This window comes from Mauremys reevesii, linkage group 12 (genome assembly GCF_016161935.1).
Source record: "Mauremys reevesii isolate NIE-2019 linkage group 12, ASM1616193v1, whole genome shotgun sequence".
NCBI classification, from domain to species: domain Eukaryota; kingdom Metazoa; phylum Chordata; order Testudines; family Geoemydidae; genus Mauremys; species Mauremys reevesii.
In genome coordinates, this window is record NC_052634.1 from 31,140,351 (window position 1) to 31,210,875 (window position 70,525).

Here is a 70,525-nt window from a genome sequence, read left to right on the forward strand (position 1 = left end):
TGCGCTTCCAGGCGGGGTCCTGGGGAAGCCACAGGGTCCTGCCCCCCCACTTCGCAGTCAGACGTGACTCTCAGCCAGCCAGTAACACAGAGGTTTATTCGATGACAGGAACACGGGCTAAAACAGAGCTTGTAGGTACAGAGAACCGGACCCCTCAGCCGGGTCCATTCTGGGGCCCAGCAAGGCAGGCCCCCACGTCTGCCCTCACGCCTCATCCCCAGCCAGCTCCCAAACTGAAACCCCCTCCAGCCCCTCCTCCTCTGGGCTTTGTCTCTTTCCCGGGCCAGGAGGTCACCTGATCTCTCGGTTCACCTTTAGCCATCCCCTTGCGGGGGGAAGGGCCCCAGCCATTTGTTGCTAGGATACAAAGTGTCGGCCATTTATGCACATTGGAGACTTAAGAAATGCCTAGGGGAAACCGAGGCAGCCACACAGTATTCAGAGGAAACATTAAGAACAGCCCCACTTCGTCACACTGCTCTTAAAAACTTCCAGGGACAGAGACCCCACAGCCCCCCTTGTAAGACTATTCCCGAGCTGAGCTGCCTTAGCTCTGGGGACCCCCCCACAGATTTGAGTGGTGAGCAGCTCTGGAGAGAGAGGAGACCCCAGTGAGTGGGCAGCTGGGTAAATAGATTAAAGTTGGGAGGAGAAACATTGATGTGTCCAAGGTCACCCAGGCTGCCCTGACAGAGCTAGAAATAGATCCCAGTTCTAGTGCCACCGTACTGGTTTGGGCACTGAAGGGCTCTGCCACACTGGTGGTACAAACTCTTAGTATAGACAGAATTTACACTAGTGCACTCGGATTGGCACTGGTGCACCATGTCCCAGTTTGAAGGTTTGGGATGTGGGGAGACAGTGACCTCTCTGAGGCCTGGGGCTGGCTGAACAGTGCAGCTGGTAAGGGAGGGGCAGCAGAGAGTGCTGGAGGTGTGAGTCAGGAGCACAGCCCCACAGGGCTGGACACTGACTTCTCCTGACCCAGGACACCCCCACCCCCAGCTGTGTGCAGGGACTGCAGCTGAGCTGCCATGGGCAACCCACCTATTCCTGCAGCCTAATGCAATGGGGTCTGGGACCTTTCCAACCTGCAGGTGATGTGGCTCAGGCATTAACGGGGTCCGTTCCTGGCTCTGTCCCTGACCTGCTTGGTGGCCTTGGGTAAGTCACAGCCCCCTCTGTTTTCCTCCTACCCATTGTCTACTTGGACTGTGATCTCTTTGGGGCAGGGACTGTCCCTCTGTCTGCAGTGCCCAGCACAACGCGGGTGCTGATCTCAGTCAGGGTCTCTGCTGTGTGCAGCACGATGGGGCCCTGATCTCCACCAGTGTCTGTGCAACGCAAGGCACAGTTTATAGACTCACAGACTTTAAGGGCAGAAGTACTAACCCTTCCCTGTGTCTACTGGAAATACCTCGCCTGATGCATCCTAGGACTGCATTAGCCTATTTCACGGCCACACCACATTGGCAGCTCATAATTATCCTGTGATCGACCAATGCACTTACGTCTTTCTCCGCCATCACTTCCAACTGATATTTCTGGGGAATGTCTGTAATTTTGCACTAGGGGCCAGGTCCTTGGAGAGACGGAACCTTGATTTCATTTTAACTTCTCCATGCTCAGCAGCTTCTGGAATTTGGTTCAAAGTATTTGCATGTTTCCCTGCCCTGTTCTTAAAAGTGCTGCTATAGAAAGTGGGGAGGGGCAGGAACTCACTGCAGGATCAATAGCTGAGTCCCTTAGATATTTATAGCTCATGGGAAGGAGGACGGGGATTGGTGGGTGTCTTGGGATTTAATGATAAACACACAAATATCATTGTTCTTAGTGAATTTTCATCTTCTAATTCCCATAATCCGCTAATTATCCCTGGCTGCCCCCGGCAGTCTGGGGAGGAAGTACTAGTCAACTCCTGGGGCCAGTGTGGAACCTAAGGCACAAGGATCTTTCCGTGGCCGGCTCAAAGTCACCCAGAGTGAAATTCACTTCCCTGGATAAATCCCTAGTTGCTGGACTCTGCAGAGGGGTGGGGAGGTGAATTCCATCCCCCATTCTTGAGCATGGACCCCCCTCCAATGCCCCCCCCCCATCACAGACAGTGCCCCTGCCTTCCCCTGCAGTGATGGACCCACTTGATGCTGCCAGAGCCATCTGCCATGGGGCCTATGGGGACAGAGGCCCAGCTCCAGAACTGCTACCCCTGCCCACAGCCCCCAAGCTGTGCTGGAGTTGCCCTGACTTTCCAGTCTGCAGATGGGTCTAGCTGTACCCAGCCCGTGCACCCACCACACACAAACTTCCTCACAACACACATCCCAGGCTGGGGAAGGACCATCTGGGGCTGGCTGCAGTCTCCCCCTTGCTGCTGTGAGGGGAATGGGGTCGTCCCTCATATAGGACACAAACATACCTGGAGCAGAAGGGAAATGTAGTTTCTTCCAGGGGCTTGAAATGTTTGATTTAGAGTCCTGAGCTCTGTCTTCCTGTTCGTCTCCTTCTGCCACTTTCAGATCTCTTGGAGAGACAAGGTAGGTGAGGTCTTTTCTTTTAGAACCAATTAAAATATCTCTCTTTGATATCTTGGGACCAACATGGCTACAACGAGTCTTTTCCATTTGTACCCACTTCCCCTCTCATCTCCCCCTGAGCTGAGACTGTCCCATGTGATGGGAGAATAAGGGTTCAGTCCTGTCATTGGATTGGGTCATGCCAGCACTGACGGGAGTGAAAGCCTGTGTGCGTTAATGACAGCAGCAGCTCTGGGACTCGACGCATAGGGAGCAGAGATGGGAATGAGCAGGTTATGTTTGTGCCGGGTGTGAGTTACTCGTGGGAATTCTGGGCCACCGCGTACGCACAGAATTCACGTCCAGTGCAGAATTTCTTTTTTTTTTTTTTTGCATGAAGAAAATAAATTCTGCCTGAGAAGTGCTGCAGTTCTGTCTTTCACCCACCCTGTCGCACCAGAACAGGCAGCAGCCAGCTAGGTTCATCTTGGTGGGAAATTGTTGCCCGGAGCTAGACCCCAAGTGGGAAGAGAGTTAGTGGGTGCAGCTTGGGAGAGTCCTGAGACACGGCTGCCGCTGTGGGTGGGGACAGGGTGGTCATTATCGACTCGCAAGAGGGTGTGGAAAGGGCAGAGGAGGAGCCAGTGTCCCCTGTGGAGACTGCCCAGCCCCAGGTTATCCAGTCCCAGGCGCTTCTTCCCCCACCATACCCCAAACCTCTTCACCCCTCCAACCATCAGTTGCCAGGCTTCCCTCGCTGCTCCCCCTTCCTGACTGGCAGAGACCCTCTGAGCCAGTCGTGTGTCAGGGCTCAACCCTCTGGCTGAGGCCTCAGGGCACTTTCTCCCCCTCTCGGGGCACCATGCCACAGGGGCCCCACAAATCTACATTGCTCAGGCTTTGGCTTCAGCCCTGGGTGGTGGGGCTCAGGGCCCTGGACTTCAGCCCCATGCGCTGGGTCTTCAGCTTTCTGCCCTGGGCCTCAGCGAGTCCAATGCCGGCCTTGCTTGGCAGCCCCCCTGAAACCTGCTAGTGTCCCCCCTAGCGGGCCCAGGACCCCTGGTTGAGAACCACCGCCTTACCCCTGGGCTTACATTGCAGTGTAGACATACCCTGAGAGGGCATCTATACTGTGATAAAATCCCTGTGGCCCGGCTGGCCTGGATGATCTGATTTGGGCTCCTGGGGCTCAGACTGGAGCCCACGCTTCGAGACCCTCACCCCTCGTGGGGTCTCGGAGGCCACACTGTAATTTTATAACCCTGCAGCACAAGCCCCACAAGCCTGAATCAACTGACCCAGGGTTTGAGAATAGTGACTTGGGTGTGTTAATGGCAGTGTAGACATAATGCCAGGCTATGTCCACACTGTGATGAAACACCCACGGCAGCCCCGTACCAGTGCAGGCTCCCAGGCTAGGGCCGTGGGGTGGTAAATTTGCAGTGTAGACATCTCAGCTCAAGCTCAGCCCTCAAGTTTGGGAGGGAGCTTAGCAAGCAAACAAGGTAAAATGGCAATGGAGTATTAGCCTGGACTCAACGGCATTTCTCCATTGGTCTGTCTGCTTTGGGGCAGGGACAATAACACGTCCTGCTGCATTTGTTATTTCAAAGGGCGGTTTAGGATTTTCATTCTCACACACGGTGCACGAAGCAGAACTCAACCCTCGGTGCAAACTAAATGAGCCGCTCACAGATTCTGGCAGCCACAATGAGCCCTTTGGTGTGAGAGCCCAGACCTGCCCCTGTCCCAGAGGGAGGGGGTCATCTGTGATGGGCTGGACCACTGACCTATCAGCTCTTAACTCTCAGACTTTCAGTAATTCTGTTATCAGTATAATTTAAACAGCCATACTGGGCTGGACCAAAAGCCCATTTAGTTCTCTGACAGCAGCCAATACCAGGTGCCCCAAGAGGTACTCAACAAGGCACCACTGGGAGTTGGACCCAGGATCTCCTGTTTACAAGGCAGGTGCTTTAGCCAGCTAAGCCATGGTGCCTGCTTGTGGCTAAAACTCAGTGTCTGGCCACACCTGACTCCCTGCCATCCCCACTGGGGCCTGACAAGCTTTGCTTGTGTTTGGATTCTGCAAAGCAGAGGAGCAGGTGAGGGGGTGTGTGTGTGTGTGTGTCTGTGTCTGTGTCTGTGTCTGTGTCTGTGTCTGTGTCTGTGTGAATCTTTGGCCAGGTCTGCACTACAAAGTTATTTCAGCATCATTATATTGCTCAGGTATGTGAAAAACACACACAATTCCCTCAGTCAGCAGCTTTTGGGTGGTGCACACACTGCAATGCCACGTCTGGTGACAAAACTGCCCTGTTTTGGTGACAAAATAAAACCACCTCAATGGGAGGCCTAGAGCTTTTTGCAGACAACTTAAAGTGACAAATTGTCAGTGTAAATGCTGCTGGTCATTATATCACCATAACTGGCCTCCACCAGTATCCCACAATGCCTGCTGTGAACTCGCCTGCCCTGCATTTCTGCTACAGAGGCTGGGCCCCTCCCCTTTCATAGCTCCAGAAAGTTCTCACAGCTGAGCTGCTATCTACACCGGGATTAGGTTGATAGAACTGCATTGCCAGCCTAAGGATTGTAATTACACCAACCTAATTTCATAGTGTAGACCTGTCCAAAGAATCGCACACACACCTTGGGAGCAAAACTTCACCTGCTCCTCTGCTTTACAGAAGCCAAACACGAGCAACACTTGTCAGGGCCCAGTGGGGATTAGCAGAGAGTCAGGTGTGGGCAAACACGCTGCTTTAAGTAACAGCAGGTTCCATGGCTTGGCTGGTTACATCACCTGCTTTGTAAATGAGATCCTGGGTTCAACTCCCAGTGGTACCTTGGGGAGTGGCTTTTGGGGCACCTGGTATTGGCTACTGTCAGAAGACAAGATTCAGAGCTAGATGGACCTATGGTTTAAATTACACTCGCAGGCACTGATAAAGGGTTACTGAAAGTTTGGGTGATAGGTCAGTGGTCCAGTACCCTCAAGGTGGTTTTAGCTGGAAACACACTGGGAGGACAAAGACTGAACTGAACTGATTCAGAAATCAGAAGAGAATAATAACAATAATACTTTCAAACCAAAATCCCCAAACAGATTAGTACTGGTTTTTCAGTTTGGGAAATTTTGTTTTCTCAGTCAGACCTTGCCAAGGGAAGCAGGGAGAAAATGTTGGAGTTGCCTCCTTCAGAACAGCTTGGCCTAGACACTAGCTCTGGTTCACTGCTCTGGCCTTGCTCAGGTTGAGGGTATTTTAATAATTTGGGCAGGTCCCAGGGTGTTTGGAGGAGATGATGAGGATGTTCCCTTTTGAGATAAAAATTAAGAAATACAGGGCTAGAGAATTTTTCTTTTTGTAAGAAATCTGGGATTTAGACATTTTATTTAAAGCAAGAGAGTTCTGAGTTTCTGAGAAGGTTTTTGTTTGCAAGAAGCAACATTGTACTAAAGGGGAACATGGTTGTCTACAAAGGAGGAGTAATGACTAAACACATCCAATGAGGATGGGATTTGAACCCATGTGTGCAGAGCACAATGGAGTAGCAGTCTATCGCCTTAATCACTCAGCCACCTCATCTGACTTGTTAAGAAAAAGACAGGAGGAAAAATCTAAGTCCAGCAGAGCTAGGGACACTAAGGAGTTTTTAAATACTAAGCAGAAGCAGGGGCTGAATGAGCTCCCCCCTCACATCTAGTGAGTAGCTGGGGGAAAGACTTCAGGAACAGACCGTGTTTGCGTAGACACACCTACTCTGCCTAGCTATGCAGCATGATGGGGCCGCTTTCCCAAAATGACCAGTTTTGGCTGGTGGTGGGTTACAAATCACTTTAGGATTGAGTGGAATGAAATGTTATTATCCTTCCTGCATGAGTGAAGGGCAGCAGAACATACCTAGTCCGTCCTGATGGAGGGGTGGGTGGGTGGGTGAGGAATTGCTTTTATTGGACTTCATAGAAGTGATTGAGAACATCACCCTAAACCAGGGGTCCCCAAACATTTTACTCTGTGCCCTCTTAGCCATGGCTGTGGCCCCTCGGAAGCCGCAGTCAAGAACCGGGGCTGGGAGTGGGGCCATTGCTTGCTGGGAAGAGGGATGCAGACAGGGGTAAGGGGGTCGAGGCCGAGCTGGGAGCCAGAGGCCCAGGCTGAGGGTAGGGTGGGGTTGGGGAAGAGCTGGGGCAGAGTGGGGCTGAGTGCTGCTCCCTCCATGGGGGCTGGCTCAGGCCCTGAGGTGCCCCCATGAATGTTCCTCTGTGTCCCCCTAGGAGTCATGCCCCACATTTTGGGAACTACTGAACCCTACTCGCTAAGCAGGGGCTAGTGATGCCAAAGCCCAGGGAAAGGGAGAACAAGTGCGGGCCCCCAGCACTGGAGCCATGTGAAGGGGCTGCAGGAGAGGGGCAATGGCTGGTGGCCCAGGGAGTTAAGGGCAAAGGGGGCACAGGAGGGGCAGGAGTTAGGGGTGAAGGAGGTGCAAGGGTTGGGAGTGCAGGAGCTAGCGGTAAAGGGGGAGTGGGGATCGTCCAGGGGCAATGGGGAAGTGCCAAAGTACAAGCTTTGCCCAGGGCACCATTTTCCCTAATGCTGGTCTGAGCAAACAACTGGAAATGACCCTTCAGTGAGACCAAAACCATAGTGTAGAAAAGCCCCTTTGTTAAGTGGTGGTGGCTGAGTGCTTAGGGTGATGGGTTAAAAAGCAATAAGTGCCTTTTTGTGGAGGTTTGAGTCTTGCTTGCTAGGCAAGGTTGGTGCGTGGTGTCTCCATGGCTGTACTTTCAGTGTCTGATCACCCACGGTGCCACATGGAGCCAAGTCTAGACATATTCAGAGGCTCTATGCCAGGGTTTCTCAAACTTCCTTTCACTGCAACCCCCTTCTGCCAAAAAGAACTTACTACATGGCCCTGGAAAGAGGGACCAAGCTCCTCCCCACTGCGCAGAGGCAGGGGAGACAAAGCCTGAGCCCTGCCCCAGTTAGGGGAGGGCAAAACCAGAGCTTGAGGGATTCAGCCCTGGGTGGTGGGGCTCAGACTTTTGGCTTCAGCCCCAGGCCCAAACAAGTCTAATGCCAGCCCTGGTGACCCCATTAAAACAGGGTTATGACCCACTTTGGGGTCCTGACCCACAGCTTGAGAACCACTGCTCTAGGCTGATGGGAGAGAGTTTTCCTGGGGGTGTAGTTAATTCACTTCCCAAGAGGTGGCAGCTATGTCAGTGGGAGAAGCTATATCGGTGGGTGTGCAAGCTGTGGTGGTTGCCACATTTAAGAAGTTTAATCAAACCCCATTTTTAAAACCACCTGTGGTCTGGGAATGGCAACGGAGCTCAATGAAGCAGGGTCTGTCCTTCAAAGTCCTGGAGATCACAATTCTATGCTCCTGTTGTCATGGGGGTATAGCTTAGTGGTAGAGTGCTTAACTGCAGCTCAAGTGGTCCTTCGTTCAAACTCCTGTGTTCTCTTATAACCTTCTTTCTTTTTTTTAAAAAAAGGAAAACATTTATTTTTCCATTCTCCATTCTGTTCAGGAGCTCCACTATACGGGGGTGCTTGATATGAATGTAAACACTCAACATTTCGCTGTCCAAATGCATAAAAACCTAGCGAAGCTGTCCATCAGCTGAAATCCGTTCCAATCCTCTAAGTGTCTAGTTTATGTTTTCATCAATTAAACAAAGGTATCATACGAATGTACATTTGCAGATCCCTCTTCTCCATGAGCTGTGTTGTGCAGAAGAACAAGAGCCACATCCAGCTGCAGTTCAGGAATCTGATGACCAAAGAGCCAATAAATGTTCTGAGGGCTGGAGAAAATTGCCTTCTAGTGAGCTATTGAACGAGCTCAACCTGTTTAGCTTATCAAAAGAAGATTGAAAGGTGACTTCATTGAAGTGTTGAAGTGCCTTAATGGACAGAAGAGATTGGGTATGAAAGGGCTCTTTAATCGAGCAGAGAAAGGCATAACAAGACCCAATCGCTGGAAGGTGAAAAGAGACAAATTCATATTACAAATAAGACACAAATATTCAACAGCGAGGATGATTCACCACAGGAACAAGCTACCAAGGAAAGTGATGGATTTGCCATCTCCTGATGTCATTTAATGAAGACTAGATGCCTTTCTGGAATGTGTTTGCCCCAAAAGTAGCTCTTGTGTCATTCAGGAGGCCTGTGATATGCAGGGGGTCAGATTAGATGCTCTAATGGTCTCTTCTGGCCATAAAGTCGACCAATTTCTGAAAAACTGAGTGTAGCATCGGGAGCAGCATCTGATGTTTCCCTGTCTAGCCGGCTTGCTGCCTAGAACGAACGCTCCTTGAGTGGGGTGATCCACAGGGAGTAGCTCAAACCTCCAAAGTGCCTGGCCAGGGGCAGGACATTAGCCCAGCAAGGGAGGGGTGTGGCAGTGACATCACAAAGGCCTTTTGCAGGACCTCAGACTATTGGTCAAAGGTGGTGGGGAGGTGGTGACCTCACAGAGAGATGCTGACATCAGCCAGGCAGGACAGGGGCGAGGGGCCAGGGAAACCTCAGAGACCCCTGTGGCTTTGCTTCAGCAAGTCTCCTTCTCCAGGTCTCTCTTTGAGGACTGAGAGAGTATTCGGGTTCAGGTACGTGAGCGCCAGGGGGAACCTCTTTCGAGTTTTCTCCTTCCCTTTTAGTGATTTTACTAGAAAACAGCCGTCCCTGTTTAGAAGGTAAGAGCCTCTTCGAGGTTTGAAACCTGTTCAGTCTGATCCATCTGGTGACAGTTGAATTCTAGGCATGGAAAACACGAGCTTAAGGAGGCAGAATTTTATTCCGTACCTGGGATTTTGTCCCTTAAAATCACTGGGGACATTAGGGTTTGTCCTTTTGGTTTCACCTTTTCCTCCATCCATCCCTCCCTCCTTTCTCTTCGTCTCTTGCTTCTTTTGTCCTTTCTCCTGTTCCCCTCCCAACACCAGGAGCAGTGTCGGGGTGTGTTTGAGGCGGGGACAGAAGAGGGGGATGGGCGGCACTGGGGGAGGGGGAGCTCGGGGGGTGTTGGAGCAGGGGCAGACGAGGGGGATGGGCAGCATTGGGGAGCTCGGGGTGTTTGGGGCGGGGGCAGAGGGGATGGGCGGCACTGGGGAGGGGGCCTCGGGGGTGTTTGGGCTGGGGCAGAAGAGGGGATGGGCGGCACTGGGGAGGGGAGCTCGGGTGGGGTGTTTGGGGACGGGGAGAGAGGGGAAAGGGAGGTCAGGGGATGTTGGGGCGGGGGCAGAAGAGGGGATGGGAGGCACTTGGGGAAAGGGAGCTCGGGAGGTGTTGGGGGTGGGGGCAGAGAGAGGGATGGGCGGCACTGGGGAGGGGAGCTCGGGTGGGTGTTTGGGGGAAGAAGACGGGGATGGGTGGCACTGGGGAGGGGAGCTCGGGGTGTTAGGGGACGGGGCAGAGACGGGATGGGTGGCACTGGGGAGGGGAGCTCGGGGTGTTTGGGGTGGGGCAGAGACGGGGATGGGTGGCACTGGGGAGGGGAGCTCGAGGGGTGTTTGGGAGTGGGGGCAGAAGAGGGGATGGGCGGCACTGGGGAGGGGAGCTCAGGGGGTGTTTGGGGGTGGGGGCAGAGAGGGGATGGGCGGCACTGGGGAGGGGAGCTCGGGGCGGGTTGGGGCGGGGCAGAGAGGGGATGGGCGGCACTGGGGAGGGGAGCTCGGGGATGATGGGGCGGGGGCAGAAGAGGGGATGGGCGGCACTGGGGAGGAGCTCGGGGTTGGGGCGGAAGCAGGGAGGGGAGGCGGCACTGGGAGGGAGCTCGGGGTGGTTGGGGCGGGGCAGAGAGGGGAGGCGGCAGCGTGGGAGGGGATCTCGGGGTGCTGGGGCGGGGCAGAGAGGGGATGGGCGGCAGTGGGGAGGAGCTCGGGGTTGGGGCGGAAGCAGGGAGGGGAGGGCGGCACTGGGGAGGAGCTCGGGGTGGGGCGGGGAGGAGGAGGGAAGGCGGCACTGGGGAGGGGAGCTCGGGAGTTGGGGCGGGGGCAGAGAGGGGATGGGCGGCACTGGGGAGGGGAGCTCGGGGCGGGGCAGAGAGGGGATGGGCGGCACTGGGGAGGGGAGCTCGGGGTGTTGGGGCGGGGCAGAGAGGGGATGGGCGGCAGTGGGGAGGGGAGCTCGGGGCGGGGCAGAGAGGGGAGGGTGGCACTGGGGAGGGGAGCTCGGGGGTGTTGGGGCGGGGCAGAGAGGGGATGGGCGGCAGTGGGGAGGGGAGCTGGGGGGTGGGGCGGGGCAGGAGGAGGATGGGCGGCAGTGGGGAAGGGAGCTCGGGGTTGGGGCGGCGCAGAGAGGGGATGGCGGCACTGGGGTGGGGAGCTCGGGGGCTTGGGGCGGGGCAGAGAGGGGAGGGGCGGCAGTGGGGAGGGATCTCAGGGGTTGGGGCGGGGAGGAGGGGAGGGGCGGCACTGGGGAGGGGAGCTCGGGGTGGGGTGGGGAGGAGGGGTGGGCGGCAGTGGGGAGGGGAGCTCGGGGTTGGGGCGGGGCAGAGAGGGGAGGGGCGGCAGTGGGGAGGAGCTCGGGGTTGGGGCGGGGCAGAGGGGAGGCGGCAGTGGGGAGGGGAGCTCAGGGGTTGGGGGCGGGGCAGAGAGGGAGGGGCGGCACTGGGGAGGGGCAGCTCAGGGGTTGGGGCGGGGCAGGGAGGGGAGGGCGGCAGTGGGGAGGGGAGCTCAGGGGTTGGGCTGCTCTGGAGCCGCCTCGCGAACGCTTCAAGGCCACGTGACGCCCTCTCGAAACTCCGCCTCCCGAGACAGCCAATAGGAAGAGGAGGCAGAGCCCTGACCAATGGGAGCGCGAGAAGAAACCTTCCCCCGCCCAGTTCCAGTGTGAGGTTGGGGGCTGCAGTGACCAGACCCCCCAGCAGGGTGCAGCGGGGCTGCACTGACCAGACCCCAGCAGGGCGCTGCCGGCCGGGGGTTCCCTGCAGCCTGGTGCCATTCACAGGAGACCCGCAATAGCCTGACCCCACCCCTGTCCGAGCTCCGCCCTGCCCCCAGCCCACTGCCTCTTGAGCAGCCCCCTGCGGTGTCACCACTACCCCCGGCTGTGTCCCCGCAGCTTCCCAGCCCCCAGCTCCTCCGGTGGCCCCACACTTCCTCACTGCAGCCTGCCCCATTCCCGGAGTCCCAGCTTCACCCCCCGACATCTCTCCACCCCCCCTCCCCCCATCGCATCCTCTGCCCCCCCGTGCCCCGGACCTGCTCCCCGGGGGGGGCTTGAGAGGCCCCACCCCGGCCGCTCCACTCCCCACAATGGGCAGCTGCTGGCGCTGAGGAAGGGGGCTGGGCCAGGCCAGGTGCTGGGCCGATCCTGGTGAAAGAGAGAGGAGGGGGCAAGGCTGAGAGGCCCCTCCCTTGTCTGGGGGGGGGGGACAGGGGCTCCCACAATTTGGCCAGTGTCACCCTCCCCCATCCAGAGGAGACGTCCGCTCCCCGCAGGCCGTGCTCCACCTCCACCCCGCAGGGGGGAGCCCCCCGTCCAGCCGTGCCCCCCACCCCGCCCCCAACAGCAGCCAAGCCGGGAACCTGCCCCTTCTCCCCTGCGAGGGCTGCAGGACTCCCTGCCCCCGCAGCACCAGCCTCCCCCCATGTCCCCGGGGTGGGGTGGGGGAAGGGGGGATTCCTTCTTCCCATTGCCCAGATCCCACCCCCACCGGGCTGCCCAGACGGGATCCAGGGGCTGCAGCAGTTGGCTGCTTCCCCAGGGCTACCAAGGAGCCGCCAGGAGAAGGGACGAGATTCTCCACGGCGCTGCAGCCGTTCACACTGGGACCCGTCTCACACGGGGGAAACTGAGGCACCAGGGAGGGTGAGATGGGCTGCACCAGCTCAGATTGGGAGTCTGTGGGAGAGCCAGGAGTAGAACCCAGGAGTCCTGGCTCCATGGGCAGCTTGGGACTCCTCCACTTGGGGAGGCTGGGCGGGCCCGGACTGTGGCCCTGCCCCAAGGCCTGCTGCCACTCAGCCTCCTCCTGCCAAAGCCCCGCCCCCACGCCCCTCCACCCCGCCCACACTCCCCTTCAGCCCCGCCCACACGCCCCTTCAGCCCCGCCACACGCCCCCTCAGGACCCCTTTGTTCCACTCCCCTGACCCCCCCGGCCCACCACTCACGTCTCTTCCCCCGAGGCCCTGCCACTTGTGCCTCTTCACCCCCACCCCAAGGCCCCCCCCCGCCTGCCTCTCTGCCGTTTGCACCCCCGGCCTCTCCCCCCACGGCCCCATGTGGCCGGATGGAGCTTGGGAAAGGGCGAAGTGAGGATGGGGCCGTGGGGGGAGAGGACGCGCGGGAGCAGGGCCTCTGGGTGGAGCACGGGCCAGGTGCCTCCCCGGGCCTCTTACACCCACCGCCCCTGCCTGGCTCCCGGCCTCCCCGGCTCTAACCACTAGACCCAGCGGCACTGGGACAATTTGTATAGTGGGAGGTGCTGAGAGCCAGTGAACAAACCTGTAAACCCTGCACAGGATGGAAACCACTTCAAGCCGGGGGGTGCACAAGACTGGCCCCCACTCCCTTCCCAGAGCCAGCGGTGGGACCTGGATACCCTGGCTCCCAACCCCCACTCTAACCACTAGCCTGCACTGCCCTCCCACAGCTGGGGAGAAGAACCAGGAGTCCTGACTCCCAGCCCGGCCGTGGGTGGAGCAGGACGTACTGGCCATGGGCTCAGCTGGGCATCGCTTACCATCAGGCTGGATGGTATCCCAGTGCTGACCTCCAGACCCACAGCTCTGCTGGTGCCCCTCACTCCCGACCCGCAGCCCCCTTGGTTCCCCCCAGCACTGACGGTGCCCCTCACTCCCGACCCGCAGCCCCTGCTATCCCAGTCCTGACCTCCAGACCCACAGCTCTGCTGGTGCCCCTCATTCCCGACCCGCAGCCCCTGCTATCCTAGTCCTGACCTCCAGACTCACAGCTCTGCCGGTGCCCCTCACTCCCGACCCGCAGCCCCTGCTATCCTAGTCCTGACCTCCAGACTCACAGCTCTGCCGGTGCCCCTCACTCCCGACCCGCAGCCCCTGCTATCCTAGTCCTGACCTCCAGACTCACAGCTCTGCCGGTGCCCCTCACTCCCGACCCGCAGCCCCTCCTATCCCAATCCTGATCTCCAGACCCACAGTTCTGCTGGTGCCCCTCACTCCCGACCTGCAGCGACTGGGCTTCCCGCGGAGCTCCCCAGTCACTGCGCTGCCGGTGCCCCTCACTCCCGACCCGCAGCCCCTTAGGCGTACACCAGCTCTGACGGTGCCCCTCACTCCCGACCCGCAGCCTCTGCTTTCCCAGTCCTGACCTCCAGACTCACAGCTCTGCTGGTGCCCCTCACTCCTGACCCGCAGCCCCTGCTATCCCAGTCCTGATCTCCACACCCACAGCTCTGCTGGTGCCCCTCACTCCCGACCCGCATCCCCCTGGATTCCCCGCTGAGCTACCCAGTTACTGCGCTGCCGGTGCCCCTCACTCCCGACCCGCAGCCCCTACTATCCCAGACCTGACCTCCAGCCTCACAGCTCTGCTGGTGCCCCTCACTCCCGACCCGCAGCCCCCTAGTCTCCCTCCAGCTCTGCCGGTGCCCCTCACTCCCGACCCGCAGCCCCCTGGTCTCCCTCCTGCTCTGCTGCTGCCCCTCACTCCCGACCCGCAGCCCCTTCTATCCCAATCCTGATCTCCAGATCCACAGCTCTGCTGGTGCCCCTCACTCACGACTTGCAGCGACTGGGCTTCCCGCAGAGCTCCCCAGTCACTGTGCTGCCGGTGCCCCTCACTCCTGACCCACAGACCCCTGGGTTCCCCCCAGCTCTAGTGGTGCCCCTCACTCCTGACCCGCAGCCCCTGCTATCCCAGTCCTGACCTCCAGAATCACAGTTCTGCTGCTGCCCCTCACTCCCGACCCGCAGCCCCTCCTATCCCAATCCTGATCTCCACACCAAGAGCTCTGCTGGTGCCCCTCACTCCCGACCCGCAGCCCCCTGGATTTCCCGCTGAGCTCCCCAGTTACTGCGCAGCCAGTGCCCCTCACTCCCGACCCGCAGCCCCTACTATCCCAGTCCTGACCTCCTGCCTCACAGCTCTGCTGGTGCCCCTCACTCCCGACCCGCAGCCCCCTCGATTCCTCGCTGAGCTCCCCAGTTACTGCGCTGCTGGTGCATCTCACTCCCGACCCGCAGCCCCTTAGGCGTCAACCAGCTCTGACGGTGCCCCTCACTCCCGACCCGCAGCCCCTGCTATCCCAGTCCTGACCTCCAGACTCTCAGCTCTGCTGGTGCCCCTCACTCCTGACCCGCAGCCCCCTGCGCTCCCTCCAGCTCTGACGGTGCCCCTCACTCCCGACCCGCAGCCCCCTCGATTCCTCGCTGAGCTCCCCAGTTACTGCGCTGCTGGTGCCCCTCACTCCCGACCCGCAGCCCCTTAGGCGTCAACCAGCTCTGATGGTGCCCCTCACTCCCGACCCGCAGCCCCTGCTATCCCAGTCCTGACCTCCAGACTCTCAGCTCTGCTGGTGCCCCTCACTCCCGACCCGCATGGGTCACCCCTGGAGCAGGTTAAAGCTGCAGGTTGACAGTGGGGTTGCTGCCCCTGTGAACAGCTGCTGTAGCACCACCTGGGCAGGACAGGGAGACCCAGTTATACCCCTCCCCCGCCCCAGCCTGTATCGGGAGATGGGAGCGCTCACACCCTGGGGCCCCTGAGTTGGGACGGAGGGAGGCCCCCGTGCACCAGGGATGCTGTAAGGGCGAACAGGGGCACCCACCCACGCACCCGAGATCTTCTAGGGGGGGAGAGTGGCACCCACACACCCAGGATCTTGTAGGGGGGGACAAGGGCATCCACACTCCGGGATCCTCTGCAGAGGGACGGACACCCACACATCCAGGATTCTGTATGGGGGGCAGAGGTACCCGGACACCTGGGCTCCTGGACAGGGGATGGGGGGCACCGAAACATCCGGGATCTTACCTGGCAGGACAGCGGCGCCTGCAGCTCGACATGAGACGGGGGCGGGGGGAGCAGAAGCATCTCCCAGTTCCAGGCTGTCCCCGTCTGGCCAAGGCACAGAGCTCACAAGCAGAGTTTAAAGCTCCAGCTGCCAAACTGCAAAGCAAGCCGGGCCCTGTGGCTGGTGCCTTTGATCCCAGCGCCTGGGGAGGCTGAGGCTGGCGGATCACTTGAGCTCAGGAGTTCTGGGCCCAACTGCCCCCTCCTGAGACCCCACCCAACTTCCCGCCAGTACCCCACCCCCTACTTGTCCCCTGATAAGCCCCCTGGACTCCCATGCCTATCCAATTGCTGCCTGTCCCCTGACTGCCCCTCCGAACCTCTGCCCCATCCAACGCCCCCTGCTCCTTGTCCCTTGACTGGCCCCTGGAACCCCCTACCCCTTCTCCAACCTTGTAATCTTGTGGCACTGATGTGTTATAGCTTCATTTTATATCGGCTTACAGGGCGGGAGTGTGGGGGGGGCACCACCATTTTGGGCCCCACCAAAAATTATACAAACCTGCCGCCTATGGTCAGGGCTGCACCCTGCCAGGCTGAGCCGGTGTCTGTGCTAAGCTCGGCATCAATCAGGTGACTCTGGGAAGTTCGGGGTCCCCAGGCTCCCACAGGAGGGTGAAGCAGGTCACCCCTGGAGCAGGTTAAAGCTGCAGGGTGACAGTGGGGTTGCTGCCCCTGTGAACAGCTGCTGTAGCACCGCCTGGGCAGGACAGGGAGAGCCAGTTATACCCCCCCCCTCCCCCAGCCTGTATCGGGGAATGGGAGCACTCACACCCTGGGGACCCACCCACCAGAGATCTACGGGGGGGAGAGTGGCACCCACACACCCAGGATCTTCTAGAGAGGGACAAGGGCATCCACACTCCGGGATCCTCTGCAGAGGGACAGACACCCACACACCCAGGATTCTGTATGGGGGGCAGAGGTACCCGGACACCTGGGCTCCTGGATGGGGGATGGGGGCACCAAAACATCCGGGATCTTACCTGGGAGGACAGCGGCGCCTGCACCCCGACATGAGATGGGGGCGGGGGAACCAGGAGCATTTCCCAGTTCCAGGCTGTCCCCGTCTGGCCAAGGCACAGAGCTCACAAGCAGAGTTTAAAGCTCCAGCTGCCAGGCAGCAAAATAAGCCGGGCTCCCTGGCTGGTGCCTGTGATCCCAGCGCCTGGGGAGGCTGAGGCTGGCGGATCGCTTGAGCTCAGGAGTTCTGAGCTGCAGGGGGCTGTGCCGATCGGGTGTCTGCATTACGTTCAGCATCAATATGGTGATTCCTGGGAAGCTCAGGGTCTCCAGGTTGCCTAAGGAGGGGTGAACCGGCCCAGGTTGGAAACAGAGCAAGTCAAAACTCCTCTGTAGATCAGTAGTGGGGTTGTGCCTGTGAGTAGCCACTGCAGCGTAGCCTGGGCAAGACAGTGAGACATGGTCTGTTTTAAGACCCCCCCCCCCCGCAGAGCCTGGAGGGGGGGATGGGAGCACCCACACGCTGGGGATTCTGACTTGGGGGGGAGGGACGCCCCCTGCAACACGGGTCTTGAAAAGCGGAACAGTGACACCCACAGAGCCTGGATGTGAGCAGGGGAACCACACACGGGAGCTAGTTCATGGGGTGGGGGACACACCCATATGCTCCGTTGCACCATTCTTAATGAGAAGAACGGGGGCATCCACACAACACGGATCCTTAACCGACGGGGGGACACCCACACACTCCACTGTTAACCCGGAGGGACAGGGGCACCAGACACCCCCAGTAGCGTGGAGAACCCCCACATCCACCGGATCCCTCATGGGGGGTAAGACAGAGGGGATTGTAATGGGGTCCAGCGCACCCATGCACCAGGGATTGTTAAGGGTTGAAGGGACAGGGACACCCACACACACTGAGATCACGTCCTTGGAGGAACGCAAACCCTCCACAGAAGGACCTGGTCTGTTCCATGATGGCAGCCCAGCCTGGGTGAGTCAAAGTCTCTTTTTATACAGGCACACCCCAGAGCGCCTGACTAGGGGGAGAGAGACACCACCAACCTGAGATCCTTAATGGTCTAGGGTGCCCCCACACACCAGGGATTCTTATGGGTGGGAGGAATGGAGACAGCCAGACACACTGAGATCACTTCCTCCCAGGAGCCTGGGCCAGACAGGGAGACACAGTCCCCCTTTACAGATCTGCCACACAACCTTCCTCCCACTCCCTCCACACAATGTTCTTATCTGGAGGTGAAGCCAGGGAAATCACATGGAGGATTCTTATCTGGGGAACTGGGGGGACCCACTTACCACCAGAGATTCTTAAGGGCAGGAGGAACAGGGACTCCCACCTCTGCAGCATGGGGGTGGGTCGCCTGCTGGGATAATCTGGGCATATTTCACCTCGTCAGCTCCCTGCCATTGCCTTGGGGGCCCCTTGTTCGCTGCCTCTGGTACCCAGTTTAGCCTCCTTCCTGAGGGCTGAAACACTTTGATCTATCTAAGGTCTGTGGGATCAATACGTGTCATGGTGTAATTCTGTGTTATTTGGGGGTCAGACTAGCTGAGCTAATGGCCCCTTCTGCCCTTAAACGCCATGAAAACATTTCCCTGGTTTCTCCTTGCGCCTGACAGACACCACGGTGAGGGGCCCAATAGAAGATCCTGGTCACGGCGCTCTGGCTCTTACGTTACTTGGGGACGTCAGCGCTTTCCTAGCAAAGCTGCTGCTAAAGCGCTGGATTTGGGGAACGGTTCGGCTCCGGTTCAGAGATCTGCCTGCGGGGTGTGAACCTGCCACGAGGAGCGGGAAACGCAACCAGCAACGGGAGGCGTTGGCTGAGCTCCGGGCTGCCCCCGTGTGGCCAAAGCTTAGAACTGAGCAGCGGAGTTTAAAGCTGGCGCTGGGAGGGACCTGAACACGCGGGGCACGAAGGCTCCTGCGTGTAACGCTTGTTGGGTGGGCAGCTGAGTGTAGCTGATTGCCGGAGTTCAGGGCTGCACCCCGGGGTGCTGAGCAGGTGTCTGTGCTCAGGTTGGCCTCGCTATGATGGTTTCTGGGAAGTTTGGGGCCACCAGTTCCCCCTAGGGAGAGGGGAGCCAGCCCAGGAAAGGAGGCTTTCAAAACTCTGGTACCAATAGACAGTGGGACTGCCCCTGTGAAGAGCCGCTGCAGCCCCGCCAGGGAGAGCCGGTCTCTCTTTATGCAGCCCCCCCCCGGCACCATTCCTCAGGACGAGGGTTGTGCTCAAAGATCTGTGCCCCGTGTTTTCACCTCTGCGTGAAGCGCACAGTGCAAATAACCCTCAGCACATCAGCTCAGTTCCAGGCTCCACTTCCACCCGCTCAGAGCACAGAGCTCCCAGGCTGAGCCTGAAGTTGGAAGCGGGAGACTCTGTAACCAGCCGGGCCCTGTGGCTGGTGCCTGTGATCACAGTGCCTGGGGAGGCTGAGGCCGGTGGATCGCTTGAGCTCAGGAGTTCTGGGCTGCAGTGGGCTGTGCCGATCGGGTGTCCCCACTACATTTGGCATCAATATGGTGATCCCAGGGAAGCTTGGGGTCCCCAGGTTGCCTAAGGAGGGGTGAACCGGCCCAGGTCAGAAATGGAGCAGGTCAAAACTCCCCTGCTGATCAGTAGTGGGGTCACGCCTGTGAATAGCACCTGCAGTGTAGCCTGAGTGAGACACAGTCTCTTTTTATACAGACACCCCCCGCAGAGCCTGGAGGGGGGATGGGAGCACCCACATGCTGGGGATTCTGACTTGGGGGGAAGGGATGCACCCAAGCAACACGGACCTTGAAAAGGGGAACAGAGACACCCACAGATCCTGGATGGGGGCAGGCAGGGAAACCACACACGGGAGCTAGTTCATGGGGTGGGGGACAGAGACACCCACCAGAGATCCTGGATGGGAGCACCCACATGATGGGGATCTTGAACTGGGAGGAGGGAAGCACCATGTACCAGGGGTTCTGAAGGGGGAACAGGGACACCCACACACCAGGTGTCTTGCAGCAAGAGCTGCGGTCTTCATTTACACAGAGCAGTGATGGGGAATTAACCACGTCCCTTGCAGAGCTTGTTCCACTAGATGATTAGCCTCATTGTCAGGGCCGGCTTCAGGAAGTGCGGGGCCCAATTCGAACAGTTTCGATGGGGCCACGGCAGGGATGACTAAAACAAAAAAAAACCTTAAAAAAAACCCTTTCATTTCTTCCATGTATTATTTACTTTCCATGACTATATAAATAATAACAAAATTATCTATTACATACATTGCATCATATATTAATTAGCTGATTTGCACTTTCATATTAGGAAAATAATTTGTTTTGATAGTTCTCCAACTGATTTTCTTCACTGTTTATTTTATTAAAATTTATAAATCTTTCTTTATTCATCTAAAATTGCCCCCTCCTTCCCCAGCGCTGCCCGCCCGTGGAAACAAACCCTCCTTCCCCAGCTCCGCCCCATCGAAACAAGGTTTGGGGGCGGCGGGCAGGAAGAAACAGCACACATGGGGTGACCAGATCACAGCAGTAAAATAAGACCTGCCCCCTCCCTGCTCAGCCCCACCATCACACCCCTATTCACCCCTAACCCCCACTGGCTTGCTGCATCCCTCCTAGTCAGTCCCCACCACTCGCCTCCTTTCACCTTCTCCCTCCTGCCAGAAACCCCCATGCCCACCCCTAGAGCTCCTGCTGGCTCACTGCTCGCCTCTTTGCCCACCCGCCACTTGCCCCTCACCCCCCCCAAGTATAATGCCTCATTCAAAGACCCAGGGGTCACTATATTACTGCACACTGCAGTCAATCAATGCAGTTGTAGATAAATCTCTGTATTATGCATTTTTGTATAACTTGTATATCACTTTGTAGTGAACCTTGGTAATATGTTATAGCAGGCCCTAAAGGTAGTGTAATTAAGGTAAAAGAAAAATGTCTTTTTGCTAGAAGTAGAATAAGATCTTCCCCCCACTTTGTAATCAGTTGCCCTGTTGAATGGATGAGGTGGGACTGAGGAAGGTGTGGAAGGCAGCACCTCCAGACACCTGCAACCCTTGGAGAGGGGCTGGGAGCCAGACGGAGGAGAGCTTTGCCCAGGCTGAGTGGGACGGAGTTTGGGTGCTGGGTGCAGGCTCTGGGCTGGGGCACGGGGTGGGGTGCAGGAAGGGTGGAGGGGTGCAGGCTCTGGGCTGGGGCACAGGTGGGGTGCAGGAAGGGTGGAGGGGTGCAGGCTCTGGGAGGGAGTGCGGAGGGCTGGGTGCAGGCTCTGGGATAGATTTTGGGGGCCGGAGAGGGGGTGCTGGGTGCTTGGGGGGGAGGGGAGGGGAGGGGACTGCCATCACATGTGGCTTGCTTTCTCCTCTGCTGCCCCTCACCATAGCCTCGGTGGGGAATGGGGCTGCCCCTTGCCCAGTGTTTGCAGGAGTGGTGGCTGGGGGGAAACCCAGTCAAACTCTGGTTTTACTCTTTCGTTGATGGGTCACTTTAACCCATTACACACCCTTTCCCGCCTCTCTCACCCCCCTTTTCTACTGGGCTTGTTTGCTCTTTTCGGTGGAGCCAGGTGAAAACCACAAACCTCAGTGAGAGCAACAGGCTGGAAGACTAGACTGAACCCACCACCCAGCCTAGTCCATCCCAGAGCCCAGGACTGAGGGCAAATGTCCCCCCACCCCCGGGGCACCTGCTTCCACTCCTGGCCTCTCCCAGCACTGCCAGCGATTCTGTATGGCTGCATGAGGCGGGATTTCAACCGGACCCCCCCCCCCGCTAAATTCACCCCTGTTTTGCAACCACTCTGCACCAAGAGCACCTTCCTTCCCTGCCCTAGAGCTGCTGGATGGCTAGTAAGCTCAGCTGGGCATTTGATTGATCTGGAATATTATCATGCCCCCCCTCAAAAAAACCTTAATATCCACACAGCTTTGGGGGGGGATAGCCCCCCCCCCAAGACGGTCTAATTTATTGATGTAGGGCAAACGAAGGAGCCATAGTTTTATGGAAATATTCAGCCCCTACAGAGATCTTGCAGCAGGGAAAGCAGAGTTGATGGGAGGGAACTGGTCTGGATAGAAGCCCCAGTCCTCTTCCTGTGCAAAATAATTTGGAGAGGGGAATCAGATCATGCCATGCCTCAGTTTCCCCTCTTGCCGGGGCGGGGGCGGGGGAGAGAAGACTCAGCCTGCCGTGTTGCAGACCGTTCGCATTCTCCCCTCTTGATGTATTTGGTTTCCTCCTCAAACCCCCCTCTCTCTCTCACCTGGAGTTCACAGCACTAAGTACCGGCTCGGGGCTTTTTTCCTGGGTTACATGATCCCGACTTTAGTTTTGAACCAGACACAGGCAGGCACCAACTCACCCTCAAACAGCAACACCACGAAAACCACAAAACCAACCCAATATTACAACCCTGCGGGGAATCACAGGGTCAGACACTCACGGCTGGAAGCCCCAGCAGCTGCTCAGGTGAGTGAGGTGCACGGCAGAGATTCCTGTCTCCCACCGGACCAGAAGCTCCCTTGGCGTCTCCTCCAGGTGAGTGCCGGGGGTGGGGGAGGGGAAGGAAGGCGGCAAAGCACATGTGCCTTCTCCCCCCCTCCCCCCTCCTGACCTGCAACACCCAGGCGGCTGCCTCTGCCTCAGCCGGCCAGGGTCTCTCGTTGCCTAGCAACAACAGCTGCTGCTTCCGGGAGAGACGCTGCCGGCGCGGGGCCCAATTCGGGGGAATCGGGCAAATCGGCCTAAAGCCAGCCCTGCTTGCAGCCCTCCTCTTCCGCCCTGACTGATGGGGGGAGTATTGAGCCTCCCTCCCTTAGGCCCGTCAGCATCCCTGGGGAACACCAACGCCACCCAACTGACTTTGGGCCAGTAGGTCAACCAATAGGGCTGCCTCCCAGGCCAGGCTGCAGCCCAGCTTCAGGACTGAGAGGAAATGGAGCTCGCATCCCTGCCTACAGGACTCCAGGCATGGCCAGGCTTCTGGATCAAACATCCCCTCTTGTGCTCAAGTCACAACAGCTAGCGGGTAAAAGACAGGCTTTCATGGCATTGGAGAGAGCAAGATAGAGCCTTGGAAGACCCAGCAGGGTTTGTGGCACAGGAATTGCCCTCAGATCCTACCAAGACTTCAGCTCAGATTGCAGGATTCAAAGTCCCGAGTGCTGCCCTTACACCATGGGACCAATAGGGAACCCCCAGACCTCTGCTGAGCTCTGGTGAGGATGACCCTGTGGGGGCAGCCCTGCATTTGCTCATCAAGTTGTCATGCAGCAGTTTGCTGCATCTCCCAGAGGCCTTTCTTAATCCAGCCTGAGAGGCCAGTGGGTATGTGAGGAAGTTGCCCCTTCAGTCCCAGGCAGTACATGGCCCTTCCTAGTGAAACGCCAGTACTGGGGAAAAAAGGTCAAGTAACACCCTAGAGAGATGCCTTCTTCCATACTGAAGGGAGTGGTTCCTGCTTTACCTAACCAGGGACTTGAACCCTGGACCCTCAGATTAAAAGTCTGATGCTCTACCAACTGAGCTAGCCAGGCTCACATATAAATGAAGCAAATTTTGTGCAGATGAGAAACTCGTCATGAAAATGAGGGCAGGAAACAATACAGAAAACCTGCTACTCTTGTTCTCTTAGCAGTCCTAGCCCCAGCCTGCTCCTCCATCCGGCGCCCTGACGTCTTATTCTTTTTTCAGTTAAATATCAAATCCAGGAGAAAACACAGTTATACAAAGCAAAACGAACTCACAAACAGAAATGTCATTGGAAATACAGAAATAAAAAAGGAAAATGCAATCCCCATCACTTTATCGTGTCTGGGCCATTCCTGTATCGAGAGCACCCGCGAAGGTCCCTGTCTGCTTATGAGAAACCTGGAGGAACTCATACCACAGCCTGAACATGAAACTCAACTGCTCCCAGGTGCCGCAGGAAAATCCTTTCCCTGCTGTGACATTGCACTCCATAGGATTTTATGAAAATATGCTAATAAGTGTGAATATAATGTAACTGGAACATTCTTCATGCAAAAGGTCTCTTGTAAGGTATCATTACACCGCTTATAATCTACTGTGTGTGTTCATCCTATTTGTATGAACCGATCATTCCTGTATCTGAAACTAGAAATATGAACTATAACTCTGAGGTCCTGTTGTAATGATGCAAAGTGTGGGCCATTAATAGTGGTTTGGACTCTTGATGGCTCCCATTAACCAGGACAATTGACTGGAGATGGCTCTGTCCTGCACCATTTGTGAGTCAGGCCAGGAAGAATGAAGGCTTGGGGGTCTCACAGGACATGTGACCATGTCACCTGGTACAGGAATCCATCTTAAACCTGGGGCTCTTCCCCAGGAGAGAGTCAAAGAATTCCTGCCTTGTACCAAAGCTGTATAAGGGGGTGGAACTGAACAAACATGGCTGCAGTCATGAGACATCCCCTAGCTACCACCTGAGCTGGAACATGGACTATACGAGGTGAAAAGATTGGGCCCAGACATAAAATAAGTCTAGTCTGCAAAAGAAGCTTATTGAAAGATCTCTGAGGGTGAGATTTGATCTGTATTGAGTTTCATACTGTATTAGGCTTGGACTTGCATGTTTTTGTTTTATTTTGCTCTGTGAAAAATACAAGGTCCATAGAGAAGGAAAAGAAAATGCCCTAGAAAAGTCTGTGTGTGTGTGTGTGTGTGTGTGCGCGCGATGGGTGGGAGGGTGTCTAGAAACCACTCTCCTCTAGTTTCTTTTCTCTGATTTCCTGTAGAAAATCTGAAGCAGGGATGCAAAAGCCATTGCCTTCTCTGAGGCTTAAACTCAGGACCTTCAGATTATGAGACTGACATGCTACCAACTGCGCTAAGAAGGCTTGGAAAAGTTTGAGGCTCAGTGTATATAGGACCCTCCTACAGCAGTGACTGGGACAGGGAAGGAGCCAGAGATGTGCTGGAAGAAGCAGGGAGCTCTGGTGACCAGAGACTTTTCGTGGCAGCTTTCACAGCAGCAAAGAAATCAATTCAGGCTGCCAGTGGACAATCTACTGGAACTAATGGCAGCACAGGGGGGATGTTTCCAAGCTATGCACCTACTTCCACATTTTAGAACTTACTCTCCTTTTCCTAGTAGGGCATTTTCCATGGGAATTAAGCAAAGCAAGTTGGGGAAACTACACAGGTAATAAAAACCAGTGCTCCAAATAAGGCTTGAATTCATAATCCCAGCAGTAGCCCCCTCTGCGCTAACCAGTTGCACCAGTGCAGGTGCTTCTCAGGCCTTGGCTACACTTGCAAATTTGCAGCGCTGCAGCAGGGTGTGAAAACACACCCTCTCCAGTGCTGCAAATTGCGGCGCTGCAAAGCGCCAGTGCGGTCAAAGCCCCAGCACTGGGAGCGCGGCTCCCAGCGCTCTACGTTATTCCCCACAGGGAGGTGGAGTACGGACAGCGCTGGGAGAGCTTTCTCCCAGTGCTGGCGCTTTGACTACACTTAGCGCTTCAAAGCGCTGCGGCAGCGCGGCAGCGCTTTGAAGTGCAAGTGTAGCCAAAGCCTTAGGCAAAGCTGGGAAGCAGGCAGTTTTCAGTCTCTGTGATTCACACCTTTGCCTGGTAATTGAAAGGCTGATGCAAAGATGCGGCTTTTCAGCCATGAGACTCCAGGACATTTTAACAGGAAGAAAATCTCCTCTGTTTTGGTTTAGCCCCATTTGACTCCTTCTGCCCATCTTCTCCCCCTCCCTCCAGTCTCTTTCCTTCCCCACTGGGGCCGTGCAGAGAGGAGCCCCAGTCAGTCTCTGTCACAGAGTCTGTATCCCATAAAGGGAGGGAGGGGTCGCTCCAAAACACTGATAATGGGGAGGGGAGGGCTGTCTGTGATTAGGGGGAGAAAGGCTGGAGAACTAACAGTGGGGCCCAGAGAAATTCCCCCAGATTGGGGAGATCCCCTGCTGCCCCCCATCAGCCAGCTGTGGGAAGAACAACTTGGGATTTCTTGGGGAAGCCACCTTTAAAAACACAAGTGTAACATGCTAGTTACATTTTAATAAGACCAAAGCCTCCTCAATCCCAGGGTCACAATCACTGGAATGATTTTGCTTTGATATTTTACCGGCCGCAGACACAAAGCGAGTCAAATTACAGTTTCCATTCGGACTCAGTGCACACACAAGAATCCGGAGGCTTTTAATTCCTTAGGTTCTGCTGCCATTTCATTTCTGTCCTGTTCTAAGATTTATCATTGTGCAAAGCAACGTTAGGCCCTTGGGAGTGTCCCCCTCAGTGCTGCCTGCCACCCTTGGGCAATTTAAAAGGGCCCAGGGACCCCCGCCACCACCACCAGCAGCACAAGGGGACTAAGGCAGTTTCCTGCCCGCCCTCACTCCATGTGGCATGCCACTCCCGGGAGCGGCTGGCACGTCCCTGGTGTGGGGGAGGTCTCCGTGCGCTGCCCCGCCCTGAGCGCCAACTCTGCCAACTGTAGCAATAGGAGCTGCAGGGGTGAAGTCTGCGGGCAGCCATGCACAGAGACACCCCTGGTCCTCCCGCTTAGGGGCTGCTGCCAGAGGAGGGTGCAGGTTGCTTTTGGGAGATGCCCGAGGTAAATGCTGCACCCCTCACCCTCTCCTGCACCCCCAACCCCAACCCAGACCCCACACCTGCACCCAAACTCCCTCCAAGAGCTTGCCCCCTGCACACCCTCCTGCAGCACAACCCCCTGACTGAGCCCAGACCCTGCACCCAAACTCTCCCAGAGCCCAGCCCCTCTCCCTCCCACACCCAAACTCCCTCCCAGAGCCTTAGGCAGGTGTGTGTGTGGGGGGGTGGGGCAGGACTTGGTCCCATTCTGGGCACCACCAAAAATTATCCAAACCTGCCGCCCCGTCCAGCCCAACCTTCTGCTGATGCACCTCAGCCCCCACCCCTGCAGGGTTTGAAGCTTCCATTGCTTAAACTCCAGGACACTGAGGGATTTCAGCTCCCCTTTGCCCAGCGGGAACCTTCACCCCACTCCCAACCAGGTTCTTGGCCATGGGATCACTGTAGGGGGGCTGGGTCCCTCGGTGTCTTTTCTCTCTCTGTGACAGGCCAGGGTGCAATAACTGGGGCATCTGAGCACCCAGGACCTTCTGTGGGGCTGCCATTCCCCTTCCCCTTCTGTGGTCTCATCTGTCATTGACTCCAGCCTCTTTTCTATCCATCGTCAGCACCATCCCAAGCCAGCTGCACTCCCTCAAAAAGACAGTGTCCCCTGGTGGGTGTAAATCACTGACCTCTCTCCTCTCTGAGCACTGACTGCCCCTGTGTTTCCTTGCCTCTGAGTCTGTGCAGATGGGACCTTTCCCCTCCAGTGCTGGAGGATTCACCCTTCTCATCTACCCTTGTCCCAAGCAGCACAGTGGGTGGGAATCTTAAATGTACCAAGGTGACTTAGGAGCAGAACACCCACCCACCTACCATGCAATTGGCACTTGCCCCTTACTGAGCAGGATTGAAACTGGTGCAGGGAGACTGCTGGGCCACATCCCAGCTGGGCATGAGCAAAGCAAGAGGGTGAAAAAGTGAACTTGGAGATGCTGGGGATTGAACCCAGGACCTCATACATGCTGTCGAAGAAAAACTCAGTTCTCACTTTTTGTTTGGATGCAGCAAAATCAAATACTTTATTATTTCTCCAGTAATTACAATGGAGGGAGAGAGTGCCATAGGACACAGGGTCCTGGACAGGTCTCTCAACTGGTAAAACAATCACAGCAAGCCTTTATACCTTTTACAGACAATTTCTAGCAATAATACAGACAGTAAAAAACAACAAATACATATTGTTTATACATAAGCTTTCCTCCTATCTCACTAGAAAAACAAGACTGCAAGACTGCACATTGCAAGGTCGTAATAACTTTCACACAATTCACTCTGTCTTACATTACCTTGCTTCCTCACGTCACCAGGGTCACAGTTAACCTAACTCATGCTAACTAACATTCATTAAGATCTCTTCAAAACCTTGTTAATTATTTACTGGCTTCCACACACACAATTGCAAACATACACAAACACATGCATGAATGCAGCCACACACACTCACACACACTTGCTAATATACACAAACACCCGCACAAATCCAGCCAACATCAACACAACTGCTAACAGATGCAAACACATGCACAAATCCAGCCACATGAACACACACACTTGCACAGCCACAAACACAACCCCTACAGCTGTAATAACACCCCCTCCCAACCCTCACAGAAAACCACACAAACACATGCAGAAATCCATCCATCCATCCACACACACACACTCCATCCCCATTCTGTGCACACACCTTGGGTCACTGCGACACTGAATACTTCAATTGGATGGGGGGCCCAGCACCATGGCTATTCCCTGCCCCCCAGGGCTCACAGGGGGTGGATTGGGGGGGTACAGGGGGCATGATCCAGTGCCAGCCAAGGGGGGGTTAGAGATGGGATGGGGGCCGTGGTTTCTGTACCACCCGGTTCCTGGCACAGGCTTCTTCCAGGATTTGCATTTCTTGATAGTTTTCACCCCATCACCGCTTCCTGTCCAGCCCCCTCCTGCTGTGCAAGGTGGTTTAGGGGGGGATGGGAAGAACCCAGGAGTCCTGGCTCCCAGCCCCACCTGTGCTAAGGTACGAGACTCCACTCTAACCCCAGTGCTGGGACTGGAACCTAGGAGTCCTGACACCCATCTTCCTTTCCTATAACCACTAGACCCCACTCCTACCCTTTTGGGGAGCCAGGACTCCTGGGTTCTGTCCCCAACTCTGGGAGCAGAATGGGGTCTAGTGGTTAGAGCAGGAGGAGCCAGGACTCCTGGCTTTGATTCTCACTGCTGCTGTTTGACCCTGGGCCTCAGTTTCTCCTCCCACTTTTTGGGTATGGAGCCTCTAAACTCTCTGGGGCATGGCCTGTATCTTGCTGTGTCTGGGCAGCGTCTGGCCCAACGGGGTCTGATCTCAGCTGGGGCAGGGACTGTCTCTGTGTCTGTGCAGCCCCTGGCGCAACGGGGGCCTTGATTCTGCCTTGTCAATGGCAGCGCAGAAAGCCCTAGCGCCAAAAGAAGATGTGGGAGGGGAAGCTTTGCAAAAATCGGTCACACCAATAGGAAACCAGTCCCAGCAGTTTGTGACTTCACTTCCCAAAATTAGACACACACACACACACAGAACCCTGCTCAAACCGTGCCCTTTGCCAATGCACCACCTCACCTCGTCCAGGGATGTCTAGGTGGGGAGCTCAGTGTGGGAGCGGCACCATCAAGGTAGGTTCTGGAGATGGTCCTCCAGGTGTAGATGTCTCGGCTCCAACTGGCACTGGGCTCACGCTGGGCTGTGTTCAGTTTCTCTCTCTGGTGTGCGCCCCGGCTCCACAAACGCCCCCGCCCCCTGCTCTTTCCTTCTGGTACAAAAAATATCCTCTTCCTTCGCCCCAGAGAGAGACACCCACGGTGCTGCTCAGCACCCGCCTTCCCCCCGCCTTCCCCCATTCCCAGGAGCGTGCGGGAAGAGGGTCGGGATTGGGGAGAGCCCGTGTCCCGAGGGGAGGGTATGGGGGGGCTTGTCCCCTCCTCGGAGTATGGGGGTTCCAGTAGGCACCTGTGGATGGTCCCCCCAAGCAGGGCCAGGACGGAAATGGGAGGCCTGTTCCCCCAACATGGAGAATCGGGTGAAACCTTACTTAACGGGTCAGTCTGTCCTTTCTCTGACTCTCCCATTCCAGCTTCAACTAGCGCTTGTGGTTCATTCGTTCTTTTTCATTCCTTTCCTTCTCTAGCTTGTATGTTCCTGCTTTCTTTTTCCCCCTCTACCTTTCACGCTCTTCCTTTCTTTCCTTCTTTTTCTAATGTTTTTTTCTCTCCCTTATTTCTTTCTCTGCCTTTTACGTTCTTTTCACTCTCTCTCTCTCTCTCGCTGGTTATTTTTTTCACTCACTCTTTTTCCTCGCTCCTTCCAAGCCAAGCGGGTTCTCCTCGCACACAGATTTTGACAGGTTTTCCTCCTGATCAGCAAGTGGATTAAGCACGTCTTCAGTGGGGGTTTGTCATACCAGGGAGCAGGCTGGCTGGGTGTCTCTGTGGCTGTCTGCTGTTCATGCATAGGCATGGTCCTGCCCTCCTCTGGCCCTGACCTCGGTTGCTCTGTAGCTTTTAAGCCTTCCCTTGGAGCTGTCAGCACCAGCCGCCTCTGCTCTAGGTGCCCAGAGGAGGAGAGGTGTGCTGGGCTCCAGCCTGGGACTCTTCCTCCCTCCTGCCTAGCCCTGACTGGGAAGCCTGGCCCTGGCCCTGGCCCTCCTTCCTTTAAATACCATGTGGGCAAGAGGAAGAGTGTGGCAGCTGCAGGGACCAAAGTTGTGGGCATCAGGTGAAGCAGCGAGAAACAACCATATGGTCAAACCACAGGACTCTCTAGCCAGACTGTTAAGTTCTAGGACCCCAACCTATAGCCACCAGCCCATTGAATCAGCCAGACCAAAGACCTATCTCCAGTGGGCATCAGTCACCCAGAGTGAGGGAAAAAACTCACTCTAGTTCACCCTGAGAGAAGGTAGCCAAACACATTGAGCTCCAGTGCTTTGTAGCAAAGCAACATATCTCCACAAGGTCCCACTGAGATTTGAACTCAGATTCCAGGATTCAAAGTCCTGAGTGCTGCCCATTACACCATGGGACCTGCTGCCATTTTGTTTTCTAGACCCCTGTGACTCTCAGCTGGCTGGTTTGCACTCTGCACTTATTGCTTCCCACCATCAGCTTCCTCTCGCAGGACTCTCTCTCCTCCTCCAGCGACTATAGTCCTGCTCTACCGGATCCGTGGGTCCTGCCCTCAGACCCCACATCCCCCTGCTTTGTCTCCGTTCCCTGCAGGCTGCAAAAATGTCAGGGGAGGCTGCTTCTCCCTTCACTCAGTGCTCCCGCTCATATCGGCCAGCTGCAGCCTCATCTCCTGGAACTCGGGCAGCTGTTGCTTGATCCGATCGTACAGTCACACACTGACTGGCTCCCCTGCCTGGATGGTCTTGTGGAAATCCCATAGGCGACGCTGCAGGACTCGGAACCACTGGTTTCTTTAATGTTGCGGTGTTTGCCCGACCGCCAAACAAAGCCGCCAACTCCTCCCTCACCGACTCCCACCAATCCCCCTGGTTACCATAGAACCCTCTGATGCTTTCCCATTCTGCCAACACCACCAGGCCTCACCCCCTGCTCCTTTATCTTGCAAGCTCTGGATGTTCAGCTTCCAATATCCTCTGCTGTGGGTCAGCTAATTGCCCACTTTGAGCACATGGTGAGAGCTGCGTGATCCGAACTGTCCATTGGCACCACCCTGCACTGGGCTGTTGACGTGCTCTCCTTCACGGAAATCTGGTCAATGCGACTCCTGGCCTGTCCCCGCAGAAAGGTGTATTCCCTCTGCAGCTGGTGTGAGCTCGGGTCAGAGGAATAGGAGGCTACCACCCGCCCTCCACTGGTTCCACTGTGGAGAAACACGTCCTCTAAGCCAACCTCACTACAGACCTTCGCCAGGTAGTGCTCATCGTAGAATAGTTTCCTCTGACCATCAGGAAAACAGGACCAGCAGTCCTCGGGCCGGCTGCAACAATTGAAATCCCCACCCCCCCAACACTGTGCGGTCCAGAGGGATGGTGTCAGTTCCTTCATAGAACTTTCCTTTTAAGCCTTAATTGGGGACCATACACACTAATATAGCCAGAACTAGTGCCATGGAGCACAAAGCCCACCAGTAATGCTCTCCCTGGTTGGCGCTCCAGCACCTTCTGTACTCACACCATGAATGTGAAGAACAAGACTCCAACCCCATCATTCTTCACTGGCCTGGATGACCAGAGAGATGGCCTTTCCACCAATCACCATCAAGCTACTCTAGAGTTGTTAATGTGTATTTCCTGAACACCCACCCTGTCCAAGTCCAGCTGCTCCAAGGCAATGAACATCAAGCGCCTCCTCCTGGGCCCCCAAATCCCTTCCACCTTCCACATGGCCACTTTTACAGATGCCCCTTTCAGGGTACTGCCCTCGCTCAGCTCCACAGAGGAGTTTTCATCCCCTATTCCTGCCTGTCACTGCCCAGCACCCCCTCTGGCACCATTCCTGCCTCACTCTCTTCCTGCCACATTGGGTCCACCAATAACTCATGTAGGAGAGACAGCTCCCATCTCTCATTGTTAAAGGTGAGGCCAGCAGCACACAGGTTTTTTTCCTTATTGCAGAGCCCAAGCTCAGGGACTCACCTTGGGTGCAGGCACTGCTGTGCTCCCAGAATACAAGCCCCCACTGTACAAAGAGGGATGAAAGGGCCTGCTAAAGACTGGGATTGAACGAGCAAACTTTAGATCTTCAGTCTAACACTCTCCTAACTGAGCTGCTTTGGCAGCTGTAGGGCAGTATTTTGGCCTGTTGCGTCTCTTTCCGGCAGGTTTTTGCAGCAGTTGCACACAAAAAGGACGTCATTGTGAGTGGCCCATGAAGACAAGACTCGCTTTTGCCTGCCTTGCTCAGCTTGACTTGCTGCCTCACGCTGTTCCTGCCCTAGTGCCCGGGTTGACCTGGTAGTGGAAGGGGACTGGGGACCAGTGGTGTGGGGAGGAGGTTGAGCTGGACCCTGAGCTAGACTAGACCCTGGCGGTGAGAGTCTGGCCACCACTTGCCACCCCCCCCCCCCCGTTGTCCTGGCTTCCCCCACTGGGCGTCATTTTGGCAGGGAAGTGGGGCTTCTGCCTCTACTCCCCAATTTTAGCTGCTTCCCCTGCTCCCCCCAGCTACGCTACCGAGTGGAAGCGTCCTGTGCTGGGGAGCTCCCAGAAGTTATTAAGGGACAGAGACTCCTTGATGCCCTTAGTAACAAAGGTTTGGGGGTCACCGAGGCCAGTAAGGGGGTCACTGTGTCGGCCCTATAACCCTGGGTGTCAGGTCACTGTCCAGCTTTGATCTAGCGATCGGATCCCAACAACCGACCAGCAGCCCACAGCCTCCTTCCGGGTCTGCCCCACCTGGTTACTCCTTACAGGCCGACCTTACCCCCCTTCCAGCCCCGGATTCGCCCCCTAATCATCCTACTGCCACAGCCGTGGAGGTGCTGAAGGAGGGAGGGGTGACTCTAGGGTGGGGTTCTTCTCTAAAGATGGCTGGCAGAAAGGTGGTGCTGAGTTCTGTCAGCCACCTGCCCAGTTACCTCGCTGCCAGGGGATGCAGACGTTTCTGTAAGGCGATTAAATGGGTATTTGGCTTCTGAGTGAATGTGAGGAATGTGCAATCCTGAGAGGGAATTTCCATCCTTCTTTTTACTGCTTTTCAGGGCCCCAGTGGCCTAATGGATAAGGCATTGGCTTCCTAAGCCAGAGATTGTGGGTTCAAGTCCCATCTGGGGTGGAAAAACTCCTTCCTTCTTTCCTGTATATTGCAACAAAGCCTTGGTGGTATGTTCCCCAAGGAAGCTGGGAGACGTTTGAACCCAAAGTACTGGATCTTGGGAGCAATCCCCCAGAAACAGCATCTTCCACTTGACCAATGCTTTCTAGACCCATCAGTAGCAAACACTTAATACTAGTGTTTGTCTGAGAATAGAAGGAAGGGGAGTGTTTACTCGGACACCTCAGTGAGTGAAACAGACAGAAAGAACAAGGCTGTCCTGAAAGAGAATGGATCTGTCTGGAGACAAAGCAGAACCTGAGAATGAGCAACAGTGTGAAAAGAAGAACTTCAAATGTGTGTTTGGTGTTAGATAGGTTGGTCTGACAAATTTCAAGAAAATACCAATGCTTGTAGACTGATGCAGACACTGGCTGCTTCTGATCTTTTACTGAGAATTCATTGAGAAATATTTTCCTTAACTGTGTTATGGAATATTAGGTGGGCTATGAAGGCACCATTCCTCCTGCTTTCGCCCTTCGAGACAACACGGCTACATGGCATGCGGCCAGTGTTCACCTTCCAGTCAACTGCTAGAGAAGACAACACAGACAGGGATGGCAGCAGGGCAGACTGGAGCTCCGCGGAGATGTTGGGACCAGGTCTCATCAATGGGGAGGTGGCCACCCCAGCATGCACAAGGCTGAGCGAGTAAGTGCGGTGTGTGCTCCATGGTGCCCCTACTCACTGCACATGGTGGTGGAGGGCAGTTACTGAGTTCGGTTGGTTTAGGAAATTTAGGGCTTGGCTACACTTGCAGATGTAGAGCGCTGGGAGTTAAACCACAGCAGGGAAACCGCTGCCGTGTGTTCACACTGACAGCTGCAAGCGCACTGGAGTGGCCACATTAGCAGCTCTGGCAATGCCACAGAGAGCAGTGCAGTGTGTTAGCTATCCCAGTGTGCAAGTGGCTGCAACGTGCTTTTCAAACGGGGGACGGGGGTGGAGTGTGACAGGGAGCGTGTTGTGTGTACGTGGGGGGAGCGACAGTGTGTTTGGGGGCTGAGAGTGTGTCAGCATGCTGTCTTGTGTGTTCGAACAGCAGCAGACCCCCACCTCCCCTCATACACACTCACAACAGCAGCAGCATTCCACACTAATGGTTGCTTTGTCCCAGAGCAGATAAGCAGCTGGCTGTCAGAAACGGAGCTTTGAAAGGGGATAGCCGCATGCCTGCAGCCGATTTCAAAACAATGACCAGAGTGGGCACTTGACTTCAGGGGATTATGGGACATTTCCTGAGGCCAAACACAGTGCAGTGATGCAACACATCGTCCACACTGATGCCCGGGTATTTCAGCAGGGCTCAGCAAGCTTTATGCTTCTCATGGAGGTGGATTACCCAGAGTGCTCCACCTGGAGAGCCCAGGTGCTCCATGTGCCTTGCCAGTGTGGACACCTCAGGAGTTAGGGCACCCGGGGCTGCTTTAATGGGCTCTAACTTGCAAGTGTAGCCAAGCCCTTAGACTTTGTCACTTGTGTGACTTACTTGTCTATTGTAATAAATACAATAGACGTGCAATGGTCAGAAATCGCACCAGCAGAGAAGTATATTAAAGGGAAACCCTAAGGAAATTAAGAGTTTAAATTATCCTCCACATGTCCCGTGTCCCACTGAAATGAATCCAACCCACAGGGCACGTGGGCAGAAGTATCGGTGTCAGGATGCTACATTGTTAGCACAGTAAATGAAGCTGCAAAATAAATGATGTTTAAATGACCTCACTCTATTTTTTACAATCCGGTGTTAAGAGGTAATAGATACAGATGGACACCAGGCAGGGTTGTTTGGAGGATGAAGCCTTTATGCTTCCATCTCCCACCACTGTCAAGTTTTAGCCAATTAGGACAAGTCAGCAAATAAGAACAACCTCATGTCTCAGTAACTGCTACAGGTAGCAAAGTCCTACAGGGAGCAGTTTCTGGCACTACACCTGCGCAGCTCTGCTCCCCGGCTCTTCTTGGGCTCCTGCTCTCTCCTTAGCTCCGCCCCACTCTGACCCAGGCAGTTCCAGCTCCCACAGAGGATGGGACCCCCTGGCCTGGTGACTTCCTCATTACACTGCCTGGCCTGTCAGTGCGGCTAACTTGGAAATTTGGCCTCTCCCCATTGCCCAGGGGACTGTCAGTCTCAGGGTCCTGATTTCCCATTGGCCCTTTCCCCTTCTACTGGGACTGGGAACTAGCCAACCAAAACCCCCACTAAGCTTTAGTAAGGGGCCAACAGTCCCTTACATGAGCCGGCCCCATGAGGGTCACTGATGGCCAGAGAAGGCAGCATGAGCTGGTGCCATGGTGTAATGGGCAGCACTCAGGACTCTGAATCCTGCAATTTGAGTTCAAATCTCACTGGGACCTTGTGGTAAAGCCGTGGAGCTCACACTGCTCCACTTCCCTGTATACAGCTCTGCAAGAGCCATTTTTTCCCCTCCTGCTGGATGGGTCAGGGCTCTAGAACTGACACCTGAGGGTTGGGATTCTCACGGCTTCACCTGGTGCCCTCAAGTCTGGCACTTGCCACTGTGCTTGAAGGAAGCAGGGCTGGGCAGGTGGGAGTCCGGCACCTCTCCTCCTCTGGGCACCTAGAGCAGAGGCGGCTGGTGCTGACAGCTCCAAGGGAAGGCTTAAAAGCCACAGAGGTCAGGGCAAGAGGAGGAGAGGACCATGCCTATGTGTGGCCAGCAGACAGCCACAGGGCCAGCCTGCTCCCTGCTGTGCTGAACCCCACTGAAGGCCACCCACAGGCCAGCATGCAGGGCGGCTGCTGATGCTCTGTGGCCAACATCAGAAGAGGGTAGGAAAGCAGGGCCAGCCCCCCTGGTGGGGCCTCTGACCGTTCCCACTCATGGTGCTCACTTTGGAAGTGGAGCCGCCCATTTTCTTTGGCAAGTCAGGAAGGGCAAAGGTGAGACTGGAAGCACCTGGGACTCATGCCCCAGCCTTTGTGACACCCAACCCCCAACTCCTTCCCGGGGCTCTAGCTGAAGCCAGAGCATTGGCCTGAGTGGCCAAGAAGAGGTTCCAGCCCTGAAGGGAGCAGGACTTGCAGCACAAAGTGAGCACAACCACGAGGGGACTCAAATCCTGAATCATCGGATCCACAGGGAGATGCCTTATCCTTTAGGCCACATGATGAGGGGGTCTAACCTCTTCTTTGGAAAAGCCGGACACTGTGTTTCTCAGGTCATCTGCTGAGGGGGCCGAGACACTCTGGGCACAAGAAGTTAAGTTCCCAGTGACAAGTGAGACTTAATTGTATGGGGCCAGGTGCAGGGCTTTGGCAGGGAGGCTCGGGCATGGGGGATTGAGGTGCAGCGGATGGACCGGCTGTCTAGGCACAGAGATTTAGTCTCCCTGAGGAGGAGGAGGAATCCTGCTGACAGGCAGTGGCTGTGCAGAAAAAGAGGAGGGGTTCCTGGGACTTTTTTTGCCTCTCTTTTGCCTGCGTGCTCACTCTTGCCTGCACACTGGGATAATCACTCTTGTGGTGAACAGTGAAGCTATTTTTCAACAAACCCAGGTAGCTCAGTTGGTAGAGCATCAGGCTCTTAATCTGAGGGTCCAGGGTTCAAGCCCCTGTCTGGGTGCTCAGCTTTTAAGTTGCCTTGTGTGCCAGGAGCCAAACTCTGTTCACAGCCACACAGGGATTCCCAGAAGCTGCGGCCATTTCCTGGAAAGGTTCCTTTCCTTAGCAATCAGGAGAGAGGCCGCAGGAGCAGGTGTAGAAAGCGCAGTCTCTGGCCCCCAGGAAGTGCTGTGGGGCCAGGTGCTGAGAAAGCCCAGAGGGGGAGCAGCAGAGATGAGGGGAAGAGAGACAGAGAAGCAATGAGGACAGAACACAAGTGTACAGGGGGCATCTGGTCTGGCTATTGTGGGGAACTTCCCTGGTTTATACATGACCCTGGTGGAATTGGCCAGTGGAAGGATCTGAGTCCCCAGCCCCTTACCCAGAGGCTGCCTGACCTGGAGGACTGTTAGGATACAGAGATTCAGGCCTGTCTGCAAAGGCCTGTACTTTAAGAATTTAGGTGTATTTTTATCACTTAGCTAGTTATAAAGGTATAAAAGAAAGAATAAAAAATCACTGTCTGTCTGTGTAATGGCCTTCTCTCACTGTGACAGTCTGAGGCCTGGTTCCTCGGCTAAGCAGCAAAGGGAAGTGTATGGTCACATCCTCACATTCCCAACTAGTCACACTGAAATAAGGTGCTACTGGGCTATTAGGAATACAGTCCTGCCCTGATATTCCTATCACCTCCAGAGAAAGGGAAACTTAGTTTGGTAGCATCCTGCCTGGCAAGAACTCACTTATCAATAGACACAGCTGGAAAACCCTTATGTCTGTATAGATGTAGTTGTGAAATCCTCCCTTCTGTATTGTTTTGTATGTTTATTTACATGGTCTCTGTCTGGGTCTGTGATTGTTTCTGTCTGCTGTATAATTAATTTTGTTGGGTGTAAACCAATGAAGGTGGTGGGATATAATTGGTTAAATAACCATGTTACAGTATATTAAGATTGGTTAGTTAAATTTCAGTAAAATGATTGGTTAAGGAATAGCTAAGCAGAACTCAGGTTTTACTATATAGTCTGCAGTCAATCAGGACGGTGGGGGGAGGGGGGAAAGGGGACCAGGGACTGGGGATGGGGGTGGGATCCTGTTTTGCTACCGGGGGAAATGGGAACAGGGGATGGGAACAGAAACAGGGACACAGACAAGGCTCTGTGTTGTCAGAGCTGGGAAGGGGGACACTAAGGAAGGAAACTGGAATCATTGCTTGCTGGACGTTCACCCCAATAAACATCAAATTGTTTGCGCCTTTGGACTTCGGATATTGTTGCTCTCTGTTCATGCGAGAAGGACCAGGGAAGTAAGAGGGTGAAGGAATAAGCCCCCTAACACTGTCATTTGTTGCTCTAGGCTCCATATGTACGTGCACATTCACATCCCACTCCTGACACAATCACTGTCTTCTATCTGACGAAATAGCCTAATTTCAACCTCTCCTGTAACATTACACCACCAACTATTTAGCATTTGTATGAGAGAAGTTGGAAGGAATTCAAACATCTTCAAACGGCAAAACTTTTCCCCCGACCTGGTCAGTGAATTCTATGGTGAGAAACTTTCTGTGCATTTCAGTTTCTTGTATTGTTGGATGGGGCCTGAGGTGCTGGAAGGGAAATGTCCATGGAAAACTTGGACATCACTGTTGTCCGGAAAAAGGCAGGTGTTAGACACAATCGCTTCTCGTATTCCCATGGAATCCGAGTCTAGCTGAAGAATTACTGTCTATCCTAGAGAGAATCATTCCATTGTAAATACAAATGAAATGAGATCTTCAGGTCGAGTCAGCACCTTTTAAAAATATTTACTGAGCAAAAAGCCATTCTTTGCCTTGTTGATAAGGACAAGAAGCCCTCTTTGCCTTTCCATTTCAAATGCGAAATGAATGGAGATTTTCATTGAAAAACTTCTGGTTTTTAGGGGGAATTGAACCCAGGCCATGGCTGTTAAAACACCAGAGCCTACTGCTTAAAGGACCAGAGAGGACTGTTTTTTTCTGACAGCCAGTGTTGTTTTTCTCAGCCTCCTACGTCACCAATGTCAGACTCTGAGTGCAGTTAAGCTCTGGAATAGGCTCCCAAAGGCATCTGTGGTGTCTCTGTCCTCAGAGGTTTTTAAGAACAGGTTGAACAAACCTCTGTCGAGGATACTCTGCATATACTTGGTCCCATAGACAACCTGCTCTGGCTCTATCTGCTACCTTCATCGTGTTTGGATGTAAAGTGGGAAATGATGGGGAAACTGGCCCCTCTTTCAAGTTTAAATGTTGTAACTTCTACATCTAGACCGGGGTGGCCAACCTGAGCCAACGTAACTGCCAAACGTGCACCTTTGTATGCAACTGCTGAGTCAGTTATGAACCTTGCTACCATTATCATTATCCCTTTGAAATAACGATGGTGATGGACACTTGGCTGTATATCCCAGAGTGCTCTGGACATCTACAGGCTGCATTAGCCAATCCAACCATTTGGCACTTACAGATGGGCACCTCTGTATTGTGCCTGAGTCTTGTACAGCTATGAATGGCTGGTAGATGCCGATACTTTCCCGTCTTTTTAACCAGCACTAATACCAGGCCAGGCCAGGGCTGGGAAGAGAGAGAGAGCAGCAGGTTTCCACTATTGTGGCTGTCTCGCTTTTTCTTGACTAGCTTCACCTCTGCACCAACTTGTGTTTTTCATATGTGAGCCTGGCTAGCTCAGTTGGCAGAGCATCAGACTTTTAATCTGAGGGTCCAGAGTTCAAGTCCCTGGTCAGGTGAAAAACTTCTCACTGTGAGTATAAAAAACTGTCTTTCTGGAGTGTTGTTCTTTCTCTCAGGATTTTGCCTTTCCTAAGAAGGGCCTTTCTTGGGGGGGTTGAAGGAGCAACTCCTTGACATCCCCTCTGTCCTTGCAGGCTGGAGGAATAAAGGCCTCTGGGCATAGAGCATGTTCCTCCCCTGCAGACACAAACACACAGAATATTCATAAGGAATTAGAATTAGAATCCACCAATTTCCTTCGGAGCTTGTTTCTGTCGTGAATCATCCTCGCTGTTGAATATTTGTGCCTTAGTTGTAATATGAATTTGTCTCTTTTCACCTTCCAGCCATTGGGTCTTGTTATGCCTTTCTCTGCTCGATTAAAGGGCCCTTTCATACCCAATATTTTCTCTCCATTAAGGCCCTTCAACACTTCAGTGAAATCACCTTTCAATCTTCTTTTGATAAGCTAAACAGGTTGAGCTCGTTCAATAGCAAAGAGCCACCAAATGTTCTGAGGGCTGGATAAAAATGTCTTCTAGGGAAAGTGGTGGATTCTCCATCTCTTGATATCATTTAATGAAGACTAGATGCCTTTCTGGAATGTGTTTGCCCAAAAGTAGCTATTGTGTCATACAGGAGGCCTGTGATATGCAGGGGGTCAAATAAGATGCTCTAGTGGTCTCTTCTGGCCATAAAGTTGACTAATTTCTGAAAAACTGAGTGTAGCATTGGGAGCAGCATCTGATGTTTTCCTGTCTAGCCGGCTTGCTGCCTAGAACGAACGCTCCTTGAGTGGGGTGATCCACAGGGAGTAGCTCAAACCTCCACAGTGCCTGGCCAGGGGCAGGACATTAGCACAGCAAGGGAGGGGTGTGGCAGTGACATCACAAAGGCCTTTTGCAGGACCTCAGACTATTGGTCCAAGGAGGTGGGGAGGTGGTGACCTCACAGAGAGATGCTGACATCAGCCAGGCAGGACAGGGCTGAGGGGCCAGGGAAACCTCAGAGACCCCTGTGGCTTTGCTTCAGCAAGTCTCCTTCTCCAGGTCTCTCTCTGAGGACTGAGGGAGTATTCGGGTTCACGTACGTGAGCGCCAGGAGGAACCTCTTTTGAGTTTTCTCCTTCCCTTTTAGTGATTTTACTAGAAAACAGCCGTCCCTGTTTAGAAGGTAAGAGCCTCCTGGAGGGAAGGGGTGTCATCGGTGTGTCACAGTTCGGATGCCAGTGGCCCCCCTACAGGAAGTTCCCACCACCCGGCTCTCTGTTTGCAGGGCGGGAGAGAGCAGCATCCACGGCAGTGATTTGCTCCTGGCTGCCGGAGCAGAGCAGCAGGCTCAGCTGTCAGTACTTCCCAGAGCGATGAAAGGGGAGGGGCCCATGGCTCTGTAGCAGGAATGCAGGGCAGGCGAGTTCACAGCGGGCATTGTGGGATACTGGGAAGGCCAGTTATGGTGATATAATGAACAGCAGCATTTACTCTGTTACTTTAAGTTTGCTGCAAAAAGCTCTAGACCTCTCATCGAAGTCGTTTTATTTTGTCAGCAAAACAGGGCACTTTTGTCGCCAGACATGGCATTGCAGTGTGTACACCAGCCACAAGCTGCCGACCGAGGTAGCGTTGTGTGTTTTTCACACACCTGAGCAATATAATTCTGCTGAAACAACTTTGTAGTGCAGACCTGGCCAAAGATTCACTCACACACAGCGCTTGCAAGGAAAACCTCACCTGCTCCTCTGCTTTGCAGAATCCAAACACAAGCAAAGCTTGTCAGGCCCTGGTGGTGATAGCAGGGAGTCAGGTGTGGGCAGACAGTGTGTTTTAGCTACCTACAGGCACCATGGCTTAGCTGGTTAAAGCATCTGTTTCGTAAACAGGAGATCCTGGGTTCAACTCCCAGTGGTGCCTTGTTGACTGGTTGTTGGGGCACCTGCTATTGGCTACTGTCAGAAGACAAGGTTCAGAGCTAGATGGGCCTTTGGTCCAGCCCAGTGTGGTTTTTCTTATGGTTTAAATAACACTCCCAGGCACTGATAATAGAGTTACTGAAAGTTTGGGAGTTAGGAGCGGGTAGGTCAGTGGTCCAGTCCCCTCATAGATGACCCCCTCCCTCTGGGACAGGGGCAGGTCTGAGTTCTCACCCAAATGCTCATTGTGGCTGCCAGAATCTGTGAGCAGCTTGTTTAGTTTACAGCAAAGGTTGAGTCCTGCTTTGTGCACCATGTGTGAGAATGAAAATCCTAAACTGCCCTTTGAAATAACGAATGCAGCAGGACGTGTTATTGTCCCTGCCCCAAAGCAGACAGACCAATGGAGAAATGCCATTGAGTCCACGGTAATACTCCCCTGCCATTTTACCTTTTTTGCTGGCTAAATTCCTTCTTATCTGCCCGGCCCAGGCTGTCCTCTGCCTCAGCTGCTGCTCCCGGCCTGCTCTAGAGTCAAACACGCAGGGCCCCCAGGGGAACAGAGGCTGGGACAGGGCAGCAGCCTGGGTTGGGCTGGAAAGATGCTGGGAGTTTTCGTTCCCTGAGAACTGGCCTGGCTCCCTTCTCAACAGCAAACAAATCAATTCCACGTCCCCTCCCCAGAAAAACCAGCCTGGAGCCAAGGGCAGCAGGGGATGATTCCCTGCAGTTCCCACCGAGGCAGGAGAGAACCCAGGGTGTTTCTAGCAGAGCTTATGGAACTGACGTGGGGAAACCAGCCTTTACTAACAGGCAGTTCCAGTTTAAGCTCAGTGTTTTTACAATTTTTACAACATTAAATAACCCTTCAATCGTAGTGTCACCATCCATAAAATTGCTTCAGCCTTATACGTTCCCAGGTGCACAACTAAACATCTCTTCAAATCCAAGGGAGTGGAGATCAGTCAGTGTTCAGAGTCATCCCACATAGAAGAACCATGTTGTGGTACATACTGGCCCCATCATGTTGCCATGGCCTTTACCTCCTCTCTGTTAAAAGTTTTAGTATTTTGCACAGAAACTTTCTTCCCTCAGGAGAGACCTGGGAACCAGGGCTGCCAGCCAGACAAACACCCTTAAGAGTAGGCGTAACCTGTCAAAAATGATCTCCCTCCTTCAGTTCAGTAACACCCTGAAATGTTACTTATCCCGGCAGAGCCAGAGGATTGAAAGCAGCTACATCAAACCCCTGTGTAGCTAACAGGAATGAACACAAACACTCCCTTGTATCTGAAGTGATGTTTAGTTTTACCCTTTGTTAACTGCAAGACTAAAGGGAAAGGCAGTGGTGGTGCCAGATATTAAGAGTGAAACACGAAACAATCATCATAGTTATGCCCATAGTGACTGCAAAATCTTTCTATATACTTCTTATTATCATCAGTGTATTATTTTGGCCTCAGAGCAGGGAATGTGTCCCTCATGCTGCTTTTAGGTCACTAGGTGCTTTGGAAACAGGAGGGCTCTGAGTGTAACCTATAGCACACATGGCCCATATGGGGCTGTAGCTCAGTGGTAGAGCACATGCTTTGCATGTATGAGGCCCTGGGTTCAATCCCCAGCATCTCCAATTCTTTTCACCCTGCTGCTTTGCTCATCCCCAGAGGGGATGGGGCCCACCAGTCTCCCTGCAGGAATTTTAATCCTGCTCAGTGAGGGGCAAGTGCCAATTGCATGGAAGGTCTGGGGGGGTTTCTGCTCCTAAGTCACCTCGGTACATGTAAGATTCCCACCAGCTGTGCTGCTTGGGACAAGGGTAGATGAGAAGGGCGAATCCTCCAGCACTGGAGGGAAAGGTCCCGTCTGCAAAGACTAGACTTATTTCTTGTCTGGACCCAATCTTTTCACCTGGTATAGCCCTTGTTCCAGCTCAGTTGGTAGCTAGGGGATGTCTCATGACTGCAGCCATGTTTGTTCAGTTCCACCCCCTTATACAGCTTTGGTACAAGGCAGGAATCTTTTGTCTCTCTCTTGGGGAAGAGCCCCAGGTTTAAGATGGATTCCTGTACCAGGTGACATGGTCACATATCCCGTGAGACCCCCAAGCCTTCATTCTTCCTGGCCTGACTCACAGATGGTGCAGGACAGAGCCATCTCCAGTCAATTGTCCTGGTTAATGGGAGCCATCAAGAGTCCAAACCACTGTTAATGGCCCACACTTTGCATCATTACAACAGGACCTCAGAGTTATAGTTCATATTTCTAGTTTCAGATCCAAGAATGATCGGTTCATACAAATAGGATGAACACACACAGTAGATTATAAGCTGTGTAATGATACCTCACAAGACACCTTTTGCATGAAGCATTGTCCAGTCACTTTATATTCACACTCATTAGCATATTTTCATAAAATCCTATGGAGTGCAACGTCACAGCAGGGAAAGGGTTTTACTGCAGCACCTGGGAGCAGTTGAGTTTCATGTTCAGGCTGTGGTATGAGTTCCTCCAGGTTTCTCGTAAGCACACAAGGACCTTAGCGGGTGCTCTTGATACAGGAATTGCCCAGACATGATAAAGTGATGGGAATTGCATTTTCCTTTTTTATTTCTGTATTTCCAATGACATTTCTGTTTGTGATTTCGTTTTGCTTTGTATAACTGTGTTTTCTCCTGGATTTGATATTTAACGAAAAAAAGAATACGGCCTCAGGGCACCAGATGGAGGAGCAGGCGGGGCTAGGACTGCTAAGAGAACAAGAGTAGCAGGTTTTCTGTATTGTTTCCTGCCCTCATTTTTTCTTGACTAGTTTCTCTTCTGCATGAAATTTGCCTCTTTAAAATGTGAGCCTGGCTAACTCAGTTGGCAGAGCATCAGACTTTTAATCTGAAGGTCCAGGGTTCAAGTCCCTAGTCAGGCAAAGAAACACTTTCCCCCTGTGACATCCCCAAGGATTTTTAGAAGGACTCTCCTTCACTTTAGTTTTTCCTTTTCAGGACATGGCCTTTCCTAGGAAGGGCCCTTTACTGCCTGGGACTGAAGGTGCTACTGCCTCACCTGTCCACTGGCCTCACAGTCTGGAGGAAGAAAGGCCTCTGGGCCTGCAGCAAAGTGCTGGGTGCTGACTTTCTGAGCAAATGCAGGGCTGGCCAGAGAGGCATCTTCCCACTGAGTCCTCCCTGCCAGAAAAAATTGTCCCCAGGGGTGGCTCCAGGCCCCAGCACACCAAGCGCGTGCTTGGGACAGCAAGCCGCAGGGGGCGCTCTGCCGGTCGCAGCGAGGGCAGCAGGCAGACTGCGTTCGGCAGCATGCCTGCAAAGGGTCCGCTGGTCCTGCGACTTCGGCGGACCTCCTGCAGGCAAGCCGCCGAAGGCAACCTGCCTGCCGTGCTTGGGGCGGCAAAATGCCTAGAGCCGCCCCTGCCCACAGAGTCCTCCCTGCTGGAAGTCTACAGTAATCAACAGGTGCTCTGCTGGTCCCATGGTGTAAGGGCCAGCACTCAGGACTTTGAATCCTGCAATCTGAGTTGAGGTCTCAGTGGAATCTGAGAACAATTCCTGTGCCACAAACCCTGCGGGGCCTTCCAAGGCTCTGTCTTGCTTTCTCAAAGGCCATGAAAGCCACTACAAAAGGTTTTTTTTCTCCTGCTGATAATAGCTCACCTTAACTGATCACTCTCGTTATAGTGTGTATGGCAACACCCAATTTTGCATCTTCTGTGTGTGTGTGTGTATGTATGTATGTATATAGCTAGATAGATAATCTATATCTTCCGGCTGTATTTTCCGCTGCATGCATCCAATGAAGTTGGTTTTAGCCCAGGAAAGCTTATGCTCAAATAAATTTGTTAGTTTCTAAGGTGCCACAAGTACTCCTTGTTCTTTTTGCAGATAAATGAATGGAGGTTAAGTCCATGAATGGCTATTAGCCAGGATGGGTAAGGAATGGTGTCCCTAACCTCTGTTTGTTAGAGGGTGGAGATGGATGTCAGGAGAGAAATCACTTGCTCATTACCTGTTAGGTTCAGTCCCTCTGAGGCAGCTGGCATTGGCCACTGTTCGCAGATAGGATGCGGGGTTGGATGGACCTTTGGTCTGACCCAATATGGCCATTCTTATGGTCTTATGAAGGGAGGAGCAAAATACTGGGACAGAGTTTCTGTAGTGTAGTGGTTATCACGTTTACCTAACATGCAAAAGGTCCCTGGTTCAAAACCAGGCAGAAATATACTGGCTTAATTTTCCCAGCTCCTACTGGCCTATTCCCTGCGGTTGTAGGAGCAGCAGTGATTTCTATGCTCAAAAGGTCTATTATACTTCCCCTGCTCCCACTTTTGTCTCCTCTCCCTCTCTGAAGGGCTGTGAAGTGGCTTTTCCCTTCCCGCTCCCCCCTGGAATGCTGGTGGGATGAATGGGCTGGTTGAAGAGCAGAAGAGCTCCCAGGTAGACAAGGTGTCTGGGACGCTAATTAGGCAGCGATCACACACCCAGAGCATGGACACTGCCCAAGGTGGAGTGTGAACAACCAGATGCAGCCAAGTCATCTCTAGTCGCAGGCCATGAGGTGCAGGCCCTAAAAAGGGGAAGGGGCCCTGTGCTCAGGAGAGCACTCACAAGCTTGTACCTCCAGTGAATGCCCTTCGCCCGGACTGCCTGGCCAGTGGTTCTCTGCGTTGTATTTCATTGTGCCTCAGGAAGACTTACTTCCATCGCACCATCCATAGCTGCACTGTGGGACACTTACCTTGCAGAATCCTGACATCTCCAGTGCCATGCCTGTCCTGGGAGTGTGAGTGTGACACCCCGCCCCCCCTTCTTTTGAGCTTAGCTATCAAGATAATAAATGTGCTGCTTTCTGCCAAACTCTGGTGGGTCATTAGTGCTCCCTATGCTGACTAGCTGACACAATTTCAGGTAACACCTGCGATAACCCCAACCCCTGCATGACAGAAGATAGTGAAATGAGCTGAGAAAAAGCCTTGGCATCAGTAGGGGAAAGCTATAGGATCTTGGCCAGTCACCTTTTGAAGCCTTGTGGCTTGGTCTCCTCTGCCCTTGGAGATTGGCCTACGGCGGCCGGCTCTTCTGTGTGACTTGCCAAAGGAGGAAGTGAGGCGGGAATGGGACAAAAGAGGAAAGTCGAGCTGAGGAAGGCAGGGCAGAAGCTCAGCGCCTCAGTGCGGCTAAGTGGGGTTAGTAGAGCACCACCAGTCGTTCTGCAAAGCCTGGGGAGGTGCGGTTGGCTGCTGGGAGGTAGAATCCTGTGCCTGCCTCTTGGCTTCCCAGGGATGGCTACTTGCAGCCCAGGAGAAGGATGGTTTTGGGTGAAAAGAAGACAAGCAAAGCTCTGGGAGGAAATTTGGGTGCGGGGTGCGGGCTCTGCGCTGGGGGAGGGGGTTGGGGTGCAGGAGGGGTGGCGCTTACCCTGGGCACTGCAGCTCCCAAAGTGACTGGTACACACAACCCTGCGGCAGCAGCTCCTAGGTGGGCGGGGCCAAGGGGTCTCCATGCGCTGCTGCCTGCAGGCGCTGCCCCCAGAGCTCCCATTGGCTGCAGTTCCTGGCCAATGGGAGCTGCAGAGTTGGTACTTGGGGCAGGGGCAGCACATGGAGACACTCCCCCACCCCAGGGGATGCTGGGACATGCCGGCCATTTCTGGGAGTGGCACGGAGGGACGGAGGCAGAGTGGGCAGGGAGCCACCTTAGTGCTGCTGGAACATCTCTGCACACCCATGGGGGGAGGGGAGCAGAGGGCCTCCATGTGCTGCCTGGGGTAGGGGCAGAGCACAGAGCTGCCTCCCCTCCCGGGTCTATTACAGGAGTGGGTGGGTGGGGTCTTTTGGCCTGCAAGGTGCAGCAGGTCGGACTAGATGATCACATTGGTCCCTTCTGATCTTAAAGGCTTTGAGTCTAAAAGGGAGAGGGAAGTAAAGGAAAAAAAATAATAAACCAAACATTGTAATACCAGGATGACTCCACCTGCTCATTGTATAGTCCTGCCCCTTTCTTCCTCCACTGGGTGTTGAATGACCTGCAGGACATTGATTCTCTCCTTCCATTGCTAAACTGATACAATGTGACTGAAATTAAACCCATTCCCAGCAGAGAAAACATCACCTCACTGCATTGGCCGGGAATTGAACACAGATCAACTACTTGGAAGTGAGGTATGCTCACCACTATACCACCAATGCATCTGGCAAAAGGGCCACTTATGCTTGCCCAATGAGGCTAGACCAGAATTGAGGCATTTTACTGCCTGTTAAAATGTACTGGGGTCTCATCACTAAAAAAAAAACCTCTACCTTCATCTGGGTTTGAACCATCAGCCTCTCAATTAGGTCACCAAAGTGGTTAATCACAGACACAGGTAACTACCCTACTTCCCAAGCTTGTCTATGAAGCACCTACAGGGGCACACCTGGCTAGTGAGGGGGGCACACTGCTGGGGTTATGAGTTCAGGCCTCACCCAAAGCATCGGTTTTCATTAGCCAGGGAGCTTCCCCCACTCACTTGGTCTAATTCACATGGAAAGTGCCATACCAGGGTGATGAGAGTAAATTCTAAACTCTGAAATGTGGCAGTGGCCCATAGATTGGGATAAGGGGTTTGAAGAGAAAAAGCTCTAAGGATATAAAACCAGACAGTCTACAGGGGCAGGTACGGTACCATGCCTCAACAGGGAGCCATTTGGGGGAGGAGGTTTCACTTCCTCTGTTCAATGTCCTGAGAGGTATTTTAAGATGAAGATAACACCATGGCTCACAGTTGACTGGCACGTCCTGGGTTAAAGAAAGGAAGGGACTTGGGTTAACAGTCGGAAGATTTGTGTTACCGTCACTGTCTGACCCCCCTTCAGTGCAGAGGTTTGTACTTTGTTGGGTGGAACGCACAGACTCCTGGAGAGCAGGGGCAGCTGTTTCCATGGCAGAGAGCCTGGCACTTAGGAGACTATCTTGACTTGCTGTTTTGAATCAATTCAATAAAATAACGGTGGAGCTGCAATGTCCAGTCCAAAATTTCAGCCCCCCCGCAGTGCAAAAATGCTATTTTAGGATCTAAACAGGAGGCTTCCGGTGCTAGGACACCTGACCAGAGAGCTCAGTGCGGGGGCGGGGGGGAGAGCTATAAGAGCTGCTGACTCTGAGGGTCCTGGGCTAAATCCACTTGCAGATGGAAGTGTTTTGATTTATTTGATGGATAATGAGCACCAGTTACCAGGGGAGAAGCCCTGCAAACCTGCGGCCACTCCAGCTGCTGCCCCGGGGGGAGCCCCAGGGGGCCTGCTGCTGCTCCGGCCACCCCAGGAGTGCTGCCAGGGGCCACCGAGCTGCGGCTGCTCCTGCTGCCCGCGGAACCACAGGAGGGAGTTGATTTTTTGACAGTGACGGACACCTCATCCTAAAGGCCCTTGTCTGCCCCCTTCTAGTGACTGTTTGGCACAGGAATGCAGCCCTCACTCCTGAGTCTCTCCTGGGGAAATAATGTTTCTGTGCAAAACACCAAAGCTTTTAACAGAAAGGAAGAAAAGGAAATGGCCACACGATGGGACTAGGACATAAGGAATGAAACACAAGATGCTTCTCCCATGTGCATTGACTTTGAACCTTGTTGTTTGCGGTGTTGTTGTATCCACGTTGGTCCCAGGACATGAGAGACAAGAGGGAGGGGGTCACATAATATCTTCTAAAGGACCAAGGAAGGGAGTATTATTTACTCCTTCTCATAACACAACTAGGAGGGGTCACCAAATGAAATGAATAAGCTGCAGGTTTGAAATGAACACACTTCCCTCAAGCTGCTGGCAATGCTTCTACTAATGCAGCCCAATCTGCTGTTAGCCTTCTTGGCAAAGGGGTACTGTTGACTCATATCCAGCTTCTCATCCACTGTAATCCCCAGGTCCTTTTCTGAAGAACTGCTGCTTAGCCAGTCGGTCCCCAGGCTGTAGCAGTGCAGGGGATTCTTCCTTCCTAAGTGCAGGACTCTGCACTTCTCCTTGTTGAACCTCCTCAGATTTCTTTTGGCCCAATCCGCCAATTTGTCTAGGTCACTCTGGACCCAAACCGTGTCCTCCAGCGCTTGGATTCTTAACATGCTTTCACAGAGTGAAGAGCACATGTTCCGTGATTTCATATGGCAGAGTTTTATGCTATAGGGAGCTTTACCTGTGTGAATTTGACAGGTGAATCAACATAGAGACATATTGTGACCCTTCTCAGGGAGCTGAGGGCTGAGAGTTTCCTTGTTGACACCTTCCACTAGGAAGACGGAGTTTTGCATTGGGCAGCTGGATGTTAGTGACCAAACTCACCCAGACCGTCAGGCACTCAAAGACCCTCCTCTGAGAAACAGCAGCCACCCTAACCCCTGAGTTCCTTCAATGTGTCCCCCTCTGGGGTCCAGCCCGGCTCACCAGATACTCAGAGAAATCCCAGATTCTTTCTGCCCAAAGCAATGGTAGATTCCAGGTTACTAGTTTTACTGTGGACCACTGCTACTGTATCTCACACAGCACTTGAGTATAGTTATCAAACAAGCAGAAATTTATTTAACAACTGATAGAGATTTAAACAAACAAATGTGAGTGATGGAAACCAACTGTTACCAACTAAACAAAATCAGAAAATGTAACCTACACTTTTTAATAGTTACCTTTCCTATCTAAGTAGATTCTCACCTCACACTTTAGTCAATTTCACTGATTCCTAGTCGCTAGGAGCCACAGCCCTGCCTTTCATGAAGCACCACTGGTCATTAGGAATCTCCTTGGTGAATGGACCCAGAGTGTTTTTCTCCACCCTGTTATGAACTGAATCAGTCTTTTGTCTTTATTCACAGAAAGGATGATCTCCTCAGTCTCATATTGTCCTTGTCATGTCCACAGGGTTTCGATGTCTATAATTTGTCTTTGATGGTTTTCCATTGGCTTTCTGGGTTGGTGCAGAGGCTGACAATGGAGCAATACATCACATAACTGGCTAGCAAGGGAGAGGTGCCAATTCCCTCCCACTGGAATGGGCCGTCCCCACCAAGAGCTATGGTTGGGGTGACTCACTTTCACAACAATACCATATGGGCATAATTATCCATGTACTTACATTACCCCTTAACTATGACTCGGACACACCTCTCGCAGTGATTAGGAGTATCAATAATTTACAAGCTTTCAGTAGAGATCTCACTGCTATGCTTCCTGGATAAATATCATAAAAGCAGTGTATTAGCTGTGGGGAGTTTGTCAGGTCTGAGACAGGAGTTGCTTGTGAAGACCTGTGACCCCCTTTGCCAATTGGCACCAATGAGCTTTTGTCACAGATGCACTGAGCTATACAGTCACATCCTGATAGAACAGAAAGGCCAGCACAAAAAAACAGAGAGAGGAACAATAAGATACTAAAATGACAATGGCTGGAACTCTCCATTTCTCTCAGTCTTTGCATTCATGGGCACTAAGAGCTGTAGCTACAGCTGAGGAACCAGGTGAGCGGACAGCTGGCTCCCCATCCATACGAGTAACTTTCTCAGTGTCACAGAGGCTGAAATTACACTTTTTTTCCTGCCCCTGCTCCTCTTCATTTAACTATAATTTGAAAAATTCTCATTATATCTGCTCTTCAGCACAACCCAGAGCAATGTGAGAACAACAGGCAATGATACAATCTGTATCACTGGTGACTAACAATAACTTTGAAATAGGAAGAATAGTATAAATGTGATGCTCCCTGGTTCCTGATAGGAAGGGCACACTAGAATTACTCATGGGATAATGGAGTTGATAGAAAGGACAAATGGGTCCACCTCAAAACAGGGCAAACTGCAAAAGGCAAAAATGGGCCCCTCATCTGGTCAAACTGAGGGATAACCATGCTGCAAACAGTTCAAACAGCTTTAAAAGTTACTATGTGGGAATCAGGAAAATTATTAGAGAAAAAAAAGTATTGATAGCCCTAGAGGTGTTTATGTTGCTGATCTCCCTTGCAGATTCTCTGATGACTAACATGGGCTAAGTGCCCACAGAAGGTTTTCCCGCACTCACTGCATTCATAGGGCCTCTTCCCTGTGTGGATTCTCTGATGCCTAATAAGGTGTGAGCTGGTAATAAAGGTTTTCCCACACTCACTGCATTCATAGGGCCTCTCCCCTGTGTGGATTCTCTGATGTTGAGAAAGGGCTGAGCTGTTAGTGAAGCATTTTCCACACTCACTGCATTCATAGGGCCTCTTCCCTGTGTGGATTCTCTGATGTGTAATAAGGTCTGAGCTGCAACTGAATTTTCCCCCACATTCACTGCATTCATAGGGCCTCTCCCCTGTGTGGATTCTCTGATGTTGAGAAAGGGCTGAGCTGTCAGTGAAGCATTTTCCACACTCACTGCATTCATAGGGCCTCTCCCGTGTGGATTCTCTGATGGGTAAGAAGGTTTGAGCTGCGATTGAAGGTTTTCCCACACTCACTGCATTCATAGGGCCTCTTCCCTGTGTGGATTCTCTGATGCCTAATAAGGTGTGAACTGCGATTGAAGGTTTTCCCACACTCACTGCATTCATAGGGCCTCTTCCCTGTGTGGGTTCTCTGATGCCTAATAAGGTTTGACCTGATAGTGAAGTTTTTCCCACACTCACTGCATTCATAGGGCCTCTCCCCTGTGTGGATTCTCTGATGGGTAAGAAGGTTTGACCTGATAGTGAAGTTTTTCCCACACTCACTGCATTCATAAGGCCTCTCCCCTGTGTGGATTCTCTGATGTTGAGAAAGGGCTGAGCTGTCAGTGAAGCATTTTCCACACTCACTGCATGCATAGGGCCTCTCCCCTGTGTGGATTCTCTGATGTTGATAAAGGCCTGAGCTGCTAGTGAAGCATTTACCACACTCACTGCATGCATAGGGCCTCTCCCCTGTGTGGATTCTGTGATGTTGATAAAGGCCTGAGCTGTCAGTGAAGCATTTTCCACACTCACTGCATTCATAGGGCCTCTCCCCTGTGTGGATTCTCTGATGGGCAAGAAGGTTTGAGCTGCTAGTGAAGTTTTTCCCACACTCACTGCATTCATAGGGCCTCTCCCCTGTGTGGATTTTCTGATGGGTAAGAAGGTTTGACCTGATAGTGAAGTTTTTCCCACACTCACTGCATTCATAAGGTCTCCCCTGTGTGGATTCTCTGATGTTGAGAAAGGGCTGAGCTGCTAGGAAGCATTTTCCACACTCAGTGCATTCATAGGGCCTGTCCCCTGTGTGGATTCTCTGATGTTGATAAAGGCCTGAGCTGATAGTGAAGCATTTACCACACTCACTGCATTCATAGGGCCTCTCCCCTGTGTGGATTCTCTGATGTCGATAAAGGCCTGAGCTGCTAGTGAAGCATTTACCACACTCACTGCATTCATAGGGCCTCTCCCCTGTGTGAATTCTCTGATGCGTAATAAGGTGTGAACTGCGACTGAAGGTTTTCCCACACTCACTGCATTCATAGGGCCTCTCCCCTGTGTGGATTCTCTGATGTCGAGAAAGGGATGAGCTGTCAGTGAAGCATTTTCCACACTCAGTGAATTCATAGGGCCTCTTCCTGTGTGGATTCTGTGATGCTTTATAAGGATGGAGCAATCACATACGTTTTCCCAAACTCACTGCATGTATTTGTTCTCTTTCTGCTGAGGATTTCCTGTTGTGTTGTGGTTTCCTTGAGGTCCTTCTGAGTTTCCTGACAGGAAATACATTTACCCACTTTCTCCCCTGGCTGGTTTCCCTGCTCTCCTTCTGGTCTGTGCTGAATGTCATGGGATTTTTCCTGCTTATGACTCCAGGACACATTCCTTTTCGATCTTTGCGATAATTCTCTGTGTTTATCCACTTGCTCAACATTTTCCTGCTGAGAATTCTCCTCCTCTTTCTCACCTACCATTGCGTCACCTGCTGTGATAGAGACAGAAACCTCAAACAGGGATGGAAAGGGGAAGGCCAAGCCAATACAAGTACTGGAGAGAAGTCAAATAAAAATCAGGAACTGAACTCCCACAAGTTCTTCCCCAAACAGGAGAGAGGAGGGGATCAATTCAGGCTTCACATCCCATCCAAATTCACAGGGGGAAGGGAGGAAGCTACTGCCTGGTGTCTGCTAGTGTCTACAGGAAGCCATGAGCTATATTTACCCTAAGGATACGACCCCTGCTAGGGACAATATTGAACTGAGAGACCTTTCAAGGGCATTGTAGGGCATCCCAGATGTTTCCTTCAGGCACTTACAGATTCTGAGTTGGTTTAATATTTCCTCACCTGTGCAGGGAGCTCTCAGGATCTCTCTTTCCTCTGAACCTTGGAGGTCTGGGACCCATGGCTCTTCCCCTTGTTCCAGCTGGGAGATCACATCAGGTTGGGAAATTGGAAACCCTGCTCAGATGAAAGAAAACAAAGGAAGTCACTTGATTTCATAACTTTGTCATAAAAAACATTCTATTAATTTAACTTCAGTGCTTAGTGTGACGGGTGTGCCTGGGGCAGTCCACACTGAAAATGCCAGGGTCAGAGCAGGATGAAAAAGGGAGAGCAGATGCTCCCCAAACTGGTGGTTAACACTGAAGTTAAACTCACTGACCAGTCACAAACTGTGCTTCTGATCCCACACACGGGTTATCGAGAAGCTGAAAAAAGAAATCACACGGCCCCCTTTATTGCATTCCAGTTCTCCGACTCCCAATCAGCACCTAGGTCCAGTACAGTGAGAGGTTATTTAAAAACTCTGCTCATATACAAAATGTTTTTCTGACCCCAAAAGGTCAGCCACATTAGAAGATCACCATAGGTTTGGATCTTACCCAAAAGACCACACTGCCAGCCAATCCTTTAGCATGGAAAGACAAGACAGGACATGACACAAAAAAAGTTGTTAAATGGGAAAGCAGTGAGATGCATTCCAAAATCTATATATCAGGTTATTAGCAGTATTGTTGAGCTGCTGGCTTGAAAGTCCGTCTGGAACACATCCACAAGTTCGATGGGTCTTTCAGTCCTTTGTTCCAGGCTTCAATTTGTAGAGAAGTTGCTCCAGAGGTAGGAAGAGGGATTGAAGACAAAATGGAGATGATGCAGCTGCCCTTTATATTCCTTTTGCCATGTGGCTTGTACTACCTGTGTCCCAAACACAAGCTTCACAGCACAGGGCATGGAAAAGCCTCGGAGGTCTCAGCACACAGACATACCCCTGCATGTCTTGCTGACTCAATAGGTTTATGCCCTTGATCAGGGATGGGCAAATTACGGCCCACGGGCCACATCCAGCCGACAGGACCATCCTGCCCGGTCCCTGAGCTCCTGGCTAGGGAGGCTAGCCCCTCCCCCACAGCCACACCACCGTGCGGGCAGCGCTCCTGCGGGGCGGGGCTGTGCACTCCTGCGGGGCAGTGTGTCTGGCTCTGCGTGGTGCACGTGGCTGCCAGACACGCTGCTCTGAGCAGCATGGTAAGGAGGTGGGGGCGTTGGATAAGGGGCAGGGAGTCCCAGGGGGCAGTCAGGGGACAGTTGGATGGGGCGGAGGTTCTGTGGGGACGGGGGCTGGATAGGTGTGGGAGTCCCAGGGGTCTGTCAGTGGGCAGGGGGGTGGATAGAGGTCAGGGCAGTCAGGGGACAGATAGCAGCGGGGTTGGGTAGGGGTGGGGTCCTGGGAGGGCAGTTGGGGGTCTCTGGAGGGGCGCTACGGGACAAGGAGCAGGGGGTTGGATTGCTCGGGGATTCTGAGGGGGGGCAGACGGGGCGGTAAGTGGGAGGGGGCGGATAGAGGGTGGGGCCAGGGTGTTTGGGGACCCCAATGTGGCTGTCGGGCCAAAAAGTTTGCCCACCCCTGCCCTTGATCCTTTCCATGCTCTCACTGTACAGCTGATGGGCCATCAAACAGCCTAGGCAGCGCTGATGCCAATATGTCTCACCCAGAAACACTGCACAAGTCTGGAAATACAGATCTACTCTACAAATCTATAACTCACAATACAAAGGTGATACAAACATAGAAACAAAATTCTCATACTTGGAAAAGCATAACATTTTCACTGACACCTGTCATGGCATATCTAGCACAAGTCATTTCAATTGTATCAAATTGGTATTGATAATAAAAAAAATAACATAAAATGTCTCACAATTCCATACAGTGTCACACTTGGTAAAATTCAATTCCCAGTGAATTCCACAGTGAATTCCCAGGACCAGCTCCCCCGGTCCTTGAAGATGATGAACACTGTGCTTATGATGTATTGAAATACCCACATATCTGCTGGGAACACACACAGACAGACACTGTGTCAGTCTGTACCCCTATGTTCACTCTTCTAGAAAATTATGTTCAATTTTGTACACAGAATGGCATTTTGAAAACACATAATCTACTGAATATTATCCTCTAAAATGTGTAACACTGTATCTAAAGTTATGAGATTTTACTGTATGATATTACTGAAAAAGTTACAGTGCTCGGGAAGATCAGTTTCTCGGAGACAGCAAGGCAAACAGCTGGACAAATAGCCACTCTGCGGCAGGGGGAAGGTGTGAAGAAGACATTTACATTCCATCACAGGGACCACTTGAAGCTCATATCTACGAGAGCCTGTCACCATGACTCAGCTGAGAACTGGATTTGTTTCTAGTAGAAAGGACTGAATTGTAAAGAGATGTGAGGAAAATGCATGAGACTCTCTCTCTCCCCTTTCCCTCTGCTCATGACAACTTCTGAAGACCTGAACTTGGGCAGCAGGGGCGGGTTAGGGGAGTCCTGGCTGAAAGGAAAACCAGCCTGTCTCAGCAGATGGTGAGAGAACATTTGCTTTCAATCCATTTCAGCTTGTTAACTTAGATCGGGGTGGGCAAACTTTTTGGCCAGAGGGCCACATCGGGGTTGCAAAATTGTATGGAGGGCTGGGTAGGGAAGGCTGTGCCTCCCCAAACAGTCTGGCCCCACCCCCTATCCGACCCCACCCACTTCCCGCCCTGACTGCCCCTGTCATGGGTTCTCACCCCCACTTTGAGCTTGTGGGTTCAAAGATGGGGACCCGCAGGTATTCTCCCCCCACCCTAACCCTTAGGGTAGGATTTCTTCTCGCTGCCACCAGTCAGGTTAACGTGTCTGACGCACTGCCTGTCCCCCAAGCTTCCCCTGGGGAACCCAGATTCAAACCCCTTGAATCTCTACACACAGGGAAGCAGCCCACTTCCCACCTCCCTCTCCTGCTCTCTCTCTGCTTGGAGAAAACCCTTGTCTCCACAGAGTGGCGCCTAACTTCCTTCCTGAATCCACAGGTAAGGAACTTAACCAAGTCCTGAACTTAAAAGAGTTTATTAAAAGAATAAAGGAAAGAAGAGAAAAAATACACAATCTCTATGAATCCAAGATAGACATTCATAGGGTCTAATCTTATTAATCCCTGGAGAAATTTCTCCCTTTTCCTCAGTACAAACAATACAGGCAAAATTACGAATAATCAATGCAAACACACAGAATTGCAGACACAGGATTCTTATATGCAATTACCCAGTTCTTCTAATACTCACTAGCTTGAATAGAAGAAATTAGTTCAGAAAGATGAGCAGACTTGATTAAACATCTGGACTGGTGTAGGTCCAGACAGCTAAGAACTCAGAACAAAGAACACAGAGACCCAAGTTCCCGCTCTCTGGGATTTTCAAATTCTCTTCCCTGATTGGTCCTTTGGTCAGGTGTTTCACCAGGTCTGTGTTAACCCTTTACAGGTAGACCTTAACCCTTAACTAACTACTTATGACACGCCCCCCAAATCACCAACAGTGGGAGCACTGGCGGTGATTTCCTCCTAAACTGCAAAACCAACAGAGTAATAAACACATGCACTATTACATATACTACTAAGCATATAACATGTAAAGAACACTTTTTAGCCACTAGATTCTGGGAAACTTTCACGAGAGAGTGCATCAGCAACTTTGTTGGAAGCTCCTGAAATGTGTTGAATGTCAAAGTCAAAGTCTTGGAGAGCTAAACTCCATCTGATAAGTTTTTTGTTGTTTCCCTTGTTAGTATGAAGCCACTTTAGTGCAGCATGATCGGTTTGTAGCTGGAACTGCCGTCCCCAAAGGTATGAGCGTAGCTTTTCCAAGGCATACACAATGGCGTAACACTCTTTTCACTGACGGACCAGTGGCTTTCCCTCTCAGACAGCTTCTTGCTGAGAAACACGACAGGATGGAAGTTGTGATCCGGTCCTTCCTGCATTAGTACCGCTCCTACCCCACGTTCAGATGCATCAGTGGTAACTAGGAAGGGTTTGTCAAAGTCCGGGGCCCTTAATACAGGGTCAGACATGAGCATCGCCTTAAGCTGGATAAAGGCTTCCTGACACTCATCAGTCCACTTAACTGCATTTGGCTGGGTTTTCCTGGTCAGATCAGTTAGTGGAGCAGCGATTTGGCTGTAGTGTGGTACAAATCGCCTGTAATATCCGGCCAAACCTAAGAAGGATTGGACCTGTTTCTTTGACCTTGGGACAGGCCACTGTTGGATAGCCTCCACCTTGGCCTGTAGGGGGTTGATGGTTCCTTGACCCACCTGGTGTCCTAGGTAAGTCACTCTGTTTTGGCCTATTTGACACTTTTTGGCCTTAACAGTTAGTCCTGCCTGCCTGATGCGCTCAAAAACCATTTTCAAATGTTCTAGGTGTTCAGGCCATGAATCAGAGAAAATGGCCACATCATCGAGGTATGCAACTGCACAGTCTTCCAATCCTGCTAGTAGACCATCCACCAGCCTTTGGAAGGTGGCAGGTGCATTCCGCAGTCCGAATGGAAGTACAGTAAACTCATACACCCCTGCATGGGTGATGAAGGCAGATTTTTCCCTGGCGGGTTCATCTAGTGGTACCTGCCAGTATCCCTTGGTTAAATCAATGGTAGAGATGAACTGGGCACGTCCCAACTTTTCCAATAGCTCATCAGTGCATGGCATTGGATAGTTGTCTGGACGAGTTACAGCATTGAGCTTACGGTAGTCCACACAAAAGCGTATTTCCCCATCTGGTTTGGGAACCAGAACCACTGGAGATGCCCATGCACTGGTAGAAGGGCGGATGATACCCATCTCCAACATGTTGTCAATCTCCTGTTTAATAGCAACTTTGGCATGAGGTGACACCCTGTAGGGTGGGGTCCTAATCGGGTGAGCATTACCTGTGTCAATGGAGTGGCAGGTTTGCTCAGTCCGTCCTGGGTTGGCTGAGAACAAGGGCGCGAAGTGAGTGCACAGCTCCTTGATCTGTTGACGCTGCAGACGTTGCAGGGTTGTGGTGAGGGTCACCTCTTCCACACCACCATTTCTTTTACCTTCGTAGTAGACACCTTCAGGCCACTCGGTGTCATCTCCTTCCTGAACTGTAAAGTGACAGACCTGTAATTCTCTGGGATAAAAGGGCTTTAGAGAGTTAACATGAAACACTTTAGGCTTTAAAGAGGAATCAGGGAATGTTATGAGGTAGTTAACAGCTCCCAGGCGCTCCTGGACCATGTATGGTCCTTCCCAGGACGCTTCCATCTTATGGGCCTGTTGCGCCTTCAAGACCATGACCTGGTCTCCTACCTTGAAGGACCGCTCCTTGGCATGTCGATCATACCAGACCTTTTGCTCCGCTTGAGCATCTCTTAAGTTCTCTCGAGCAAGGGCCCAAGAGTCTCGGAGGGTGTTTTGAAGGTTGCTTACAAAGTCCAGAATGTTAGTCCCTGGAGGAGGTGTAAACCCCTCCCATTGCTGCTTTACCAGCTGTAATGGCCCCTTAACCTCATGGCCATATACCAGCTCGAATGGTGAGAATCCTAAACTGGGATGTGGAACAGCCCTGTAGGCAAACAGCAACTGTTGTAACACTAGATCCCAATTATTGGAGTGTTCATTGACGAATTTGCGGATCATGGCCCCCAATGTTCCATTAAACCTTTCCACTAGGCCATTAGTTTGGTGGTGGTACGGAGTGGCAACCAAATGATGCACCCATGAGTTTCCCACAGGTCTTTCATGGTCCCTGATAGGAAATTTGTTCCCGAATCTGTAAGAATTTCAGAGGGCCAACCCACCCTGGTAAAAATGTCAGTTAAGGCCTGGCACACCGTTTGAGCCCTGGTGTTGCCTAGAGCTACTGCTTCCGGCCATCTGGTAGCAAAGTCCACAAAAGTCAGTATGTACTGCTTTCCTCTGGGGTCTTTTTTGGGAAAGGACCCATAATATCCACAGCTACTCGCTGAAATGGGACCTCAATTATGGGAAGTGGCTGGAGAGGGGCCTTGACCTGGTCTTGAGGTTTCCCTACCTTTTGGCATACCTCACAAGACCGGACATACTTGGCAATGTCCTTGCCCATCCCCTCCCAGTCGAAGGACCTTCCCAACCTGTCGTTGCTTCGGTTCACCCCAGCATGGCCACTGGGATGATCATGGGCTAAGCTTAAGAGCTTTTCCCGGTACTTCGTTGGAACTAGCAACCGTTTTTGAGGATGCCAGCCCTCCTGGTGTCCACCATAAAGACTTTCCTTGTATAAAAGTCCTTGGTCCACAATGAACCGGGATCGGTTAGTGGAGCTGAGAGGCGGTGGGTTGCTGCGTGCCGCCGCCCATGCTTTCTTGAGGCTGTCATCGGCTTCCTGCTCTGTCTGGAACTGTTCCCTTGAGGCGGGAGACACCAGTTCCTCTGGAAGTGATGTAGGTGATGAGATTGTTTCTGTTGACTGTGAACCGCTCTCCGCTGGTCCACGAGGTGTTATTTCAGGCTCCGGCTGAGCCTCTAGGGTAGGGTTGTCTGCTGGTTTTTCCAGTTCAGGCCCGTTGTCGCCCTCTGGCGGTGGAGTTGTAATAGCTGGCGCCGGTGCTGGCGCTGGGTGCCCTTCCAGTTCCGGTTCTGGGACTGGATGAACTATGGCTGCTGTCGGTGTTGGCCTGGGATCCGGTTCCACCACCTCTGTCTGGGTCTCTGGTAACACAGACGGGGTCTTGGTGGATGGCTCAGGAACAGGGATGGGTGCAGCAGCTCGTCTGGCTTGGCTGCGTGTAACCACTCCCTCTGTTTCTGGCGGCTCAACGTGATGGGCCAAGTGGTTGCCCAGTATCATGGGGACAGAATAATTGTCATACACAGCAAAGTCCACGTCCTGACCAGCCCTTGTACTGGACAGGTAAACGCACTGTAGGTAATGTTACAGGTTTTGACATGAAGGCGAACTGTCACTTTGGTTTTCGGGTTGATGAATTTGGGGTCCACGAAGGTTCGGTGGATAGCTGACACATGTGCTGCAGTGTCTCTCCATGCGATAACTTCCTTTCCGTCCACTCTCAAAGTTTCCTAAAGCATATGGGTATTTGAGAGATATCTAATTCGGTTTCCTTGGTGTGCAGGTGCAAGGAGTTGGACCCGGTTCAGGTTCTTTGGGCATTTGGCTTTGATATGCCCCAGTTCATTGCATCCAAAACATCGCCCACTTGATGGGTCACGGGGTTGTGTTGGTTTACTGGAAACTGGTGAGGTAGAAGAAGAGGTAGGGTGTGACTGTGCTTGGGTTGTAGGTGTGGGCTTGATTGGCCCTCGATGGTAAGGTTTAGTCTCGGTGGGTACCTTGTGTGATTCGCTCCCTTTGGCAGTAGCTTTCGTGTTGTCTACCGATGCCATCCATCTGGCTCCAATCTCTCCTGCCTCAGTGAGAGTTTTTGGTTTACCATCTTGGATGTAGCGTCTAATGTTCTCAGGAACACCATCTAGGAACTGCTCCATCAATATCAGGAGGTGTAGGTCATCTAGCTCCTTAACCTTGGATCCTGATATCCATGAGAAATAGTGTTTTTCCAGGTAAGCAGCGTGCTCTGGAAATGACATCTCTGGTTTCCATTTCTGGGCTCTGAAACGCTGACGGGCGTGATCAGGGGTGATGCCCATTCTGAGTCTGGCCTTGGTTAGGAACAGTGGAAAGTCGTCCATCTGGTCTCTAGGCATTTCAGCTGCCACAAGGGATAATTGTCCGCTGAGCTGTGACCTCAGCTCCATCATGTATTGGTCTTTAGGAAGATGGTATCCAATACAGGCCCTCTCAAAGTTTTCTAAAAAGGCCTCAACATCATCCCCTGCCTTGTAGGCGGGAAATTTTTTCCGAAAAGTTTGATCAGTAGGTGGATGGGGTGGTGGATTATGCTGCTTAGCCTGTTCTACTTCCAGAGCCTGCCTCTGGATTTCCAGATCTTTCTCTCTTAATTCCATTTGTCTGATGTGGTCTGCCTCTCTGGCTTTCTGGTCTGCCTCCATGGCTGCCATGGCCATCTTGTGTTCTCTCTCTTTGGCTTCCAGGATTTTTATTTGCAATCGAGCAAGCTCTAGTTGGTCACTTGTTTCCGTCATATCTGTGCCTTGGGGTGCTGGCCACACCCCTCCCTGTTTATGATAACTTGAGTAAAGAAAGGGTAATTAATCCTGTGTATAGCAAATTGTGTGTTGCAACTCTCTATTGTTCTGTACTGAGCAACAGGGAAAATCTAAAAAACTCTGTGTCTCTGCGAGAAAAGACTAGTGAAAATCTCAGTGGCTTCCTGGCTTCTGCATTTCAAAAGTCACAGGAAAAAAACTGGCTTCAGGAGCTTTCTCTCCTCACCAAACCTGTTTTCCCTGTTGGACGGGATGAGCTCGGAGGAGCACTCCCCCCACCCAAGGAATCCTGATCACACAAAGGAGGGACACACCTCCTTGCAACCAGAGCTAAAAACCTCTGGCTTGAGAATCCTTATCTGCCCAGCAAACCTGTGAGGGCACTTCCCCCCACCTAAGGAATGCACACACTTTCTTTTCCTCCAAGGTGCTTTTCTATGCCACCCGAAAGAAAACTGCTTTTTCCTCAAGCTGCCTGTCCAAGCAACCCAAAAGAAAAACTGCTTCCAACAAAGCCTGCTGGAAACTCAATTCCCTCCAGCCAACCTGGCTGAAGATTTCTTCTAACAATGGGTTCGAAACTCCGCTGCCACCATGTCATGGGATCTCACCCCCACTTTGAGCTTGTGGGTTCAAAGATGGGGACCCGCAGGTATTCTCCCCCCACCCTAACCCTTAGGGTAGGATTTCTTCTCGCTGCCACCAGTCAGGTTAACGTGTCTGACGCACTGCCTGTCCCCCAAGCTTCCCCTGGGGAACCCAGATTCAAACCCCTTGAATCTCTACACACAGGGAAGCAGCCCACTTCCCCTCCTCTCCAGCTCTCTCTCTGCTTGGAGACAACCCTTGTCTCCACAGAGTGGCGCCTAGCTTCCTTCCCCTGAATCCACAGGTAAGGAACTTAACCAAGTCCTGAACTTAAAAGAGTTTATTAAAAGAATAAAGGAAAGAAGAGAAAAAATACACAATCTCTATGAATCCAAGATAGACATTCATAGGGTCTAATCTTATTAATCCCTGGAGAAATTTCTCCCTTTTCCTCAGTACAAACAATACAGGCAAAATTACGAATAATCAATGCAAACACACAGAATTGCAGACACAGGATTCTTATATGCAATTACCCAGTTCTTCTAATACTCACTAGCTTGAATAGAAGAAATTAGTTCAGAAAGATGAGCAGACTTGATTAAACATCTGGACTGGTGTAGGTCCAGACAGCTAAGAACTCAGAACAAAGAACACAGAGACCCAAGTTCCCGCTCTCTGGGATTTTCAAATTCTCTTCCCTGATTGGTCCTTTGGTCAGGTGTTTCACCAGGTCTGTGTTAACCCTTTACAGGTAGACCTTAACCCTTAACTAACTACTTATGACAGCCCCCCTCAGAACTGCTGACTCATCCAAACCCCCCTGCTCCTTGTCCCCGACCACCCCCTCCAGAGACCCCCACCACCACTAACACCCCCGCCCAGAACCCTCTTGGGATCCCACCCCCTATCTAAGCCCCCCGATCATTGTCCCTAACCGCCTTCTCCCAAACCCCCAGCCTCCCTCCCCAGAACCCCACCCAACCCCTCCTGCTCCCTGTCCCCTGACTGCCCCAACCCATATCCAGCCCCCCCCGCCCCCTGACAGACCCCGGGACTCCCACGCCAATCCAACTCCCCCCTTCCCCATCCCCAGACCAACCGCCCCTGCTCCCTGTCCCTGACTGCCCCCAGGACTCTCTGCCTCTTATCCAACCCCTGGCCCTGGCCCCTTACCACAGCCACGCGGCTCGCCGGAGCTAGACACGAGGTCCCTCAGGAGCGCGCAGACCAGCCCCCTTACCATGCCACTCAGAACAGTAGGAGCTCGCAGCCCCACCTCTGCAGCACTGCCCGGGAGCGGTGGGCCAAAGCGCTGAGGGTGCGGCATGTTGAGGCTGCAGGGGGACAGCGGGGGCGAGGGGACAGCAGGGGAGAGGAGGGGACGGGGGAGCCTCCCCGGCCGGGAGCTCAGGGGCTGGATGTGGCCTGCGGGCCGTAGTTTACCTACCCCTGACTTACACGTTAGTTTGTAAAAAGAACAGGAGTACTTGTGGCACCTTAGAGACTAACAAATTTATTAGTGGTTTATCTGCATTTCTTTTGTAAACAATTCTGACTTTTATGACTTGTTACCTGTAGTCACTTAAAATCTTTTTTTTTGGTAATTAACAATCTTGTTTTATTGTTTTATCCAACTAGTGTGTTTGGATTAAAGTGTGTTGGAAACTGCATTTGGGATGTAGCGGGGTGGACGTCCGCTCCTGCTCTGAAGGGTTAAAAACAGCCCTGGGAGGGGGCTGTGGCTGGAGAAAGCAGCTTTTAAGCTGGGCTGCTTGGGGGAAGTGGCTGCAGCTGGGGCCACGCCCCAAACAGACTCAGCTGCCCTATAAAGGCAGAGAAGCCAGAGGCAGATAGAGTCTCTCTCTGTTTGTAGAGGGAGATGGGCCTGGCTGCAGGGAGCTGGACACAGGGTACCTGAGTGGAGCAGGGCTGGGGAAAGGCAGAGGAGCTGGGGAGCTCCAGCCTGGAAAGCCCCAGGCTGTGGCCTAGCAGAAGGCAATAGGTACTGGGGGGTTGCAGAGGGCAGCCCAGCGGTAGGCAAAGGCAGCAGGTCCAAACCCTCCTTGCCAGTGATGAGTGGCTGATACTGCAGCCTGCCCCAGGGTGTGGGGCTAGACGATGACTGGCCTTATACTGAGCCGAGGTGAGAATAGTGGGTGGGAGTTCCCTGGGGAGGGGAGACACTAAGACTGAGGGGTTACTGCCAGAGGGCAGCACCCCAGGTAAAAGGGGCACCAGGTGCAGGGAGGGACACGGGGGCCAGAGGACAGGCGGATCACCGGCCTGCAGAGGGTGTGCGGGAGCTGGAATGAGCTAATTCCCAGAAGTCACCAGCAGGGGGTGCCGCAGGGGTGAGTCCCCTCATCTACATGGGATAACAAGGCTGGTGCATGTCAGTTTCCACTGATGAAATGACAGACGTCATATGAGCTTGCCTTGTTCAGTAGTGTGCTGGACAGGGAAAGATGCACATTTCTGGGGGAAGTCTGGGAACAGAGACTTTTCTGGGGTTTTCCTGTGCTGCACTGTAACTCCTGAGTCGCTGACTAGCAGCACTCAATACTGTGTAGCTGGGAGCGAGTTACATGCTGGAGACTGTGTGATAACTGCCCAGGAGTGGCTGCTCTCACAGTAAAACAGTGTAAAAGTCACCCCAGCCTGGGGACCTGAGGGGACGCAGCTGTTCAACACTCCAGACTGCACTGTGCTTAATGTCACAGACACTCAATTTCAAAGAGGCTCCTAAAACACAGAGAAAGTAAATCCATGTCCCAGAAATCCAAGGCTCCAGAGAGAGGGCAAGTCTCCCTGCCACTGCTTCTTGCTGACGGAGAGGTCCAGAGACAATGAGAGAGTCCTGGGGAGGCTGGGGACAGTAACCATGGGCTGGTGGGGTTCAGTGGAGAAAGGGAACAGGAAGGGCAGGGATATTACTGAATGCAGGATCTCAGCAGAACTAGATGTCAGGATAGCACATAGTGCAGCCCATTGGAAAACATAATCCCAACTAGACATACAAAATGTTGAGGTGTAAATTAGCTGTTTCCACTCAAGAGAGAGATCTTGGAGTCATGGATAGTTCTCTGAAAACATCCACGCAATGTGCAGCAGCAGTCAAAAAGCCAACGGAATGTTGGGAATCATTAAGCAAGGGATAGAAAAGACAGAAAATATCATATTGCCTGTATATAAATCTATGGTGCACCCACATCTCGAATACGGCTGTAGGAGCTGGATTTTATAATGTACGATTTGATTTCATTCTGTCAGCCACCCTGTTTGAATAGCAGAAAGGAATGACAGACCAGAACAATCCTTCTGACTGATTATGGTCACCTTTTGTTTTAGGATAAGTTACACTGTCTACTATGGATTCCTCTATGTATTACAAATTAGGCACTCTAGTTAAATCTACATGTCTTTGTTTTAAGGTTTAGTAAGTAAGAGACAGGATTCACTATTGTGTCTATGTTAAGTAGATTAGAGAAACATTGAAGGCAAGGTTTCATTTGCAATGCCTTTTTGCTCGATATAAAATACTACTGTTTGTATCCTCAGTGGGTTTGTGTGAATGAGGATGTATGCATCAGGAAAAGAGAAGGTGTAAAGGCCATTGTTATAGCCAGAGTCAAGGAAGAAGGAGTCAAGAGACTTAAAGGACATCAAAGAATCATCAACGCGCATCCATAACGAAGGGCAGATTGATGACCCTGAGGTCAAGGCTGGCACCCCTGAGGACAATTGATTAAATCAGAACAAAGGACAGGCTGACCCTCTCGGAGGTGCACTGGAATGTTTACACCAGTTAAGAAGTAACCGATCACAAACTGATACAGCAAAATCCATAGACTTCAACAAAGGAAAAAACCCTATAAGAACCAGGGTGCTTGGCCATGGGACTTTGGGTTCATCTTTCCACACTCCCGGAGCATTGGATTGCGACCGACAAGAGCCCAGCCCCACACTCGTGCTCAGTGTAATTGGCCATTAGATTGACTCGAGCTACAACAGACTGGTAACTATGAACTGCTCTGGCAGAGGGTGTGTGTGTGTGTGCGTGTTTACCTTCCTCTATAAAGATCCCATGTGCTTTGTAGGAGCATAACACTGCGTGCAGGTGTGGTCACCCCATCTCAAAGAAGTTTACTTATGCAAACAGGAGATATTTGACACTGTGCAATATTGTTCCTGTGTTCTGCAGCAGGGAGGGTCTGTGGCAGTGTGTGGGTCACTGGCATATTGGGGTGATGCAGAGACAGGACAGTGTAGAGGTACCATTGTGGGGCTGGCATGAACCGTATCTCTTCATTTCCCCTTCCAAGAACTGAGGGGACAGGAACCCTTACCCAGCGAGGTCACATTCTCATAGTTCTCCTGCATGACGTCTCTGTAGAGGGCTCTCTGAGCAGGGTCCAGCAGAGCCCACTCTTCCCTGGAGAAATACACAGCTACCTCCTCGAAGGTCACTGGCCTCTGAAAGAGCAAGGGTCCAACACTCAGTACCTGCTGCCTCACTCACAGCCCCACTATTTGTGGGGGAGAGAAGTCAATCAAATGCAAGCTCTGGGTGGATCACAGTCAGAGTCCCACCTCCACCCCACTCAGAGCATCCTGGAAACACCAGGTTAAGGGGACGAATAGAGAGTCCCTTTTCTCTCCCAGCAGATCCATCACACTCCTACTAGCCACAGACGGATAAAGGAGATGGAGCCCCTAGCAGGGACCAGGGAGAGATCTCCGGTAGGAAGCCCAGCACCCTCCCCATTGTGCAGAGCTGGATACGAAAGGAGGGGAATCTCCCCTAAACCTCACTAGTGGGTGTCCCCTTCATATCTCACAGCAGCCACTGGTTAGTCAGGTCAGGCTCCAGCACTGGGAGTCTGGTCAGTTTTCCTAGCCCCATGTAGGAGGGTTATTTTCTGTTTCACAAATTAGGTTATTTCCACCTCCTAATCTCATGGGTCTGTTCCTAGAATATGGGCCAATCATTAAACTCCCCCCAGCAGGAATGTCACAAGCTGTCCTCCTCCCTTCCCCACCCTGTGCATTTCCTGCCCTGCTCCAAACCAGACTGTGCAAATCTTCCCATCTCCAGTGTATTTGCTGTCCCTCTCGCTCCTGCAGGAACCCACCAGCTACCCCCCCGATAGTCCCTACCTGAACAGGCTCCTCTGCAGCCATTTCTCTCCCCTGTCCCATGGCAGGATGCGATGAGCTGGAGTGAAACACGGACGTCATTCTGCAGCCTGGGAGGTTGAGAAGGGCAGTTGTGGGGGTTACAGAACAGGCTTTAGTTAATGTCACAGGACGATTCCCCCAGGCCCTTTCCCTGCAGACAGACATCCTAGATTCTGCCATCCTGGGAAAATGCTCAATCTCTGTATTACAGTGTAGACCTGGCCCCTCCTGCCAGGCTAAGCCCACAGAGAGATTTTTAACCTTCCTTCTCCCTCTCCCAATCTCATAACTAAGTCTCTGAACACAAGGCTAGAAAAGAGCAGCACCAAAGGAGTCACTGTGGGGGATTCCCTCGGACACTGACCCCACGGCAGTCACACCCCAGCAGGGGGAATATGGAGTCAAGAACCAGCTTTTCCTCTGTCTGATCCTTTTCTTGTTCACTGGAAAGTGGTTCTGCCCAGGGATGCTGCAATACATGTGTCTGGGTGGACTAGAGAACTGGAAATCTCTCCCCCCCACTCATTTCTCCCACTGCCCCTTTCAGTCTCTCCTTCCCCTGTCCTCTCTCCCTGCCCCTCTGGCTGGGAAAGTCCCATTCCTGGGGGCTTTGCTCTCCCATGGCTGGATTTGCTCCTGGCAATTGCTAATGGGAGGAGAGGCTGTTTGTGCAGAGTCACTTTCTTGCCAGTCCCCAGCACTTTCCCAGAGGACTTTCAGTTACCTGGAGTCTGTGGTAGAATTTGTATTAACAGGGCCCAGGGCTGCCCCAAGGGGCTAGGACCAGCTGGAGAAAGTCATCACCTGGGCCAGGCAGAGAAGCAGCTTTAGTTAAGGTCACATCCCAGCACAGAGCCCCTGCTGGGGGAGCAGCAGCTGCTAAGCCTGGTCTCCCAGATCACAATGGAGGCTACAGCGTCTGACCCAGGAAGCTGAGCTCCAATATCCTGGGCAGAGAGGGACAGAGCGTTTGAGCAGCTTCCCTCCTTTAGCTCTCTGGGGAGAGCAGCTAATGAGAGCCCCTCCTCACAGGGAGAACTGCTGATCTCATTTGCCCCACTGTCCATCTGGAGTCACTCCCTGTCTTTCCATACAGTGACTCTGGATTAACAATGGTCTCAATGAAACCAGATTTCAGAATGAATGAGTCCAGAATGCTGTGGAAGAGACCACTGTGTGGCATTTCTAGCCCCCTTCCCACCTGCCGCACCCTCAAGATCTAGTATAAGGACCCGGGGGACAAATTTTCCCAATGGAACTGGAAGGTCCTGGAGTTTTCAAGATGTTTGATAAGTGGATAGAAAGTTATCATTGTGACTGGGCCTGGCTGGGGAATGCTGGGATGTGCTTGGAGTCAGGATTCTGGCACAAGCTGATCAGAGAGAAGGAGCATGGTTAGTAGCAGCCCCCAGAGCCTCCATCCAGGGCCCCCCAGACACCCCCAGTACCCAGAGCCCAGACCCCGCAGCCAGATATTCCCTGGGACCCAACCCCCAAAATCCCTGAACAGGGACTCCAGATACCCCTCAGCACCCCACTGGCCTGAGAACCCCCACCAGACCATCACTGGCAGGCTGGGAATCCTAAAGGTTCCCCCCACCAAGAGCCCCCAACAGCCAGGGACCACCCCCCCAGGGGACCCCTCACTGGGAATTCAGTCCCTCACTGCCTGCCCAGGATTCCCCTACTGCCTGCCTAGGACCCCACCTGTCCTCCAGCAGGACCTGCCAGGCCGTTTGCCTGGGACCCCCTGATGCTTTACAATGGGACCCCTCCCTCTGCTTGCCTGGCATCCCGACCTAGCGCCTGGCACTCCCCCACCCAGTTCTGTGCATTGGGCACGACTGAGCCCCTGGCACAGCACTAGGCTCCCTCCAGCCCCCTGCCCTGCCTCCCCAAGAGACGCCCACCCTCACTGTTCTGCACCAAGTCCCCAGTGCTACCCACCTCCAGGACCCACAGCCTCAGGGCTGGGCACATCAGAACAAACTCCCCCCAAACCTCCAGAACCCCCTGCCCAGTCACCCAGAGGCCTCCCCCTCCCACAATGCCCCTTCAGCTCCAGCTGCAATCTCCCCACACAGACACCCCACCCCCTACCCCAGCAACAGTTACCTCACTGTGTCTGCTAAGTGGATAGAAAGTTATCACTGCCCCCTGCTGGCCAGTCACCCGGGCAGAGGGATCCCTGGGGGGTGCTGCTTTAACAGGAGAATGGAAGGCCTGGAGGGCAAGAAAGGTCCATGCCCTGTCACTAGCTACATCTTCGCACTGCGGGAAGCAGCCCCTCCCAGAGGCCATTTGTCATGGGCTTTGAGATACTTCTGGACCCACGCTGCACTCAGAGTGACCTCCTCACCCAGTGCCAGCTGGAGAAAAGAAAAGGGTCCAGCCAAATCTCCTGTTACCAGCTGGGAACCACTGATCCCCCAAACAGGGGGAGTCCTCTGGATTTGATGGGTATTAAATATGTTTAGAGAGGAAAGTGGAAAATCAGAGGGATTTTATCTCAGTTGTTGATACGAGGTAAAATCTGAGTGTTTCACATCAATATCTGACAACTGAATAGAGAGAAAATGGGCAACATTTGCCAATATTTTATATCCATGTTCAGGAATCTCAGAAAAGGTGTAAATTTGAGATTTTCTTACTTTTTTATAATTAGAGAGACAGGGAAAAATCTCAGGCCATAGTCATTTAGAAATAGACAATTGGAGAAAAAGTGGGGCTTAGGATAATTTTTATCAATCTTTGAGATTTGCAGAGAATACGTGTCAGAAACTACACAGTTGATAACATGAGAGAGAGGGAGGGATAGCTCGGTGGTTTGAGCATTGGCCTGCTAAACCCAGGGTTGTGAGTTCAGTCCTTGAGGGGGCCATTTAGAAATCTGTGGTAAAAATCTGTTGGCGGATTTAGTTGGGGATTGGTCCTGCTTTGAGCAGGGGGTTGGATTAGATACTGCCTGAGGTCCCTTCCAACCCTATGATTCTATGACCACCAGCAAGATCTGAGGGGATTTTATATTACTGTTAAATAACTAGAGGGAAAAGCAGGACTGTTGGACTGGATTTTATATTACTATCCAATACATATACACAAAGTGATGGCTCCCCCCACCATTCCCACAGGCAGCAGGGAGCCCTGTGAGGAGCTGCTTTAAGAGGGCAAAGGGTGGGGGGGAGCT

General features: G+C 52.9%; 7 non-coding genes and 1 pseudogene across 7 annotated transcripts; 4 read left to right on the forward strand and 4 right to left on the reverse strand.

Moving 5' to 3' along the window:
- Positions 1–22,966: 22,966 nt before the first annotated feature.
- TRNAK-UUU lies at positions 22,967–23,039 on the reverse strand. The gene has a single exon. It is a non-coding gene; the product is annotated as a tRNA-Lys (tRNA).
- Positions 23,040–24,292: 1,253 nt separating this feature from the next.
- On the reverse strand, positions 24,293–24,365 carry TRNAM-CAU. Its single transcript has one exon. It is a non-coding gene; the product is annotated as a tRNA-Met (tRNA).
- Positions 24,366–30,114: 5,749 nt separating this feature from the next.
- Positions 30,115–30,186, reverse strand: TRNAQ-UUG. The gene has a single exon. It is a non-coding gene; the product is annotated as a tRNA-Gln (tRNA).
- Positions 30,187–32,830: 2,644 nt separating this feature from the next.
- TRNAR-CCU lies at positions 32,831–32,903 on the forward strand. Its single transcript has one exon. It is a non-coding gene; the product is annotated as a tRNA-Arg (tRNA).
- Positions 32,904–36,456: 3,553 nt separating this feature from the next.
- Positions 36,457–36,529, forward strand: TRNAK-CUU. The gene has a single exon. It is a non-coding gene; the product is annotated as a tRNA-Lys (tRNA).
- Positions 36,530–41,092: 4,563 nt separating this feature from the next.
- On the forward strand, positions 41,093–41,166 carry TRNAT-CGU. Its single transcript has one exon. It is a non-coding gene; the product is annotated as a tRNA-Thr (tRNA).
- A 1,557-nt stretch (positions 41,167–42,723) lies between these two features.
- On the forward strand, positions 42,724–42,795 carry TRNAA-UGC. The gene has a single exon. It is a non-coding gene; the product is annotated as a tRNA-Ala (tRNA).
- An 8,395-nt stretch (positions 42,796–51,190) lies between these two features.
- Positions 51,191–52,721, reverse strand: LOC120375643 (annotated as a pseudogene).
- Between the last annotated feature and the right edge of the window lie 17,804 nt (positions 52,722–70,525).